Below are 72,089 nucleotides of genomic sequence, written 5' to 3' on the forward strand. Positions count from 1 at the left end.
TATGGGTTGGTCCATTAAGTGTTACCGACCACGCTAACTTTGTTAGTGAACCTTCAAAACGGGACTCTGGCAATGAGTTCAACTGATTACTCATGAGGTTGATTATTGGAAAGGGTTCAAAAAGTGGAGGGTTTCAAACAACAAAGTAAAATAAGCATAACATGTATTTGAGTTTAAAAATCCGGATAAGCAACTAATAATCCCCAAAATCAATATATTGTGCTATTAAAAATATTATGATAAAATGTACGGAATTCGTGATTCCATTGAGTTTTTCTTAGGAGATTAAGCCTACGCTGATTATTTCAGGCCAATCTCGGGACGAGTTTGGAATAAAATTGGGGAGGTTTGATAAGTCTATTTTATTAATGTACTAAATTGTCATAAATCTGTTGAATTGATGTGTAATTGCCCAAGAATGGCACTACTTTGATGAAATGTTGAATATTATGTGTAGGCAACTACTAAGTGCTAAAGTGGGTGGAACCCGCAATAAAAACGAGCAAAATGAAGCTAACAAGCATGGGAGATGAATTGCTAAAGGAATGAAGAAAAATGGTGTTGAGAAATTTGACCACTCTTCAATTTTGATCATATCTCAAGATCTGGAGTTCCGATTGATATGAATCAAGAAGTTTCAGAAACTAGACAAAATTTCCTACAAGTTTCATGTTTTGCGTTTTTGCTTATTCAACCGTTTTCATCACCAAAAGCGGCACCAAAGATGAAGGACGTCCTAGAACGCGTCCAAGACGTCCCCTAGGACGCCTACCCGTTTTAGGCCATTTTCAAGTGTAAATCAAGGACGAAAAAAGACATGTAAAACGTCCTGAAGGACGCCCAGACGTCCTATGTGACGTCTAAGACGCCCACGATGACGTCGACGCGGAAAACAGCTCTGCAAATCAATTTTTCAGCACCTATTTAAAGGAGATTTAACCCTAATCGAAGAAGGACTTCTCCCCTGCGATTTTCCCCAGTTTTGGAGGGTTCCAAACAAGTTCAAAGCTTCTCCAAACATATTTTTGATCATCAATTTCCGAATCTGAGGCTACGAATCATCAAGTACACAATTATTCGACGTTTGAAGATCGTTCAAAGGGTGGATCTACATCAATTCTGTAACGCCCCGTTCCTGGTACGTATCAATTTATTAAAGTCTTTTGTAAAGAGCTACTCGACGAGTAGTAGTCCTCGTCGAGTAGATGCCAGGTTGGACGCGGGTTTCAAGTGATCTACTCTGCGATTCTGCGCCTGGACTCGACGAGTAGGCCAGTCTGGAGGAAACCCTAATCCTTAGGGTTTTTACCCTATTTAAACGTCCTTATAGCCCCCATCCCAGCCTCCAGCACCCTTAAAGCGTTCCCCCTCAAAACCCTAGCCTCCATTGGTGAGTTTGAGTGATTCCTTCTTGATTTTGAGTGTTTTGGTGTATTCTTGGAAGTGTAGAAGAGAAGGAAGAAGTGAAGGTGCAAAGAAGAAGAAGGAGATCCAGAAGGTAGCTTCCATTTGCTACTTCATCTGGTAATAAAGCCTCTACCTTGTTCATTTTCCTAGTAGATCTTCATATATGCTTGTTTTGCCATTTTGGGACATTTCAAGGTCCAAACTCGAGATTGGAGCTCCTTTAGGGTAGTGAGCTATAGATCTGGACATCATTGAGCCCTAGGAGCTCAAAGTAGCTACCTTTATGCAAAGCAAGGCCTTGTTCCAAACCCTAGGTTCCCATTTCTAGCTTATTTTGGTGTTTTAGCTTCATACCTCTATGCATGTACGTAAAGTTAGCAACTTTACGTGTTATATCGGCCCTAGAAGCTCAGATCTATGAATCGGATGCACTGGAATCGATTAGAATCAACTGTTTAGTGAGGACATGCATAGGACTCGACAAGTTGTTCTTGGACTCGGCGAGTCAGAGCGCAAATCCTCCCGATTTCTCCGATTTTGGAATTGTGAGTTCAATCAGCGAGTGGAAGAGGACTCAGTGAGTTAGAACAAGGATCTGGAAGTAGAGGGACTCGGCGAGTCCACGTCCCGACTCGGCGAGTCGAGTCGCGAGTTAGAGAAGTGTGAGTCCGGGAACTCGGCGACTTCATAGTAGGACTCGGCGAGTAGAGTCAACCAGGAAGTTGACTTTGACCAGGGGTAAAATAGTCATTTTACCCTGAGATTAGTTATCAGTATTTGATTTAGTGTTTATGGGATTTGTAGCCGGGGAGTTCCGGAGCAGCAGTCAGACAGCCTCAGATTTAGCACCTCAGCAGCCAGCGTTACGAGGTGAGTTTCCTTCCAGTAGGAACGGGTCTACGGCCACAATGTCGGCCCGTTTAGTTAGCAGTAGTTCCGGACTTCGGTCTGATGCAGTAGTTCAGTGTGCTTGATGTCTTTGTGATTCAAGTATGTCTTTGTGTTATGTGTTCCGGACTTCGGTCCGATACAGTATGCAGTATATGTGTTTATGCTAGTAGTTATGATTATGATATGCTATGTTCAGTCAGTTCCGGACTTCGGTCCGATGCAGAGGGCAAGGCCCTGGTTAGTTCCGGACTTCGGTCCGATGCAGAGGGCAAGGCCCTGGTTAGTTCCGGACTTCAGTCCGATGCAGTTTCCGGACTTCGGTCCGATGCAGAGGGCAAGGCCCTGGTTAGTTCCGGACTTCGGTCTGATGCAGTGGGCAAGGCCCAGTAGTTGCTTTATATGTTATTGTATGGTATGTGGTAGATTGGGGGAGCTCACTAAGCTTTGTGCTTACAGTTTCAGTTTTTGGTTTCAGGTACTTCCGCTAGTAAGGGGAAGAGCTCGGGATGATGGCATGGCACACACCACAGCTTCAGTTAATCCTGGGAATTTTATTCGGATATTTTGATATGTTTTGACACCAGTTGATTTGATAAATTTATTATGACATTTTGAGACGCATGATCCATGGATTTATCTTTTAATATTTGATATTATGGTTTAGTAAAGTTTTCAAACGAAATTTTTTGGGTTGTATTTTTGGGATGTTACAAGTTGGTATCAGAGCCTTGGTTTGAGGCATTCAGGCACACTTTCGGGTATGACTGGACTCAAACTAAGGAAATGGTAAAAGATTTTCAAAAGAAAAATGTTTTCGAAGGAATTTTTGAAAAAAGAAACTTAAAAAGAAAAGAGTTTTGAGAAAAAGAAAAGGGTGTGGTGCATGCGATTAGCCGAGCTCAAGTAAGTACTCCCAAATTACCCATACAAGTTTATGTTATAATTATCAGTTCCAGTTTCAGTAGAACAGCATGCTAGAATAGGACTAAGGATCTAGGAGGATGCCTTATGTGCATGTTATATGTGTTTCAGCTTATTGAGAATTGCATGCTAGTATTGAGTAGACAACAGTAGGATAGCCTGTTTAGGTTATACCTGATAGTATGAGCTTAGCATTTTATGCTAGTACAGTTTCTCGTTATGAGGATAGATTTGCTTGAGTAATTTCCTGTGTCCGAATGCTGCTTGCTTCGTGCTTTGTAGGACTCGGAGTGATGGGAGTTAGCCATTAGGTGAATACGTCACGTCACATGTGATCAGGGTTGAATAATCTCAGAGTGCTGGATTTGGCCCTATTGCGCAGCTCTTGTTTGAGTCTAACCGTTGTAGGGACGAGTCTTTTACTCGAAAGATTATCTGAGCCTCGTCACATGTGATGGTATTCAGGTGATGGCTAATTGGCATTACAAGGAGGCCTTGAGCAGCTGAGGACTGGATTGGGTGGAGTCAGAGATTTCCCTAGGGCAAGCCTAGGATGAGAGTAGCAGAGATCAGTAGCAGTAGAAGTGACTTGGTGGAGTCGAGGCAGTACTTGAGGAAAGTACGGATAGATGTGGAAGGTAGTATGGGCCCGTACTACTGAAAGCAGAGGATCCGTACTTGAATCAAGGAAGGCTGAGATGAGACCAGGAAACTTGTAGTAGTAGCGATCCCTCGAGACATATCAGTGTTTCTGACGTTTGTCATGATGTGTTTTCAGAATGGTGGTTTTACGCCCTAGGCCTGCAGTCGGCAGTTCAGGAGCCAGCGAGGGATTAGGATCAGGCTCGGGGGCCGAGCATCTAGATGAGCAGACCAGAGAGTTCCTCTCTTCAGAGGTTACTGGCACCATACTTGAGCAGACTCCGGTGATCTTCGGTTCGATCAAGGAGGGTATTTTAGAGCTGATGGACGAGAGGTTGAGCACCTTCCGTGCTGAGGTGGCGGCCATGATGGGGTCGCGCACACTCACCTTCAGGGAGTTCCGGGCTTGTGGAGCTCCAGACTACCATGGGGCGCGGGATCCCATTGCGAGTACCAGGTGGTTGGCGGATGTCGCCAATGCGTTCCGCACCAGCAGATGTCCCGAGGGGGACAAGGTCAGACTAGCATCCTGTCTTCTGAAGGACAGGGCACGAGATTGGTGGGAGGAGATCGGGCATGCCATCGGGTATGACGCAACGCTTGATGCGATGACTTGGGCTGATTTTACTACCAGGTTCAGAGCTGAGTTTGCACCGGTTATTGAGGTGCAGCAGTTAGCCAGGGAGTTTCAGGATCTCACCCAGACTACAGAGACAGTGGCGGAGATTACCGCCAAGTTCAGGGAGAGGGCTCTTCTCATTCCTCAGTGGGCAAGGCCCAGTAGTTGCTTTATATGTTATTGTATGGTATGTGGTAGATTGGGGGAGCTCACTAAGCTTTTTGCTTACAGTTTCAGTTTTTGGTTTCAGGTACTTCCGCTAGTAAGGGGAAGAGCTCGGGATGATGGCATGGCACACACCACAGCTTCAGTTAATCCTGTGAGTTTTATTCGGATATTTTGATATGTTTTGACACCAGTTGATTTGATAAATTTATTATGACATTTTGAGACGCATGATCCATGGATTTATCTTTTAATATTTGATATTATGGTTTAGTAAAGTTTTCAAACAAAAATTTTTGGGTTGTATTTTTGGGATGTTACAAGTTCTATCAAGTTCCAGAATTGATTACTTTCTCCCCAAGGTCTCGTTGTTCTATGCTTTAATGATTATTAAACATCATTAGCTTTATGATTCTTAGTTTCTTTATGGATCTTACATTAGATTTAATTGTTTTTATCCTAGTTGTGTGTTTTGTGAATTTTATGAAAAGCTAAACCATTTATGGTTACTTCCGGGAATGTTTAGGATGATTTGATGAACGTGTTTTGATTATTACTTTTATTCCAATCAACTTTGGTTATTATATGTTCTTAAATTTATAATTTCTATTAATGATAATTGAAGTTGGGTTTTATTCATGTGTTTAATTTTACAATTAAGATAGTATATTGTCAAATTCACTAAATGTGCCGAGTTTATATAGTTTAGGAACTAAGACGATCGTTGAATCAACATATACTATTCCAAACTTGTGATTTTAAATGCTAAACATTGTAATTGATAATCATTAGACACAATATTGTCAAGCCACTCATTATTACTAATCTATTTAGACATAGGGAGTAAGACAATTAGTAGGAATAACATATTGTGTGCCCAATGTTATTTATTGCATATTAATTGACCTTAGTAATGTTTTCATAATTAAATTGGAATTTAAGGGAAGATAAACACGTGACTTTAATTCATCCGACACTGAACTAGAAGTAACCTTATTTTTCTTATTGGTAATCCTTTGGAATATAAATTCTAGTTTTTAGTTAAATCTTAGCTTAAATATTTTTTTTCGTGAAAATTGCAAGTACTCGTTCTTTCTTTTTGACTATTTTAATACAAAGTTTGACCACAATCTCCTCGTGGATTCGACCCTTACTTATCCTAGCTATCTAGTGTATGTGTGAGGTTTATTTTTGACCGAGACAACGACTTCGATCAGCCTTCGGCCTGACTGGTACGCCTCTCAGGCCCGCAATCTGTCTGGGACACCCTGGGTCTCTTGGCCTTCACTCTACACTGGTCCGCCTCAAGCCAACCACATACAACATGTCGTCATATACATAACAGATAAACATACACATAACCAGTCAACAGTCAATCAGACAGATCTTACAGATCACTAAGCATAGCATCATCTTATATACCAGGATACCGATCTAACAGATCACTACAGCACGATAACATACTATCACATAACATGATATCTAATCCAATGGGTCGGCCTTGGTGCCTTCGACCCGAAAGTACAGTGAGGCAAACTCACCTCACAGTCTGAACAATAGCTGATGAGGTCCCAACTCCAAATCTCAGTTCTAACCGCCACCTATCCAACCAAATTACCAAATTCTCAACACAATCCAAAATACTAAGAATATCCTTAAGTCAAACTTGGTCAACCCTGGTCAAGGTCAAAGTCAACGGTCAACATTTCCATTAGTTAACACTCACGTCGTGTCCAGACCTTGGTCACTTCGTGACAACGTTCTCAATCCGATTCCATCTCGACTCGGTCCAACCTAGTCAACTCAGTTAAAGAATTCACATGAGTTGTCATCATGATGTAAGCACTCTTCCTCATGTTGTGAGCTTCAATGATCTTAACAGAAAACGGGGGTTGCTCGAATCTCACGTTGTGAGATCTTGCATCTCACGTCGTGAGTGTTGTCTGTGGCTAAAGGTTAACATTTTAAGTCCTTAACCCATTATGTCCTTGAACCCATTTCATCCGGAACATAAAGGGGGCTCCTAAGGTCCATAAAAATGTTTCCTTTATGGTCATGCATGCACCATACATGATCTAACCTCTTTCTAGGTCAAAAGTGAAGAAATGAGCTTCGATCTTTCATGCATGCCTCAAATCCATTCCATCTTTCAGATCTGAACAATATTATGATCTAGGGACTCTTAGAATCCAAGTGGAGATGCAAAAAATAAATAAATAATACTATATTCTTATGAATCCACAATAAAATATATATTCGATCGAATGCTGCATGTAATGGTTTTTGTTGAGCAGATACGTGTTTTGCCTATGTTTATGAAATGAAATTAGACAACAAGATGCTTTAAATTACCAAATATTATGGCACTTTAGTTTTATTCCTCTATGAACGAAAGCTTGAAAACTGGGAATGAAAAGTGACTTTTTGCAATCTGATATACAAAACTATATAAAGTCAAAGTCAACCCAAACTAAGACTTTTCCTTTATCTAGATCCGACCCCTGCACTTTCTGTCTTTCTGGAAGTTGAATATTAATCTTCAATACTCATTCAAACTGGGGATATTTCCAATTGACTAAAGTATTTTCCGGAAGGACCATCGTTAGGCAACAAAGCAACCATAACCGGGGCTTTAGCACCTTCTTCCGGGGTAATGTATCCTGTTTGAGCTGACATATCTGTGATCACATAACCAGGATGCACACAGTTTATAAGCATCTTCGGATATTCTTTGGCCATAAGCCTTGTGTAAGCATTAATGGCAGCTTTCGAGACTTTATAAGCAGATACTGTTAGCGGCCATCCGTTTTCCTCCAGTTTACCGGCCTTCAAGTCCCTCAAAAACCATCCAGTTATCTCATCCACCCTTTCTTCTGTTACGTTCTTCATATCTCTTAGCTCATTTCTCACCTTCTCATTATGAATAAACTGGAATAACGGGTAAAAAAATCACCTGCTTTGTTTTTCTTTCTAATATGATGTTTAATTTCGTGAATACATGCAATATTGACTTACGAATAGCTCGCCATAACTGGAAGTAATGTTGACGATTCTCGGGGAGTTGGAGAGTTGGAGAAGAGGAAGAAACGCCTTCGTTACAGCTTTAGTTCCGTAGTAATTTGTTTTTATACATTCTTCTGCCAATTCATAAGTTTGCTTCAAAATATCGGTTAAAAGGTGCGCCTTTTCGTCCAAAACTTGCACCTATACGTATATCAACACCAAATCAAATTCACGTTTTAAGATACGACACGTTAATCATATGCAGGTATATATAATGCTTACGAATCCTTCTCCTGCTCTAAATTTTTCTTCGTTTAGGATGATAATGCCCATATGTCCTGCATTATTGACCTGCACACAAATTATATTTTTTTAGTAAACGAAATAGATTGGTTTATTAGTAATATCGTAATCTTGAAAAACTGGTTTTGTATTGTAAAGTTTGACTGCTATATATAATGAGGGAATATTGACCAAGATATCGAGTTTTTTGAAGTGGGCTTTCACAAAATCAACTGTTCGAGAGATGCTGACTGGATCTTTGATATCGAGTTGATGAAAAACAACATCTGGGAAGCCTGAAACATTGAGTTGCTGAACAACTTTGGCGCCCAAACTCTCGTCTCTATCCGTTAATACGACTTTGATTCCATTGGAGGCCAATTGACGACATATCTCAAACCCAATTCCTTTGTTTCCTCCTGTGACAAGCGCGCATCTGAAATTTAAAAACAAACATCACAATTCGCTATCGTGAGAACGTTTTTGATAGAGTATGTATGTATGTATGTATGTATGTATGTATATGGCTGAATATGAATGTACCTTTTGTCCTCCATTGTTGGTACAATCAGTATATGAAGAAGCATAAGAAGGAAGCAGCCCCTTTTATACTGGATTGATATGATATATTAATGTGATATCAGTTTTATTTTATTTTATTTAATAGCATTATTATTATTATTATTATTATTATTATTATTATTATACATGATGAGACCATGTTGAAACACCCTCCAAGTATGACTTTTTACGAGAAGAAATCAAACATCACCAGGTTAGAATAATATGTGTGGTTACATGGAACGAAATTATATAAGAATGTTACGTTTTTTTATATAATTAATAAAACATACAAACAATAAATTAATACATCTCATCATGGTACAACGATAAGAATTAAAGATAAATTACACGGATGGTCCCTGTGATACAGGGTAATCTGTGTGTTTGGTTTTTAACAACTTTTTTTAACTCGGACCGTCTCTACTTTTTATTTTTGTTGTACGTTCGGTACATGTCCGTGTTAAAAAGACTAATTTACCCTCATCCATTTATTTATTTATTTATTTATTATTTATATTATGATTATTATTATTTAAAAAAAAAAAAAAACATAATTATATAAGATGATCCACCTCCTCCATGAATCCAACCCACCCCTCCGTCCTCCCGCTCCCGTTCACCTCTTCTTCCGATAATCCTCCACCCAACCACCTCCAACCTCTTTGTCTTCTCCAACAAGGCTGTCGGAAAACCACCACCAGTAACAAACGTTTCACCGAAGAAACTACGAAAAGATACCAATAAATCTGAATAGGGATGAGCATATGGACCGGGGAACCGGCACCAGTACCAGAACTGGAACCCGATGGAACCGGTCGGGCCGGGACCGGGACGATATTCTTGTGGATTTTTGAAACCGGAACCGGTAGAACCGGAAAAAACCGGAACCTTATATTGCTATTTCTCGAGGACCGGTTCCAACATTTGAAGACACGGCAAGAACCGGCAGTCCGGTTCGGTTCCTATTTTCCACCAAGTTCGGCTCCCGGGCTGGTTCCAACCGGGTCGGTTCCTTTGCTTATCCCTAAATCTGAAGGTATTAACGTTACCTAACAGCCACGTTAAATGTAACAGAGACGTTACTACTTTGAATGAGACCCGGTCTTGGCCTCAGAGAGCCAAGGCCGGAGCGACAACTCATTCCTTGTCACAAGGGAAGAACATCTCACGTGATCTCCTCATTCACTCACAACCAATGAGAGAGCAACAAGTAGACCGGGTGACGCCCAGAACTGACGTCTCCTGACGGTTAGTTAGCGTGAATAGCTCTCCCAGTTAGAGGAGGCCACGTATCACGCTCACGAGAGACGGTCCCCACAATCCGTTAGTAACAGGTATAAAAGGATCTCTTCCGGATCAAGGAAGAGATCCATCTTCTCTCTTATGAAAATTACCCCCAGATTTTCTCTCCCTCTCAGAAAACTAACTTGATCGTCAGAGTGACGTCCCGGGAGAACACCCGGTCGTCCTTTAACGATTCTCTTGTGATTATGTTCTCAGGCAAGCACCCAAGTCGGATCCATCGTTCAACATCCAAACCATCTGCGAACATGTCACAATAGAAGGAAACTCGAAAAATTAAACCAATTAGAGAAATCAGATCGGGAAAACCTTTACAGAAACCAGATCACCAGAGAAGGTGGAGGAAGCCGGAGAAACCAAAGAGTCCGATGTTGACACCACCATAAATAAAAAGGCGGACATCCCCCCCCCCCCTCCTCGTCTTCTTCGTTGTGACTCAAACTTTCCCTCCACGAAAAATGTTAAAATACCAACAAGGTTTGGTGTTACGGTGACATAGGAGATGTCGGGAACCGGTGGAAGGGGTGATGGTGGTGATCAAGTTCTATTGTGCAAAATCACCACATCAAGCTTCTTTCAATTTAATTTTTGAATATTATACTTTAGACAAAAAAAACTCATCTCAAATTAGGAACTCAACGAGATACAACATAGTTAGGTCTGAAAAATCAACGACTTTTTTTTCTTGCTTTGACATGGATTCTTGGAACACCAGCAACTTTTGGAACATGAATTAAAGATGTGTTTTTGAAAAAAAAAATATGGATTTGATGGAGGCTTGTAAGAAATTAGGTTTTGACTTTTTTTCTAGTTGAAATCATTGATTGAAATCGGTTTTTCCTGGTTGAAATCATAGACTACAATTGTTTTTATTTTCCTGCATTTGTTTCACGTCTGTTACAAATATGATTTTGATTTTTTTTTAGTTGAAATCAATTTAAGCATTTGATGCAAGTTTGTTAATAATCAGTTTTTGATGTTTTTCTGGTTGAAATTCAGTTTTGGTTCGGTTATTTTTTTTTTGGCAATATGGGAGACAGTATAGTCGGAGAAGACAAAGCTGGCGTTAGAGGATATCAGTTGGAGGAGATGAGTGGGGCCCATTTAATATTTATAAATATATAAACAAAAAAAGTAATTTATAAACAATTAATATAAAGATAAAAAATTAGACAATGGCATATTACTCTTTTTAGAACGGACAGGGACCAAGCGTGCAACAAAAATAAAAAGTAGGGACGGTCCGAGTTAAAAAAAATTGTTATGGACCAAGCACACAGATTACCCTAAACCATAGAGAGTCTAGACCTGTCAATGGGGCGGATTTTGACCCTGATTCGCTCCAAACCCGTAAGAATTTAACGGGTTTTGATTTTAATTTTTGATTCGTTTACCCGTTTACGATCCATACCCGTTTACCCTTTTAGCAAATGGGTCGGGTATGGATCATGGTCGATTCGCTCCACTTATGACCCGCCCCATTTAATATATATATATATATATATATATATATATATATATATATATATATATATATATATATATATATATATGACAACAAAATATACAACTCGATGTCTAAGTAAAATGTGATTTTTATTGTATTGGACTTTGAGTATTAATTAATGTACATCTTGTTTAAGTAGACATTTTATCCTTTTGAGAAATATTACTTTGTGGAACACATAAAAATTACGAAAATTTAATATTATAAAAGGGTTGGGTTAATGGGTCGGGTATTCGTTGATTCGGTGGATACGGGTATGGATTCGACTATTCAAGACCCTGAGGGTTATTGGAGCGGGGCGGGTCATGTTTTTATTTTTTTAAACGGGTTTGGATCAATGGTGATTCGCTCCAAACCCGCCCCATTGACAGGTTAGATACAATCCATGTAATTTACCCAAGAATTAAATAGTTACAATAATAATAGAATCGTCATTGAATCACAGGAAAATTTGTGAAATGACCAAAAAGAGGGGGATGTTTGAGAAAAATGACCAAGAAATTTTGGTTTTCGGAAAATGACCACGAGTTCTGCAGAGAGAAGTTATGCGGAAGTCGTTATCCTCTGAGGAAATGAGGTGTGAGGGGTAAATTAGTAAAATTGCAAAAAGAAACGAAAGGGAATCCTGGTTCAAATAGGGTGGGGTGCGTAATGAAGCTATATTTGCGGAAGAAGTTGAAGTTGATCGGAAATTAGCCTATTTGGACGTTGCCGGAAACCGAACGTAATTGTTAAGAGATCGCGGAAGAAGCAGTATCTAAATGAAGATGTGTTAGCAGATGGATATGGAACCCAGGTAACTTCATCATCTTCCTTTGTAAATGTCATTGAAACCCTAGCTTATAAATGTCATTAGAACGTAGCTTTATAGCTTTATAGTTGAAATGTCATAGATATGTGGTGTATAGAACTGAAACCTAGTTAAAAGAGCGTACAAAAAATGTCAGCGAAGAACAGATCCGCAGAGCATGATCAATGAAGAACAGATCCGCAGAGAGCTACTCTACGGATCCTTTGTTCTCTACTCTGCAGAATTGGTATTTTTTTTTTTTTAAAAATAGGATTTTTTTTAAAAGTTGTTGATTGATGAATCTTTAATTTAACCGGTTGTTGGTTTTATTAAGCAACTTCATTTATTTTTTTCCAAATAAAAACCCTTTTGTTTTGATATAATTTCAAAATTCTTTATAATTTCTTAAAATAATGCTATATACTTCTTTTTGATTGGTAATATATATATATATATATATATATATATATATATATATATATATATATATATATATATATATATATATATATATATATATGTTGTCTTTTGTAGCATAATATGTATGAATGGGCTCCACAATTAACTTTTAAAGGGGTGGTGGGGACAGTCTTGAGGAATGTCATCCCAGGACTCAATACTAGGTGAATGAAATTATTTCGAGAGACACCGTTTGGGACATTCATCGGTATGCTCATCGTGAATGGTGACCCAATGCTCTGTCATTTGATGATGTTGCATGAGGTTTGATGACCTGGTAGCCAGGGCTGGGAGGTTTCGGTTCAAGTTACAAGGGAGGATTGTGGAATATGGTGAAACCGAATTTTGTTTAATAACCGGTTCAAGATTTGAAATAGCAATGCGGAAGTTGGTTGGAAAACTCAACTTTTTGTCTTATACAAATTTCATAAAAATCATATTTCAAAAAAAAATTCAATTACTTAAATCGAACAACGGATAGTAAGCTCTGTCTTCGTATTGCCTCCATTGGTTTTATGTGGCTTGCATCCCTTGACTTTCTGTCCTATAAGTCCTTTCATTTTTTTGTCTCATAAGTCCCTAAATTTTTTGTCGCGTAATACCCTTGGTTTTCTGTCGCGTAATACCCTTGGTTTTCTGTCGCATGATATCCTTGGTTTCCTGTCGTATAAGTTCCTTGGTTTTTTGTCCCGTAAGTCCCTTAGTTTTATGTCGCTTGCGGCCCTTGGTTTTCTGTCGCTTTTGTCCCACTTCCTGACACACCACTATGTTTTCTACTCTTCTTTTGCTTCTTAGGGACAATTTCTGTGCACGTCCTTGTATTATGTTGTGTACTATGACATCTACTACATCTTCTTACTATCGGTTCTTCACCTTGTGAGGGGATACGGTTGGTGTTTTTCGGTCTACCAGCTTGACATATTTCCATTACCGTAGGGTTAGCAACCATAATGTCATCAGGAACCTCCCAATCACCATGTTCAATGTTCTAGAAGGGGGTAGATGGCCTCCTCATAGGTTCTTTGATACGTTTCAAATTTGTATGCGTCTATAGCCATATGGCCACAATTTTCTTTTTCCAAGTGCGTTAGAACCATTATGACATGATCACAAGACAAACCAGTTAGTTGCCAATATCTACAAGAACAACTCTTTTGCCTCAAATCAACTATGTCACCCCTTTTGAAGTCATGGACTTGATATGTTGCATTATCAACACCGGAAACCGACCATCCTGTTACCCCCTCTATATTTTTTTAACCATGGCTTCAGCCCACTTTGTTAGTGTTGTGCTTTTTTCTGTAAACACAAAAGTATTTCTTTATATATGATATTTATAGAATTATTTTGCATAATTTAAATCATACTTGCAGCCATCCAATGTTGGTAAAACCATCTCTGCATAAGCGCGCGAAAGAACTCAAGAAGTGGTAATATAGGCAACTTCCCTTCATATTTTTATACCGTATTCAAGGATTTTCCACTGTTTGAGGTCAAGTAATCATACCTCATGGTAGGGCAATACGCTCTAGTCCATTTTTCACGTGGAATTTGACTAAGGTACACTGCTACATCTGGTCTAACAGTACTAAATCTCTCCCATAGATCTTCAAATTCACTGGTTTTGTAAGCTCTGCTTAGCTTCCAAAACAACACTTTTGTTTTTTCTTTTTTTTCCAAAGGTGTGTACTATGTTTCTATTAGATGAAAACCACACAAGTCATGTTGAGCATTTAGAAAAACATTTTGAATACTTACGGCAATTGACGCCGCCCTATCGGTTACCAATTTTAGACCTTCCAAATCACTAATGCACTCATGTAGTTTTTCAAGAAACCATGTCCAAGAATCGGTAGTGTCTTTTGGGAAAATTCCATACCCAATAGGCAATATCTGATTGTTTTCATCCATGACTACTGCATGCAATATGGTGCCTTTATACTTTCCCTTCAGATGAGCACCATCTATCATTATAATTTTCTACAAAACCTTCTGAAAGCACCTATCTGCAACAATTTTGTAAAAAGTATGAATATATCAACAATATATTTTGTTTATAAAATTGTATATTTGAAAAAACTTTAAATTTAATTTATTTATCTACCGCATAGCCAATAGCGAAAAAACAATACTTAAACCGACGCTCCAAATCTATTTCTATGTACGCCACAATCCCAGGATTATGTTTCTTCAGGTTGTGGAAATAAATACGAAGTTTGGGAAACTTTCTCCGGGGGTCCCCGTCATCCATTCCAGAGCAAATTCTCTTGCATGCCACACTTGTGAATAAGTCAGATTAATTTGTAGCAACGTATTCATATCCCTAATTATATCATTAGGCCTCCAAACTCTCAAACTATCTTGACCCATAATGTAATGTATTATGGTTCCTGTAACATCCTGATTTCCAGGAATGAGATTTCGGGATTTTCAGGCAAATAAGAAAGCCTATTCGACGAGTTGGAGGCCTCAACTCGTCGTGTAGAGATTAGTTATCCCACATGAAATTCAGGATCTACTCGACGAGTTGGAGGACCCAACTCGACGAGTAGGACCTGGAAAGTAAAAACCCTAATTTTTAGGGTTTGCACCCTATTTAAAGACCCTTAACTTCTATCCTCAGCCTCCCTTGCCATTTTCACGATCAGAAAAGAACCCTAAGCGATCTAGCCTCCATTTTTGAGTGTGTGGGGTTAAAAGAGAGTGTGTTTGGAGCATTTCTTGAAGAGTCAAGAGCTTGGAACAAGGAAGAGCTTATAGATCCGGCATTTCCATTGTTGTGGCAGCAAGATTGAGGTATAAAGCTACCACCTTGACATTTCATTGCTTAGATCTTCCCTTGTGAAAGAAAATGGTCATTTCTAGGGCAAAATGGAGTCACTTTCGGGTTTGAGCTTGTCACAAGGACATGGTTTCAGATCTGAACTCCTCTAGGCCCCCATAGCCATAAAGTTCCCGACTTTAGCAAGCTTTGGCCTTTCTTTATGCCTTAAACCTCTTAGTAAGCTTGGACTTAGACTTTTAAGCCTCTTAAGGCCTTGCATGCACGTAAAGTTGGCAACTTTACGTGGTAACTCCATCCTAGGAAGTTAGATCTGCAATATGGAGCTTTGGGGGTAGCTTAAAAACGTCTGGATGAGAAATAGACTTAAGGGACTCGACGAGTCACATGGCCGACTCGACGAGTCGTTTGAAGATTGGTTGTATTGGTTCTGCATGAACTCGGCGAGTCAGTAAGAAGACTCGACAAGTTAGTTAGGGTTTTCCCGACATTTGGACCCCGCATGGACTCGGCGAGTCAATTAGGGTTTTTATGATTTCCTGAGTTCTTAAGGAACTCGACAAGTTACTAGCTGCACTCGACGACTTGGGTCAACATGGAATGTTGACTTTGACTTTGACCAAGGGTTGACCAGTTAGACTTCTGAGGGTATTTTGATAATGTGGGATTTTGATGGACTTGGTCCTATGGTGGTTATAGGTGGTGGAGTTTGTGGCTGTGATTTGGGAGTTTGACCTTACCACTACAGTTTGACATTGTGAGGTGAGTTATCCTCACTATACTCAAGGGTCTAAGGCACCAAGGCCGGCCTTTTTCATTGTTATCTGGATTTGTTACTGTTGTGATATGTTAGATCGGTATCGTGGTAGATAGGATGGTTATATGTTGTTATGATCTGTTAGATCGGTATCCTGGTAGATAGGATGTTGTTATGCCTAGTGACCTGTAGTTCGGTCTGACTGTCGGTATATGGTTAGGTGCTTACCTGTTATATGTGCACATGCTTGATTGGTAGTTGAGGGTATTCCATCCCGAGGATGATTCGACCCTAGTATGTTGTCTCTGTAGACTATTATATGAATATTTGATATAGGTGCACATGTTTGATAGTATGTGGGCATTCCAACCCGATGGTTGTGGGCCGAGAGTATCCCATCTCGAGGATGATTGGACTCATAGTATGTGGGCATTCCAACCCGATGGTTGTGGGCCGAGATTATTCCATCCCGAGGATGATTGGACTCATAGTTTGTGGGCATTCCAACCCGATGGTTGTGGGCCGAGAGCATTCCATCTCGAGGATGATTGGGCTCGTAGTATGTTGGCATTCCAACCCGATGGTTGAGGGCATGGGGTATTCTAACCTGCTGGTTGATTAGACCCATAGTATGTTGTGTGTTATTGTATGTGTATTGTGTGTATGGGTATTTTGGGGGTAACTCACTAAGCCTTCGAGCTTACATTTATCGATTATTGTTTCAGGTACTTCGGATGACCGCGGGAAGGTGAAGGCGTGATCGTACACTTCCTCGATTTATGATTGTGATTTCTAACTCTGATGACTAAACTATTTTGAAAACACTTTGTAATAATTAATGGTTTTTGAATGATTTAAAAAGTTTTAAATTGGCCTGATTTTTTATGGATGTTACAGTTCCCAAAACTTCACTATTTGCTTTCCTGTGATTTTGGTGTGTCATTAATGGAGAATATGTGTGCTCGTCATTAAAAGTCTTAATTTCAAACATTTCAGTTCCTTTAATGACAGTTGCATATAAACACCAATGGCAATTTTGTTGCAAACAAACAACCTGGTACCGAGATTTGGTTGATTTTTCTACCTTCATCGGAAACTTTTCTTTAACGTCTTTGAATTTAACAGCAGATGCTAGTTTTTTTTGGCGTTATAGGTTTGATTCACAACTATTTTATCATTCGGACCTAAACTGTGAAATGACCTGGGTTTAAGAATCGGATCTGCACAATCAGGATTGGGAGGAATACAATACCATGGGTTAAAAGCAGTTTTTCGTTGCGTGAACTCATCTTCTGACCATCCTTCAATTGATTTTTCATCGGATAATTGATTATCTAAATCAGGTAGTTCACCAAAGTCAAATAACTTCTGTTGTTCTAATTCTGTCATGCGTAAATTTTGAAGATGATCAGTATCTGATACAAAGTTATAAGGAACTGAACCTCTCTTTTGACAACCCACTCCCACGTCATTTCCTCTTCCACTGGACCGGTTTCCACTAGATTGTCTTCCTCCACAACCTCCACTACTTTTTGCTCCAGTAAACTGATTCAACACCACAGGCTGTTCTTTAACTTCTACACCAAGCATCGATAAATACAAATGCATTGTCTGGTTTGATTTAGACATTACATTTCTTAGTTGAAATACATCCGATTCATCTACAAGTTTCCATGACATACCCACAGTCTGGGTGTTTAAAAGACAACGATATATGACTATTGAACACACATGCCTTATTTCTAACCATTTGTGTCAACATCTGATGGTCAAAATTAGGAGGAAGATTTAAACCAAAGTTTTTAACATTATTTCTAACGTACACATCATTTCCATTAACTGACTGCCATAAGCCTCCCATACATAGAATAATAAAAGTCATATATTCATAACACTCTCCGCATAATTAGATAATAAAAAATGGTTTTAATTAAAAAAACGAAGAAAAAAAACATTTATATACACTTCATTAATGTATCTTAACCATTTCCGCAGACAATTAAAGGATCCGTAGAGCAATGTATCATTTCCGCAGAGACATGCTCTGCCGAAATGTTGGAATTTCATGAACACTTCTAGCTACCATTTCTACAAAGGCGTTATACTTCTACTTCTACAGAGCAGTGTACCAGTTCCGCAGTGACCTTCTCTGCAGAACCATGAAATCTGCAATAATTTGTCTTTTTCCCCTACCACATCATTTCCTCATCCACAAATGCATTCCTCAAAAGATAAGGACTTCCGCAAAGCTCTTCTCTATGGAAATCGTAGTCATTTTCCAAAAACCAAAATTTCTTAGTCATTTTTCTCAAACATCCCCCTCTTTTGGTCATTTCACAAATTTTCCCTTGAATCACATCATCAATTCATTATAATTCATATAGAACTAATCTGTAAGTTTAGTTGTGATTAGGAAGCATGTGGCAGCTTAAACTACACCCAACTGGACAAGGGAGAGCCAAATGACCCACCTCAGAATGGGGTTTGCTGAAGTAACTATTTTTTTAAGAAAAAAACAAATCTATCTATTCGTGTAAGTTTTTTCAAAAGAGTTAGGCAAATATTTGGATTTTTCCTCAAATAGAGATAAATTCCACAGACCTTACTTCGAAATAGTTTTTTGCATGCGAAATTGTAAAAATGACGGCGTTTTTTTCCCGTGGGTTTGGCTTGCGAAAATGCAGTTTGACCTGTGAAAATGAAAAATAATAATAATAATAACTTTTTTGTGGTAAGAAATTTTCAAATAACATTTTTATAGCAAAACAAAAAAAAACAAAAAAAAAAACTTTATCTAATGCAACATTTTAAAAATCATAAAAAATGTTGCAAGACTGAAATGCGAAATTACTGTGCACATTCAATCATAGGTTTATTTTTTATCGAAAACCTTTTTTTTCTTTAAAAAAAATTGTGTTAGGATTCTTTAAAGACCAATTACACAGGATTTTGACTTGCAAAAATGCAGAACAAAAGAAATAAAAAAATTTAATTTTTTTTTAGGTTTAGCCTGTAAAATTACTTTTCATATTCGAAAGTCATAAGGCTTTTATTGAAAAAACATTTTTATATTTTATTGTAGATAAATAAATATATAAATAAATAAAATAAAATAAAATAAATTATAGATTCACGTGCTAAAATGAAAAAAAAAAATTACAGAGAAGTTCTCATGTCTAACCTACGAAATTATTGTTGACATTCGAAAATCATACTTTTTTGCCGGAAAAACATTTTTTTTTTTTTTTGTATTATAAACCTTCGAAGAAGACCGTTTACATAGCAAAAAAATAGTTCCATATTATACTTTTGAGGTTTGATATGCAAAAATACACACACAAAAAATCCTTAGAAAAATTTGGAATTTTATCCTTCAAAATTACAGTTTATATTCGAAAATTATTTTTACATCATGCCCATATAGCCATTTCCCAGATGATAAGTATTGCTTAAAAATCTTAATTTTTTTACCTAAATTTATTTCGAAAACTATAAAATGGGAGGTAAAAATTTTAGTAGGATTGGATCCCATTATTGTTTTGCCCACTTTCCTTGAGTTTTGTGTGAATGTAGTGTCTTGGTGATACTTACATGCACTCCACTTCAATAATTGTCCCTAGCTTCTTTATACTCGTGGTGAAGACTTTGGAACCATCCCTTTCGATTCTACAGTTTGTAGATTCTTGACCCGAAGTTGGCTGAAGTTGCCAAGGTTGAATGGTCCTTTGGCCATTGGTGGTTTCCTCCATTCTCAAAACTCTTAAAGCCCCGGTTAAAAATTGGAGACTCGAAGTGTAAGAAAAAACAAGATTTTGATGTCCGAGCTCCAGAAAATTAATAACTTTGATCTTAAAGTTAAGTCTAGTTTATTGATGATAAGGATCGTCTTGAGCGAAGTGCGGGCGTGAATAATTGATTGAGATCGGAAAATATAATTTTGGACTCATAACAAAAATCTTGGATCTATTGACCCTAATGATACGAACTCTAGATTTGTTTCATGGTATAGTAAGAAACAATCAAAGAAAAAAAAAAAAAAAACTTTGTGGTCTGAAGGTGAATGACACTTGGATGGTGGATTCTAGAATCTAGATGCATCTAGGAGCAAGTTTGTAACCGGTAAATTTAAAATAAGTTTGAAGGAACAAAAGTATCGTTTTTTGACTCCCTTTCCATGGATGAGGTGGAAGATATGTTATGGAGTTGTGTAAACGAAAAGACTCCCAATGGTTTCACTTTCGGATTTATCAAAAGAATTTGGATGTTGCGTGCGCGAAAATTTTAATGAAATAAGTTATTTTGAAGCGTACTTGATCATCAATAAAAGATGAATGCTTCATTTATCTCTTTAATTTTCAAGGTTAACCATCTATTATATTTATCAGTGTTGAAGAAATCGGCCTTGGCGGCCGATTAATCGTTTGACGGTCTCGAACCGATTACGATTAGAGTGTTTGGTGGAATTGGTCAAAATTGGTCAAACTCGGGCTTAGCGGTCCTTGGCGGCCTTTGCGGTCCTCGGCGGTCATAGGCGGGAAATATTTAAAAAATTCAAAAAAAAATAATTTTCAAATATTACACCAAAATTTTAAAATTTTAAATTTTTAAGCTTTCAAATTTTAAAATATTATACTAAATTTTTAAAAAATTCAAAATTTTAAAACTTAAAATTTTTAAATACTTAACTTTTTAAGAAATAATAATTTTTTAAATAATTTTATTAATAATTTAGGGTCCCCGATTAATCGCCGATTAATCCCCGTCGAGTCTAATTAATCGTTTATCGCCAGTTGATCGCCGAGCTACCGCCGAACGATTTTTACAACTTTGATATTTATGCGATTATAGACCGACCAACTTGGATGGATCGATGTTTTTAGAAAATTATTGCCAAGTTTGCAAAATTTGGAAATGGTGATTAGTTTGGAAGTGTTTATCAAGGAAGTAGACATATTTAGTTGTTAATGAAGTGGTTTCGTGGGCTAACGAGTTTAAGAAACAAAGATTTTATTTTTTAAAGTGATTTTGAAAAGGAATTTGATACTTTAAATTTGGGCTTATAAATAAATGAAACCTAAACAAAACCAGTTCAACATAGGGACCGATCTCTAATTTAGTATATTCTTTATTACAAAATCTTATTGGGTTTCATATAGTTTTTGTGATGTTTACTTTTCCACTTCTATAAAAAGTCAAATAGTTATAACTGAATAATTAATAGAGCCAAGTGAAAATAAGATATTGTATTTACATATAGAATATAAAAAGATATTGTATTTAGACAAAATTGCAAGAATGGTCCCTGTGGTATGTCAAAACTAACAACTTTGGTCCAAAATGGGTTTGGCTCGCAAGGATGGTCCAATAGTTTCGTTTTGTTGCGAGTTTAGTCCAAAAATTTTAAAACTTTTTATAATGACGGATTTGTCCTTGGTATTTTCCCTTTTTCAATTTTTTTATTACAGAAATCAAAAAAAAAAAAGAAAAAAAAAGAAAATCTCTCTCTCTCTCTCTCTCATACAATCTCCCTTTCCTCGATCCCCCTTTCATCTCCAACTCGTATATCTCCCTCATTTCTCACTTCTCTGGCAAAGAGAGCCACCACAGTCGACTGCGGCAGCTCCTCCGCCTCCCCCTGTCGTGACCCACCACCATCCAACATCCCAAATCCAAGTCCACAATGGGTGTTCTTCGTTCTTGGTTTTGGATCTGAAATAAAACCCAAATCCAAAAGTTGAAGCTGAAGGGTAGATCTGAAATAAGGGTAGATCTGAAACAAAATCCACACACAAAACCTTACCTGAAACGAAAGCCCACCACGATACGAAGAGAAACGAAAACCCACCATTGATTTTGGATCTGAAATAAATCACTACACTTGTTTCCTCCTGTTTTTCTTTCCTGTCGGCGAGAATGAAGAGAAAGGAAGCTGGTGGTCGGAGGGAGTGGCAACATTTGGTGGCCGGAACTCACAACAGCAGCGGTGACAGCAAGCTGTTTGGGTGGCAAAGCGACGGGAAGAGCTGGGTTTCCTCCTTAGCGGTGCAGTATGACTGGAGAGAGGTAACGAGGGTGGTGAGGTCATGTACGGTGGTGAGAGGTGGCGTTGAGCGACTGGGATGGGCAGAACAAGGCTAGAAGTCGACGAGCTCACATCTGTCTCCTTCTCTCGTCATCGTTGTAGATTCAAAAGGGGGGAGGGTGGATGGAGAAAGTCGGGAAAGGCAATGATTAATGGTGGTAGTCGGCGACTACCTACCCCCGTCGTCGACTGTGGTGGCTCGGACTGGATATGGTGGAACACCGGTAAGTTGGTGGTGATGTTGGCATACAACTGAAGTGGAGTTTATGGTGGTCGTGGTGGTATTGTGACAGGCGAAGAGGTGGTGGATGTTCACGGTGGTAACCACAATAACACCACCGGTGTCAAAACCACTGGTGCTCCATTCTTTGTTTGTGAAACAGGGACGAAAGGAAGAAAGGAGATGAATCAAAAGAGACAGAGAGAGAGAGAGAGAGAGAGAGAGAGAGATTTTATTTTTGTTTTATTTTTAATTGTTTTTTAATTGTTGTAATAAAAGAAAAATAGAAAATAAAATAATAAGGGGCAAATCTGTCATTATAAAAAAGTTCAAAGGAAGTTGGACTTAACTCGCAACAAAACAAAACTATTTGACCATCCTTGCGAGCCAAACCCACTTTGGACCAAAGTTGCTAATTTTGACATACCACAGGGACCATTCTTGCAATTTTGTGTTGTATTTACGTGAAAGTTGAGAAATAGAGGCGGTATGTACTCTATAAGACCCATAAATTTTTTTAGTGATATTTTTGGAATTTTCTTTAATTTTATTACAACATCTTTGATTGTTTAATCATGTATATGATATGAACACATCTCATACTAGGTTTGTATCATGTTATAATAAGCCTAAGTGTAGAGAACTCACTTCCAAAAGTCAGCTTGTAGGAGGAGGGGACCCTTAAACTTATAAGCCACCAACTTATAGTACTTTCGACCAATGTGAGATCATAACAGTATATGATGGTTAGTGTATGCATTAAGAAGAAACTCAACTCATTAATTATGTATTGTTCTTTTGTTTAATCATCTTTGATTGTTTAATCGTGTATTATTCTTTTGTTGATATTAGTGGATATGAGTGAGATAAGTTTTATAGGAAGACTCATGAAACTCATGTCACTCATCTTATTTATATATTGTTCAACCAAGCACGGATTTAAATAGAGACGAATGGGGGAGGTGCCCCATGATTGAAAACTTTGTACATGAAATGAAATAAACTAAAAGAATTATAGTACTTTTGTTTATTATGCTTGTTGCTCTCTGTAACATCCCAAAAATACAACCCAAAAATTTTTGTTCGAAATTTTACTAAACCATAATATCAAATATTAAAAGATAAATCCATGGATCATGCGTCTCAAAATGTCATAATAAGTTTATCAAATCAACTGATGTCAAAACATATCAAAATATCTGAATAAAACTCTCAGTATAAACTGAAGCTGTGGTGTGTGCCATGCCATCATCCCGAGCTCTTCCCCTTACAAGCGGAAGTACCTGAAACCAAAAACTGAAACTGTAAACACAAAGCTTAGTGAGCTCCCCCAAACTACCACATACCATACAATAACATATAAAGCACATACTGGGCCTTGCCCACTGCATCGGACCGAAGTCCGGAACTAACCAAGGCCTTGCCCTCTGCATCGGACCAAAGTCCGGAACTAACCAGGGCCTTGCCCTCTGCATCGGACCGAAGTCCGGAAACTGACTGAACATAGCATAGCATAATCATAACTACTATCATAACACATATAATGCATACTGCATCGGACCGAAGTCCGGAACACATAACACAAAGACATGCTTGAATCACAAAGACCTCAAGCACACTGATCTACTGCATCGAACCTCAGTCCGGAACTACTGCTATCTAAACGGGCCGACATTGTAGCCGTAGACCCGTTCCTACTAGAAAGAAACTCATCTCGTAACGATGGCTGCTGAGATGCTAAATCTGAAACTGGTTGACTGCTGCTCCGGAACTCCCCGGCTACAATCCCATAAACACTAAATCAGATACCGATAACTACTCTCAGGGTAAAATGACTATTTTACCCCTGGTCAAAGTCAACATCCTGATCGAAGTCAACTTCCTGGTCAAAGTCAACTTTCAGTTGACTGGACTCGCCGAGTTGGGCCGCCAACTCGCCGAGTCCCTATCATCCTTTCTAATCCTCTACCCGCTTCTACTCGTCGAGTTTGGCAAAGGCTCGACGAGTTCTTCTTCGACACTAACATCTAGATCATCTTCATCTGACTCGCCGAGTTGTATGAACAACTCGTCGACTCCTCCTTCATCCTTTGAATGAGATCAGTCCTGGACTTGCCGAGTTGTATGAACAACTCGTCGAGTCCCTCCATTACTAGATCTGAGCCTTAACTCACCGAGTCCATTACCTACTCACTGATTCCAGCTTATCTCTCAAATGGGGAAAATCGGGGACTCGCGACTCGACTCGTCGAGTCTGAAGAACGACTCGCCGAGTCCCATGCATGTCATTACTAAACAGTTGATTCTTCTCTAATCCAATGCATTCCATTCATAGATCTGGGCTCCTAGGGCTGGTTTTTCACGTAAAGTTTCTAACTTTACGTGCATGCATGCTAATATGAAGCTCAAACGCCCAAAATAAGCTAAAGGAAGAGATCTAAGCTTGGAATGGAAACTTGGCTCAATAAAGGTGGCAACCTTGAGCTTAAGAGGCTCTGGAAAGCTTAGATCTGAAGTCCATTCATCATATTAACTCTTAATTCGACCTCAAAGTCTAGAAAGGGCTCAAAATCAACAAGAGCAAACTTCTCAAGAGATCTAATTGATAATAAGCAAAGATTCGAGCTTGATACCTCAAAGGGGACTGACAAGCAACCAGAAGTCTGGATCTACTTGCTCCCCTTGAATACTGCTCTTCTCTCTTCTTCCCCCAAATCCCCAAGATGCACTAAAACCTTCACAAGTGAGAAAATGCTCCAAAAATGCTTAAGAACGGCTAGGGTTTCGTATGGGACTCTTTGTGGGTGAGGGAGGCTGGTCTGGGGGCACATAAGATGATTAAATAGGGGGCAAACCCTTGAAATTAGGGTTTCATCCAGACTGGCAGACTTGCCGAGTCCGGGAATATGGACTCGTCGAGTCGCCAACTTAAAACGCGTGCAAATCCCGTCTCCACTCGACGATTCGGGCTACTGACTCGTCGAGTACCCCTTTAGAAAATGAAAATTACTTTGTTTAAATCACATACCAAAAATGGGGCGTTACAACTCTCCCCCACCTATCTCAGACTTCGTCCTCGAAGTCTGCTGCTACTGAATCTATAAATATCTCTGGGTAATGCTCCCTCATTTCCTCCTCGGACTCCCACGTCCATTCTGAACCCTTCCGGTGCTGCCACTGCACCTTCACTAGCTGGACTACCTTGTTCCTCAAGGTCTTCGTTTTCCGATCCAAGATCGCAACGGCCTCTCAATATAATTCAGACTGCTAACAACCTGAATATCCTCCAAGGGTACAACTGCTGACTCGTCTGCCAAACACTTCCTCAACTGAGGAACATGGAAAGTGTTGTGGATCTGGCTAAGCTCTGCTAGAAGATCCAACCGATAAGCGACCCGACCCGCCCGGGCCAAAACCCTAAACGGACCAATGAACCTGGGGCCCAAGTTGCCCCTCTTCCGGAACCATAACACCCTTCCAGGGTGATACCTTCAGGAGGACCATATCGCCCACCTGAAACTCCAAATCTGAACGCCTCCTGTCGGCATAACTCTTCTGCCGACTCTGCGCAGTCTGCAGTTTGCTACGGACCTGTTGGATCAACTCTGTGGTCTTGAGCACCCCCTCAGTGCTCCCGATGACTCTCTGACCGACCTCGCCCCAACAAATCGGGGTCGTACACTTCTTCCCGAAAAGCATCTCGAAAGGAGGGCGGTCAATACTAGCGTGGCAACTGTTGTTATACAAAAATTCCGCTAATGGAAGATACGTATCCCAACTGCCACCAAAATCTAAAATACATGCCCGCAGCATGTCCTCAAGAGTCTGAATCGTCCTCTCGCTCTGCCCGTCCATCTGAGGGTGGAAAGCGGTGCTGAAGTGAAGACGAGTCCCCATAACTAACCACCTCCCCTGCCACTGCGAAGGTCATACCTTTCACGCTATCCATTACTCCAGCCATTTAAATTAGATTTCATCATCGAAATCATTCCTTACCATTCCTTACATGTTAACTACACCAGGTTCCCTACTAGAACAACAGAATTCACAGATCCACTTATCCCTGCGATTCACTTATACTTGGCCATAACTCGGATGATCGTGCTGTGAGTGACTTGCCACTCCCCAAGCTATCCTTTAAAATCCAAAATACCATTACCGCTGGAGACCCAAAACTGAAACACTGATCTGCCTGAAAATACTAAACTGCTTGAAACACTGACTGCCTGAAACACTGAACTACCTGAGCAGTGTGCTGCCACATGGCTGCTCTCCCAAACTTAACGAGACCTCCCTGGTCTCAGTTCATTCACCAATTACCTGAAATATCGGGCTCCAGCCCAACTGCGGAGCCCAAGGACTCCCTGCTTAGTCGCCTCGCACGACTTCTGAACGAAATCCATTTTCTAGAACTAGATGCCACTAGTTACCATGCCACTGAGGCTCTAATAACTTTCTGATCTAACTGATCGAGTCCATACATCGAATCCTGACGTCACCAAACCCAAGGCCAAAAGTGATTGCTACATGACCATTGGTAGCCTTATGTCATAAATGACCTTAAGCAGTCCACTGCTTCTTTGCTCTCTTCTCTGTAGTGGCGCTTCTACAGTCTTATCACTGGCTTAACCAAGTCTAATTCGTCTGGGAAACTCCGAAATCCAATCTGTGGATTTCCATATGCTTACTGCTATACCCGAACTGGTGGGTACTCCTGTCATTCCCGCGTCCTAACGACGCACTCACGCTATCTAATAACCTAGTGAATGCTACGGCTACACCCGTAGACTTACAACACTTTATCACTATCTGGCTGCTAGTGAATGCTACGGCTACACCCGCAAACTTACAACACTCTAACACTATCTGACTGCTAGTGAATGCTACGGCTACACCCGCAGAGTTACAACACTCTAACACTATCTATACTGGATCGAACACGCGCTTGACCCGCACTCAGCTGAACTCATGTCCTGACTGAAATCCCCAACCGGATTCCCTAAGGCTTTCTAGCAAACATTCCGAGAACGAGATCTCATCGTTGGCAAGTTTTTCCGAACTTCCATATCACACTCTCCTCGAACCATACAGCCACATGGGCTGTCTTCCTTTCAGACAAGGATGCAAAACTTATCCTAGTCTCAAAACTGCTCCCGCTTCTGAATCCTTGGGCGCTTCTCCCCCACTTTGATTCAGCTAATGCCTTACAGCACACAAAACTGGAAGAATTCCCAATCCTTCTCACCACCCATGACCAAACTGCTAGAAACCACGCTTACCATTGCTAGTGCTTTCAACACCAGCTAATCCAAAAGATCACACAACTTCTAAAAATCCAAATAAATCTCTGGTAATAACCCGCTAGACCCAGGAAGTTCCGAATCTCAATTGGAGACCTCGGAATCTACCACTGCATCACGGCCTCTAACTTGGCCGGATCGACTTGAATATCCTTCTGATTGACAAGGTGCCCAAGAAATTGCACCCCGCGCAACCAGAACTCATAATTGAAGAACCTTGCGAACATTCTCTCCCTCCTCATAGTCTCTAGCACCTCCCTCAGGTGCTTCTCGTGCTGCTCCTCAGTCTTGGAATAAACCAAGATAACGATGTACTTTCCCAATCCTGTAATCCGGGGAATTGTTTTATCACAATTCGCTAATGCTTCTCGGCATGCAATTGGCATATGACATCCCTTGAAAATGTAATCCAGACACAAACCGAAGATAACTCAGGGTTACACTTCTCAACCCTTAGAACAAAAGGCCCCCTTGTGCAGTTTCCCGCAAGTGCTGCACCGAATCTGAACAATTCTGAAAAACTAACAGAACACCTCCCGAAAATAGCGAGACACTACCGAGTCTCACTCATACTTGCTACAGTTACTGCATTCGAAGTAACCTGCTCTACAGGGGATGTTCTCAACTATCGATCTAGAATCCAAGGTATGCAGATGGCATATAACTCAATCATAAGCAAGCCACAAAATTCCGAAATATCATTATCCTTACTGATGCAGAACCATAACAATAAAATCATAACATAAGTTGATAGAGAGAGGAAGATTCATACCCGCAACCTGCTCTAAAGAACCCCCGAATCCTCCTTCCTGCCGAGGCCTGCGATGATACTAAGGCTGCCCCATCCGCTGAGCGGGGCAATTTGCCCTGACATGACCAGGCTGATGGCAACGATGGCATAACTCTACTTCTATTGTGCATTCTTGGCGTCTATGACCCCTCCATTCGCATCTGCCGCACTTAGACTTGATGCGCACGTCATCTCGTGCTCATTCCTTCCTCGTGCAACCATCTCGACCCTGCGGGTCCCTGACACCAACTACGGCAGTGTCTATCTGCCCATCTTGCCGAACTAGACCGGAAGACCGCCTCCTCTTCCTCAGCTGACTATCTGAACCAATCTCTTGTTCCGGGGTCACAGTGACCATTTCACCCATCGCATGGATAGCTGAGGTCCGCCTTTCAATCCCGGCGACCACTCTATCGGTGACACGCCCAATGGTGTCTGGTAACTCTTCGTGGAGGGCCCGCGAAACCTCTGCAGCAATCCAATCCTGTAATTGACTCCCCTGAAAACATGGTGCACCATTCACTTTTGACCCCAAACTACAAAAGCTAGCGGTAGGATCCTCCTTCCAGAAGGATCCCATATGTCCACAAGCTTCGGGCTCCAGATGAGTCCCCACCTGCTCTGCTTCAATCTTGGGCCGAAAGGCCCCGAGGCGGCTATCCAAAAGCTCCACAACGGCCTCCTTGACCGAACCGAAGATCACAGGAGTCTGATCAATGATGTTGCGCATAATTTCTGTTGAAATAAACTCTCTCATCCGACCATCAAGCTGCCCGGCTCCAGAGTCAGAGCCAGATCCCTCCCCGGCACCTGAACTGCCAACTGGTATCTCGCGCAACGTCACCATGCTGAAAACATATCACAATTACTGTCAGAATACTCATCGTTGATGAGGGATCTCACACATACTCCACAATTTCCCTGGTTTCGTCTTGGCCCCCTCTTGAATCGGGTACAGATCCTCTGCTTTCAGTAGTACGGGCCCATACTACCTTCCACATCTATCCGTACTTTCCTCAAGAGTTACCTTAACTCAACCAAGTCCCTTCTACTGCTACTGATCTCTGCTACTGCCATCCTAGTCTTGCCCTAGGGAAATCTCTGACTCTACCCAAACCAGTCCTCAGCTGCTGAAGGCCTCCTTGTAATGCCAATTAGTCATCACCTAAATACCACCACATGTGACGAGACTCAGATAATCCTTCGAGTAAAAGACTCGTCCCTACAACAGTTAGACTCAAACGAGAGTTGCGCAATAGGGCCAAATCCATCACTCTGAGATTATTCAACCCTGATCACATGTGACGTGACGTATTCACCTAATGGCTAACTCCCATCACTCAGAGTCCCACAAAGCACAAAGCAAGCAGCATTCAGACACAGGAAACTATTCAAGCAATTATATCCTCATAACAAGAAACTGTACTAGCATACAATGTTAAGCTCATACTATCAGGCATAACCTAAAAAGGCTATCCTACTGCTGTCTACTCAATACTAGCATGCAATTCTCAATAAGCTGAAACACATATAACAGGCACATAAGGCATCCTCCCAGATCCTTAGTCCTATCCTTAGTCCTATTCTAGCATGTTGTTCTACTGAAACTGAAACTGATAATTATAACATAAACTTGTATGGGTAATCTGGGAGTACTTACTTGAGCCCGGCTGATTGCATGCACCACACCCTTTTCTCTTTTCAAAGTTATTTTCTTTCTAAAAATTCTTTTCGCTTTTCTAAAACTCTTTCTTTTTAAGTTTCTTTTTTCAAAAATTCCTTCGAAAACATTTTTCTTTTGAAAAATCTTTTACCATTTCCTTAGTTTGAGTCCAGTCATACTCGAAAGTGTGGCTGAATCCCTCAAACCAAGGCTCTGATACCAACTTGTAACATCCCAAAAATACAACCCAAAAATTTTCGTTTGAAAACTTTACTAAACCATAATATCAAATATTAAAAGATAAATCCATGGATCATGCGTCTCAAAATGTCATAATAAGTTTATCAAATCAACTGATGTCAAAACATATCAAAATATCTGAATAAAACTCACAGGATAAACTGAAGCTGTGGTGTGTGTCATGCCATCATCCCGAGCTCTTCCCCTTACAAGCGGAAGTACCTGAAACCAAAAACTGAAACTGTAAGCACAAAGTTTAGTGAGCTCCCCCAAACTACCACATACCATACAATAACATATAAAGCACATACTGGGCCTTGCCCACTGCATCGGACCGAAGTCCGGAAACTGCATCGGACCGAAGTCCGGAACTAACCAGGGCCTTGCCCTCTACATCGGACCGAAGTCCGGAAACTGCATCGGACCGAAGTCCAGAACTAACCAGGGCCTTGCCCTCTGCATCGGACCGAAGTCCGGAAACTACATCGGACCGAAGTTCGGAACTAACCAGGGCCTTGCCCTCTGCATCGGACTAAAGTCCGGAAACTGACTGAACATAGCATAGCATAATCATAACTACTATCATAACACATATACTGCATACTGCATCGGACCGAAGTCCGGAACACATAACACAAAGACATGCTTGAATCACAAAGACCTCAAGCACACTGAACTACTGCATCGGACCTCAGTCCGGAACTACTGCTATCTAAACGGGCCGGTATTGTGGCCGTAGACCCGTTCCTAGTGGAAAGAAACTCACCTCGTAACGATGGCTGCTGAGATGCTAAATCTGAAACTGGATGACTGCTGCTCCGGAACTCCCCAGCTATAATCCCATAAACACTAAATCAGATACTGATAACTACTCTCAGGGTAAAATGACTATTTTACCCCTGGTCAAAGTCAACATCCTGATCAAAGTCAACTTCCAGGTCAAAGTCGACTTTCAGTTGACTGGACTCGCCGAGTTGGGCCGCCAACTCGCCGAGTCCCTATCATCCTTTCTAATCCTCTACCCGCTTCTACTCGTCGAGTTTGGCAAAAGCCTCGACGAGTTCTTCTTCGATACTAACATCTAGATCATCTTTATCTGACTCGCCGAGTTGTATGAACAACTCGTCGAGTCCTCCTTCATCCTTTGAATGAGATCAGTCCTGGACTCGCCGAGTTGTATGAACAACTCGTCGAGTCCCTCCATTACTAGATCTGAGCCTTAACTCACCGAGTCCATTACCTACTCACTGATTCCACCTTATCTCTCAAATGGGGAAAATCGGGGACTCGTGACTCGACTCGTCGAGTCTGAAGAACGACTCGCCGAGTCCCATGCATGTCATTACTAAACAGTTGATTCTTCTCTAATCCAATGCATTCCATTCATAGATCTGGGCTCCTAGGGCTGGTTTTTCATGTAAAGTTTCTAACTTTACGTGCATGCATGCTAATATGAAGCTCAAACGCCCAAAATAAGCTAAAGGAAGAGATCTAAGCTTGGAATGGAAACTTGGCTCAATAAAGGTGGCAACCTTGAGCTTAAGAGGCTCTCGAAAGCTTAGATCTGAAGTCCATTCATCATATTAACTCTTAATTCGACCTCAAAGTCTAGAAAGGGCTCAAAATCAACAAGAGCAAACTTCTCAAGAGATCTAATTGATAATAAGCAAAGATTCGAGCTTGATACCTCAAAGGGAACTGACAAGCAACCAGAAGTCTGGATCTACTTGCTCCCCTTGAATACTGCTCTTCTCTCTTCTTCCCCCAAATCCCCAAGATGCACTAAAACCTTCACAAGTGAGAAAATGCTCCAAAAATGCTTAAGAACGGCTAGGGTTTCGTATGGGACTCTTTGTGGGTGAGGGAGGCTGGTCTGGGGGCACATAAGATGCTTAAATAGGGGGTAAACCCTTGAAATTAGGGTTTCATCCAGACTGGCAGACTCGCCGAGTCCGGGAATATCGACTCGTCGAGTCGCCAACTTAAAACGCGTGCAAATCCCGTCTCCACTCGACGAGTCGGGCTAAAGACTCGTCGAGTACCCTTTTAGAAAATGAAAATTACTTTGTTTAAATCACATACCAAAAATGGGGCGTTACACTCTCACAAGTATACGACGCTGCGTCTTAATGCCACAATGGATTCATCTTAGGCTTGAAGGAGTGAATGACAAAAACACTCGGCATTTGTTTGACATTCCAATAGAGATGCACACAAAAACCGGTTTCACTATTCAAAACCGGATTGGGTCAAAACCGGTTTTGACCAAACCGGATCGGATCGGATTTAAAATCGGATTTTCAATCGGAGCGTAATCCTACTTTTCAAATCGGATTTGATACCAGATCGTAAACCGAATTTGCTAAAAACTAGATCCAAATCCGCCTTAAAACCCGCTTAAAACCCACTAAAATCGGTTTAAACCGGTTTCAAATCGGATTCGGATTTTGGTTGGAACCGGATCGGATTTTTGATGACGTAAGCGAATCCGCATCGGATCGGCTCGGATTCGGGTTTCGAGCATCTCTAATAACCCTCAAAGGTGGCATGGCATAATGGTAAATTAAAATGACATTTTAGTGTTATGAGAAAGAGAAAAAAGAGGAGGTGCATGTGAGTGTGTTTATTTCTTTTTTCTTTTCCTTTTTTTCTCTTTTATTAATTTTTTTTATTATGTTGACTTATCTCCTCAAAATGGCGTATCATTCATATTATGTGGCAAAATTGACATGGTAAGAATTTGTGGCTTTAAAGATGACATGACAGCATTAGATGTCATGTTCCACTCCCTCTAACCTTATGGTCAATTGTTGAAGTAAAATAGATGTCATGTTCCACTCCCTCTAACCTTATGGTCAATTGTTGAAGTAAAATAGATAATTAAAAAAAAAGTCAGTTATCTAACCTAAGTCCAACATCTTCTTTGTTTGATTTGACCATTCCACAAAAAATAAATAAATAAAAGAAACAAAACAAAAAACATACTTGCCTCTTTGTCTCTCCTGTCTCCTCTTCCATTATTTATTTATTTTTATTTTTTTTAACGGTAAATATATTAAACAATATCTAAATTAATCCACATATGTCCACAACGGGACTTGGACCTTCAACCTCAAGGAGGGAAGGCAACATCGGATACCTCTTCCATTATTGCCGTCAAATGATATTACCCCCGGTTACTTTTGTACGATCCAACCACACAGCATTAAATATTCAATTCATTTCAACAAAGAACAAGTCAACAAGTGACATCTTCTCATTTGTCTTCACTCTTCTCCAAATAGGTCTTTTTATAACCTAATTTTTTTATTTTTGTTCTAATTTTATGATATTTTAGACTTGTATTTACATTATTAAGTTACTTTATGAATAGTAGATTAGATGCTTAATTCTATTTGTGAACTATAATTAGTTGACTTATTGTTATTGAGTGAAATAAAACCCAAGTATAATGTACATAGGGCATTTGATATATTGGATTATAGCTTATAAATCAAATAAAACCAAGTATAAATTTGGTTTACTATTCGGTTTGCAATTAAACCGGTTCTAATAAACCTAACCTTCATTCAAAAAAAATAAACCTAACCCATATATGTTTGGTTAGATGCTTTTCTGTTTTCAGTCCCACCATTTATTATATTTCGATTACGGCGGTTCAAATCCGATGCACACCGAATTTACTTTCTTTGTTATCATCTTATGAACACATATGTCATAAAAATTGTATCTATCTCATCTTGAGAACATGATATCTTAAACCAAATTATATTTTGCTAAAAGTTATTTTCTTCCAAATCAAAAACCCTAAATTGGTTAAAAAAAATATTTTGCCATTATGAAATTCACCTTGTGCACTTTTATGAAGCCAAAATTTACAACTCCTCATCAAAAGATGTAGAAATCAAAAAGCTTTAATCCAATGCTAATAAGATGGTTGGTATATAATGATCATCAGGACTAGGATTTACAGTATGTTAGGTTTATAGGAGTCGGGTCAAGACGAAAGTGCAAGCTCAGCCCAGGCTAACGATGATGCCATGAGCTCTGATGAACCCGATATGTCAAGTTTCCTTTCCAACATCGCACACACTTCTTGCATTGTTACTTTATCTCTAGGCCTTACATGAATGCAAATAGTCACCACCTCACGTATCGCTTCAAGATCTTCCTCTCTAAGATGCTTCAATGCAGGATCCACAACTGATGCCATCTTCTCTGGATCTTCAAGATAATCTTTCGCCTGTTACCAATGTCAAAAACATCACTGATCCATTCATTGAATCAAGAAACAAAAAAAAAACTCAGAAACTACTCTGATCATTTTGCTATATGATGATTTCATACCCAGTCTACCAGGAATCCCTTGTCTTTTGAGATTGGAGGGCGTCCGCTAATGATTTCCAACAGAAGAACACCGAATGCAAAGATGTTACCCTGGATATCCAAATGGCGTGCTTCTAATGAACACGGTTGAACACACATAGCCCCTTCACTGCTGATAGGACGAGAGTTGTTCTCTGATCTTGTAAGAATCGTTTTCCAACTCTCAAAATCTACTAGCTACAAGCATCAACAAAACGAAGATGTAACTACAAAATCCCCAATGGGATAAATTGCAAAAAAAAAAAAAGGTTTGAAGTGTTACCTTTGGTGAAAAATCATCTGTGAGATATACTGCGCTAGAGTTCAACTCCGATATAGTAAATGGAGGATCAATTTCCGTGTGAAGATACTTTAGACCTTTTGCGATTCCTATAACAATCGTCATTCTTCGTGTCCAACTTAGTTGACACCCTTGTTCGTCTACAGAAACAAAAGCATTCAATCATATTTCTCTATCATAAACCCTAAACCCTAAAAGGAATCAGAGACTTACAGTGTAGGTGTTCAGACAATGTCCCGTTTGACGCGTATTCAAAGACTAACATTCTTGTAAACGGAATACCTTCAATACAATACCCCAGCAGTTTCCCGATGTGTTGGTGATTTAGCCTTGCCAAATCTGCCACCTGATTGATATCGATAAAACTTGAGCAAAAGATCGAATCTTGAAAACATATATGAAAAACAAAGATTTCCCAGTTTTACCTCTTTCTGAAAATAAAGCTCAAGGTAGCTGGTCCAGTTTTCTTCCTGATTAGAAAGGGATATGACTGCGATTTCAGGGCCACCTTTCATGGTTCCTTTGTAAACTATACTATCCGATGAGGACCCAATAATGTTGCTAAAATCTTCACAAGCAAATTCAAGTTCGTGTCGACTATATCTCCTAACATCCTTTAGCATATCAGTATCTGTATATCCAGAAAAGAAAAGGTTGATTTTTTTTTTCTTTATACGAACATCATAGAAAAATGAAGTTTTGGTTTCTTACCAACAATGATTGTCATACAGTCTTTGTCAGTTCCAGGTTTTTTCCATGGAATGATGCTCAATGGTTTCTCTTTACACCTGTGAAGAGCCATGAGAAGGGCTACAAGGAAGATCAACCCCGCTATCACTCCAGTCACTACTTCAAGAGCTAAAAGCCACGTGAGTTTTGAAGGATGAGGTTTGTGTTTGTGTTTGTGGTCAACTTCAGGACGATGTTTCATGCCTTCTGGCTTACGGGGGCTAGCTGTTGAAGTAAAACCGCATTGTTCAGGAGCCCGTGTTGTGATGCCTTTATACTTTATGCAGTTCCCCTGAAAGCTGGCCCTGTTATGGAAGAACGAAAGAAAATGAGATTAAAAAGAACAACACAGAAAAGATGACGATGAAGAAGAAAGAAAGGTACTTTGGAAGATATTCCAAGCATTTAGGAACGCTTCCAACAAGGTAGTTGTATGAGAAATCCGCAATTTTTAAAGGAGTTGCTAGACAGAATCCTAGGGCGTTTGTATTTGAAGCATACCTGAAACAGTCGATTCATATTTAGCAACGACATTTCTGGACAATGTAGATGCAATAAAAATCAATTGGAGCGTTTTAAACTTACATTCCTCTCATGGTTGAAGCAAAATCTGTAGAATTAGCACCAGGAACAGTTCCTTCCAGTTTATTTCTGTCCAATCGAAGCTCTTGAAGGTACTTAAGATTACCAAGCTCCGAAGGCATTTTTCCAGTCAATGCGTTGGATTGTAAGTTTCTAACAAATGAAAATTAGCTTCACAAGTAAGAAAAATCGTTGGATTTTATTTCTCGAAATGATGAAACTCACATTTTGATAACGCTAACAAGATCGCCGATTTGATTTGGGATCGGTCCAGATAGCTGGTTCATCCCCAAATCTAAGATTTTCAAGTGCTTCAGCGTTCCAATTTCTTTGGGTATTGAACCGATGAGATTGTTGCCATGTAATATCCTGCAAGTATGACCATTTCTTGATGAAAATCTTGATCTTTTATTATGTTCTTGAAGGTAAGATAAACATACAGTTCGTGCAAGAATGAGAGCTGAAACAGCTCTTCGGCTATGAATCCCTTTATGGAAAACCCAGAAATGTTTCTGCACAATCAAATTGAAAAACCATTGAATTAGCATCATTACATATATCATTTCCAGATAGGAATCGAAGAGATAAAATCACTTACACTTTTCTAACATGATCATCAGAACAGTAAACACCAACCCAATTACAAGGATCTGAATCTAAGCCATTCCAGTTTGACAAAACCAATAATGGGTCATCAAATATAGCTTCTTTGAACACTGTCAGAGCATGAACTGCAAATAAAAATAAAAATAAAATGTATAAATTAGGGGTTCTTGGGATAAACCCTACAAAATCATGATCTTCCGCTAACTATTTTTTGAAATGCAACCCACATTGCTCATAATATATCCGATAAAGATTACAAATACCTTCTAAAACCATTCAAGATCTATGAGAAACTACAAATCAAATGAAAGAATGAAAGTTACGTACCTTCTGTTGGTAGAACAGCATCACTAGTAGCAAGAAACAGTCCCAAACAAACACATATAAGTTGAAATGAAACCAATCGTTTCATTTTCTCTCTCTATCTCCTCTCTAACTCGAATCAAAACAGAAATTCCCGAGAAGTCACTTTTAACCCCAGAAGAAGAATCAAATAATTTGGAGAAAACATAAATTTGTGTGAATCTTGAAAGAAAGAATCTTCCTTAAAACAAAATCAAGCACTGCGAAAGGAAGCTTGACGATTACAAATGTGTGTGAATCTTTTTAACAGCAACCCACTGAACCAAATCAGTAGAAAAAGAAAGAAAGAGATGATTGGAAAGTGAAATTAAAAAGATTAAAGGCAATACCCAGTTGAAGAAGACTTGAAGACGAAGATAGATTTGGTGGCAATATTAGAGAAAACTTGAAGAAAATTACAGAGAAACAGCAAATGGAAATGAAGTGGAGATAGCGGATGAATTTTGTCAAGTGAGAATGTTTTATTTCTGTTTCCTGATTGATCGAGAAATTAATAAATTGGCAGTTTTTTAGACTTTTTAATTTTAATTTTTGGGTGGATTATTTCCCTGCAGAAAATGAGGGTCTGTGAGAGAAAATACGAGATTGTTAATTTATCAATCATTGTTAATTAGACGTGAACGTGATATATTGAATTATACGATAATTTGCTAATATATATAACTCAATTTTCGTCTCGTATTTATGTTATCTTATTTATTAAATAAAGTTACCGTGTAATCGTGTTTATTAAATATCAAAAATCAAAATAAAGCGTGCAAAAGAGTGAAAGACCGTGTGATTTACGATTGCTAGTTGGCAACAAAAACACAAAACGATAGTATGACTTGTATACCATAACATATGTTAGTACTATTATTTTTGTAATATCATATATACTATTATTACTTTATCAGGCTTATGAACAATAACCGGCTGAGTCAGCTACGGTTCATCGCCTCATCGGCTGGTAGCTTACATTTGAAGTTTGTCGTTTTTGGTCCTTGTATCCTTCATCACCTTATTCCAATGAAGACGAAGAGGTAAATCACGCTTCAAACTAGATTTTCACATCATTCATCACATAGTCTTTAGGTATGTCAACTCAATCATATGGGTGATGGGTCTTCTTCTTCATGCCTCCACCGTGGCTTTCAATTTTTTACTCAACTTGAGTCACACTACCTTCTTTAAAGATGAACCCTTTTTGTCGATTGCTTTGTGCTGGAGACGGTGGTCGTGCAAGTTAACGTGCTTAGTTTGAAGCGCTTGACATCTCTAAAATCAACGAGTTTATAAACCATATTCATTGTGAATTTTGGTTTTACGACCGCCTTCGTCCAACATCGATTCGATGTATCTTTGCAATGATTGAGCGAAGCTCTAGAATTGCTTAAGGTAAAGAACCCTAATTTCATTTATTCCTATTATTTCAGCAAAGTCAAAAGTAAAAGATGGTGAATAGGCTACCCTATGATTTCCTACAAACTGGATTTAGATATTCGATTACAGAAAACATGGTAGCTTAATATATATATATATATATATATATATATATATATATATATATATATATATATATATATATATATATCTTATTCATTTGAATAAATATCTTTTATCAAAGATATTGACTTATAAAATTGGAATTCTGATAACCCAACTACATGATACTTTACAGATCAATTAGTAACGGATCAAAAACGATATCAAGTAAGAAACTTTCAAATTTCTACTAAATTTATTAACTCATATTATTAGTTTCATATGATACTTTACATATCAATTAGTAATGTATCAAAAACGATTGCCAAGGTTGTTGAAAACTATATAGAAGCTGTTAATTGTACACTGTCTGCAGGAAGGAAACTATTTGTTGAAGCTCCCTGGCCTCGAATGACAACTTATGTAAGCTTCCTGTTTAATTACTTATTCATTCTTTTTCATAATTTTTATAATAACTAATGAAAATTGTATATTCCCAGGAAAGATCTTGAATATTGTTGCGTTTTGCTGATTTGGTTAAGCAACATGTTGATAAAATAACATCTCTTGAAGTTTGGGATAACGTGACGCCATATGAACAGGCAGCTGGAGATGGAAAATAAATGAAACAATAAAGATTGTTAAGAGCTTGCGGGATGATATATTTGTTGGAAGATTTAAATCAGGAACTGAAATAAAGGCAAGTGTTATGAACATGAAGTTTAATTTTGAAAATATTTTGGTAAAATTTAGTATTTAGAGTAATTTTTCGCTCATGTCTTTTATGTAGGATGCTTTAAAGAACATTGTATTGTATACTAAAATAAATAAATAAATAAAGGTTCAAACTTGGATTCAGGTTTGTTGTATTCATGATCGTCACAGGATCTTATGTGTTTCTTTAAACTCATATGTTTAGAGTTTTTAATGATTATTACTCGTAATGTTTATGTTGTTAAGAAAGTTAGAGTCATCATGATTGTTGGTGTTAATGGAGGTGGAAAAACTACATATGTTGGTATATTTAATGATAATTTGATAAATGCACTATTTGAAATTAATTACAGATTTAAAAAAATCCATTTGATTACAATAATTTATTGTTCAATGCATGGGAACTAGCTTATCGGTTACTGGTTTTCTGGGCCATTTGTAGGAGATAGCAACGTACTTTGTAGGCATTATTGGAATGCAGATAAATGGTTATTGGTTTTCAATCGTAAAATACATTACTATTATGGGTATAAATTGAAATATATTGCCCATATTGGTAAAAGTAGGTAAAGTACATTGTCATTTCTTGCAACTTTGTTATATATATGATCACTTTCGCCCGCCGCAAAGCACGGGATACCCCATTGTTATAAATACAATCATCATTTTTCAATGGAATACGAGTATCTTGTTTAAAAAAAAACCATATACTCTCTTCAAAATATCTATATTAGTGTTTTTATAGTGATGAAGACAATTTTAATGTCTAAATGATACATTTTCTAGAGTAAATTACACGAATGGTTCATGTGGTTGGGGGTAATTTACAAGCTTAGTCCATAATTTATTTATTTTCTTACTAACTCGGATCGTCCCTATAGTATGCTTTTGTTGCGCTCTTGGTCCCTATATCACCTAAAAAGACTATTATGCCCTTATTAATATCTTTTTTTAATTAATTTTATCATTTATGTATTTCTTTGTTGTTCCTTTTTATCTTTATTTAATGAGACCACTAATCTACACAAATCGCACACAAACCCGACAACCACCACCACCTCCGGCAAATACAACAACCATCAACAAGAAGACATGATGAAATAAAATCTATAAAAATTAAAACTTCAACCAAAAAATTGTTGAAATCAACCCGGAGTGCTGCCAACAATTTGTTACATTTGATAAACAATGAATAAATGAAATGTAAACCTCCACCATTGCCATCAAACTAAGGACACCCATATCGCACCAACTTCTTCACAACTAACACTCACCATCTTCCACCACCATTTACTAGCACCACATACCATGACATCGGACTTCAACCTTAAACACCGAACCTCAAAAACACCATAAACCACACTCATCATCCTAGCCGAGAACACCAGCCACTATCACCTTCACACCCCATCATCATCTCAACCTACCACCCCACACCACAAAAACCATCGTGAAACACTAACCACCATAACCGATACCACCTTCTCCAGTTAAGAAAACCACCACCTGTCATCACATGTTTCCGTCGAACTTACCATCGAAGCCACCCTTCAAGCACCGTGAATCACATCAGAATACCCATTGTCGAACACCATCTCCACAGAAAACTTGAACTACCCTTATTTAAGTCACCCTTATTTAAGTCACCTGCTTCACTGGAAAAATAGAAAAACTTCACCTAAAACCACCACAGCTTCCACAAAAACCACCCATATGTTCCCTATCACATAGCCGATCGTCGAACCACTCTTATTCTAACTATCGTTGATCTCAATTTGGAAGCATCATTGGTCTGGATTTGGAAGGAGGAAAAGATACGTGAGATAATAAAATAGGAAGGAGAGGAAAATGGGGGAAAGAGGAGGGTTGTGGGGTGGGTTGAGTTCTAGGGATGGGTTTTGTTTATTTAGTAACTAGGTTATAACCCGTGGACACCACAGGAAAGAAATTTAAAAATAATTCAATTAACTTATAACTTAATTATTGAGCAATGTTTTGTCTAAAATTTCATAGTGATATAATGATTGGCTGAGATTAAGAAGTTATAATGGTTTGAATATCAAAACAGCAATTTGTATTTGTAGATATGTTAGAAAGTTATCATTTTGTATAATGCATTATAAATTTAAATAAAACATAAACATAAATTGATATAAATAATAAAGTTGTACAAAGTTTTTATAAATTTCTAAAAACTTCTTTATACACGACATTTAATGTTTTATTTGATAGTCTACCATGGTTATCTAAAATTAACAATTTTAATCCCTCTCTACTTTGAACTCTGGATAAAGCAACATACAATTGGCCATGTGTAAAAACAGGATCCTTGAGAAACAATCCAACCTTAGATAAAGACTGTCCTTGGCTCTTGTTAATTGTCATTACAAAACATACAGCCAATGGAAATTGTCTTCTTTGGAATTTGAACGGGATCTTGTTTTCAGTAGGAGTAAAAGACATTCTTGGAATGAAAGTCCGGTTTCCAATATTACTTCCAGATATGATAACTGCCTCGATAACTCGTTTGCCCAAAGATATGACATGTAGTCTAGTGCCATTGCATAAGCCATTTTTCTGATCAATGTTTCTCAATAACATAACTGGAACACCGACTTTTAAAATGAGATTATGGTTTGGCATACCTGAGATTTTAAGACCATTTAAAACATCAAGTGAGTATAAATTTGCATCAAACTGATCATGGACAAACTCAGATTGGCAAAGGCTATCTGAACTTAAATATTCTTTTTGCTCTCCTGGAATCAATTTTAGCAACCGATCATTTATTTCTTGGACAACTTCATTCTTGGGAGCAAGTATTGCTCTTTCTTGAAAATAACCTGCAATGTTGAAGTTTTCAAGAATGGAAGGATATACAAAATTGATTAATGAACCAATAGGATCACATAGATCATTAATGAGAATGTCTTCTGGAATATCAACAGTTGTTTCACCATCATTCGGACCACCAAAATTACCTTCTCCTATGTCCAAAAGCCAGTTTGAAAAACCCGTTATTCGATGAACAGCAGATAAATCGCTTCCAACAGTTAACCTCATGTTTTTTGTTAATTTATGGACTTTGCATTGTTGCCATAAATACGAAGAACTTAAAGAAGCATTAACAATGTTTTGTCTACTGCCACCCGGAACAACAGGTAGAATTTGTCTGAAATCACCTCCAAAAACAACCACTTTCCCTCCAAATGGAATATTTGAGTTTGTATGATCAACAAATCTTAATATATCCTTCAAAGTTCGATCTAAAGCTTCAAATGCATGCTTGTGTACCATAGGTGCTTCATCCCAAATGATCAATGAGGCTTTTCTTACTAAACTCGCAAGGTCACTCTTTGGATTTATTCTACAAAAAGAATCCTCGGTAAGATTTATGGGAATTATAAACCGAGAGTGTGTTGTCCTGCCTCCAATCAATAATAATGAAGCAATCCCACTTGAAGCAATGTTTAAAACAATCTCTCCTTGGGATCTAATTGCTGCAGAAATTGTCTTCCATAGAAATGTCTTACCCATTCCACCATAACCATAAATAAAGAATACACCTCCCTTATTATTTTTAACCTTAGCCATTATATCAAGAAAAAGTTGCGTTGCTCGTCGGTTAATGAAACAAAGAGGCGATCAAACTCATTCTTCAAATTTGGTATGTCATAATCTAGCTCCTCGGCTATCAAACGATTGTTTGAAGATGAAACCAAATCAGCATTTGGGTAAGGCATCCTTCTATAGTCCTTGAGACTGGAATTGTTTCGGAGTAAAATTTGTTCTATCTCAAACAAAGTCAAGTTTTTAATTTGATCTTCGTTTAGTGATAAACTTGTACGAACAATACTATATTACTTACAACATACTAAAAAAGAGATTAAGTGGGACATAAAATGTAATTGAGTGCATATTGGAAATTTATATGATACAGTTTTAATAATAATGTAATAAACATACAATACCTGGAGACTTTAATCTCTTTTGTTGAGTATAAAGAATTCCATCTGACAAGTATTCACATGTGTTTTCCCATACAATCTCTGGTTTAGACAAACTGTTGGACAATAACATCGTAGCAAATAAGAAACGTAGATAAAAACTAGATCCAGAAAGACTTGCTTCCTTAATTGCTTCGATGTATTCTTTGTCATCATCCAAAAGACCCAGATTATAGCATGCATCTTTAAAAGAAGAACATATTTCACCATTGACTGTGCGAATTTCTTCGAAGGATTTTGGACCTTTCACTTTATTTAAAAGAATTCTTAAAAAATATGCTTCGCCAAGCTTAGGTGAAATGGAGTGAATTGTACCAATAGAATATCCAACTATCCTTGGCTGCCAACTTTGAAGTTTAGGTTTCCAAACAAACTTGGTAGGAAATTCAACATATGTAAGCTTTCGTGCTTCTTTATTGATCTCATTACACTTCATCCAAGATATGAACATTGAAGAAGCAACTAAAGGCCGGTCAAGAACATCTTCAATATCATCGTCTGCCTCATATACAACTTGTTGTTGACCAGGCAAATGAAAAGGTAGTCTAATCACAGCAAGATGCCTATAATGAACATCATATTTAAAAATCCGCCACGATGCTTCACATGCAGATATATATCTACAATCATAGTATTCTTTGATTTCATCGACTGCATCGTTCTTATCAGAATCATTATTGCTTTGCACCATAGCAAAAGTCGCTCTATCAGGACCCTTGTTTATATATTTAAATAAATATTTTATAGAAGATCCTTGATTACACCATTCAACATTGATGTGTGCCTGGTATCGTTTTAACAGATATTTGTTGTATGGAACAACGTTTCTGTTATCTAACTGAACACCAGATTTTTCGACAAAATTTCCATCATTTCTTCTCCTATATAAGGGAAACCCATCTGGATCAACTGAAGTATGATTACAGAATTGCTTTGGAAAGTTTTTAGAACACTTTCCGTCTACCATGCATGGGCAATTGAAATTTTCAGCTCCACATGGACCGTGAATCATGAACTCCTTGACAAGTGAATATAATTCTCGATCTTCATCAATATTTGGAATCTCAGCAGAAATAAGTGGATCGATATAGTCAACTGTAGGAAGCTTGCAGTCAGAATGCATAAACAGACATATATGACTATGAAGCAGGCCTCTTTTTTGAAATTCAATTGTGTAAACCACTGCATATAAAAATACAAAAATTATGACACAAGTTAGCAACTAAAGAATATATACATATATATATATATATATATATATATATATATATATATATATATATATATATATATATATAAGTATAATTGTAAATACCTGCTTGAACCTTGCCAAAAACTTCATTTTCCCTTAAATCTTTAAAAAATGCATCCAACTTAATCTTAAATAACCTACATAATATATCCGGTCTATCTTCTGGATGAAGTGGAGTGTCTTTAAGAAACCTTTGAACTTCTTGCCATTTTGAATTACACGTAAAGGTTATGAAAAAATCTGGATATCCAAACCATTTACATAGCGACATGGCATCCAAATAGTTTTGCATCATATAACGTGCACCACCGGTAAATGAAGAAGGTAAGATCACACGTTGCCCAACGTCCGAAATATTTGTACTCCCATGTGCTTGGTGATCACGCAGATTCTCATAAGTCTCACATCTAAGAATTTTTTGTTGCTTACGTATGAAAAATAATCGCTCACTTTCAATCATGGTATAACCATCAACTAAAAATTGTTGGAACAACCTTTTTGCATTAAGAATTAGTGAGAATGATTGATCTCTATCTTGAATTCTATAAGCGAAAAATTCTCTCATCGTACATGTCGGGCGCTTGCTGTTACTTGAAGATGTAATACCTCTATGAAGGATGTCAACTCTGTAACCATCATCGCCATATGGAAATAGTAATGGATACTGTAGAGCAAGGTAAGAAGGATGTAATTCACTGATACACTTTAGTAATCCCGATGAGGTTTCAACAATGATGTCTCTTTTTTCAATTGAATTATGAATATCACCAACAATTAAAGCGGCTACCTCAGAAGAAGTTGGTAAGTTATACGTCCTTCCATCTTGTTCTCTTTTTCCGATTAGTCTTAACTTCAAATTAGAGCCACGATTTTCATGAAGACTGTCTCTTACCATCCGATAAGACTTCACCAACGCATTGTTTGAATCTAACATAACCTTCAAAAATTCTATAATCGGGAGATCATATGGTCTTGAACTTGATGTAGAAGCGTTTGTTGATCCACTGAAAATATTATAAAAAAATAATTATTGTTAGTAAATAAAATTAAATGAAGTGAAAATATTTATTGAAGTTGATTGTAAAAATATACCCAATACTTGTCGATCTATTTGAAATCTCGTTCTCCGTATCATATATGTATAACTGACAGAATTTTGGGCTTGATCCACCTGTAGGTAGAAGACTTCCCATACTATGATAATTTTGACCGCTAAGTCTGAATATTTATGGTGCGTTGCCTGTGTTGATAGATGAATCAACTTTGCCTCCCATTGATGTAAATGAAAACATTGAATTGTAACGTCGAATGTTCTTCATGAAGTATTTGCTTTTAGAATCTACGGAACGGTAAAGATTTTTGTAATGACGGTGCTTCTTTTAAAGGTGGTAGCTCAACTTTGCCGTAACCACAACATAAGGAATAAGATGTATTCCTTTTTTGTTTCCCTCTAACCGATTCATCTGTCCATAGTTTTGCATGACACATCTGGCATATAACAATCTGGTCTCCATGATCCAAGTAATCTGTTGAATTCCATAAATAATAAAAATTCATGAATATAAATAAAGAATAAAAAATAAATAATATTAAATTTTATATAATTATGATCACCTATCGAAGTACCGCGGAAAACATCTTCAATAATATGGGCATCATTAATATCTTCATCTAATGTCAAGTCAAACATAGGTATAGCACATATATGTGTAGCCTTCCTTTTTAATTGATGCTTTCATCTTGGTAACTTGATTGATGAAGATTTTTGAATGATGGTTGAACGACCGGTGGATGTCATGCCAATATCAAACACCGAATTATCATTGTTAATAGATAACGGTGTTTGAATGTTATTATTGAAAATATAATTTCCTGAGAAAATAAAAATATTAATTATAACGTTAGGAATTTTTATAAATTATATAAATACGAAACATATGTTTTAGAATTTGTCTATAAACAAATGCATACCATTTGAAATGTTAGATAAGGGAGTTCTAACATTTATATTTGTAGAAGGAGAATGAATAGTTGTATGTTGATATACAAATGATTTGACTGACTTTTCGTTTTCCTTATCTGATGTAACGTTTCTGTAGTTATCTATAGATACTAAATGACGACGACGATTGTAGACATCTGTTATGTAATGAGAAAAAAATAGTTAGTAATAAAACAAATAATATTAATTTTTAAAAAGAGAATAAATTTAATAATACAAAATTTTGATATATTTTATATAGTTAAAAAATAATTGTAAAAAGAATGAATAAGAATACCGTTATTTGACATGTTAGAAACACGTGTAATAGAATATTTTTGATGCGTAGATGTATTAGAAGTTATTTTGGATTTTTTATTATCCAAATATAACTTTCTAATTTTTCTCCTCTTTTTAGCGTTAGTAGAGTATGTAGTGTTAATTGAACCTGTAAAATAATAGTAAATAATTTAACGACGTTTAGTTATATAAAGTTCAATATATTATATTTTATAAACGTTTATTTATTTTTAAAATAATTATGAAGAACACATTAAAAATAAATAAATAAAACATATTACATATGTAAAACAAAGTAAGAAATTACCATATTCGCTAAAAGGAATAACATGTGCAATAGGTATATGTTGAGACGATTACGCGGTATAGTTTTTCTTGGATTTCTTATTATCCAAGTATAACTTTCTTTTTTTTCTTCTTTCTCTAGCGTATGTGGCATCCATGTTCTTGTTTGATATATAATAAAAAAATAACGTTAAAAAAATTAATAATTTGAAAATACCCATTACAGATGATTAGTAACTTATGTAATACGTATAAACTTCAATTAAAAAATTGATTAATAATAAAATAGAAAACAAATGGTAGTTCTAAATCATAATGGGTAATGAGTTAGTTATATATATATATATATATATATATATATATATATATATATATATATATAAAAGATGTTTTATTTATAAATGAAGACATTTTTTTATGTATAAATTAATAATAATAGTTAATATTGTATAATGATATATATAAATATAAGCAAATTAATAGATACGACGTATAAATTTTTTTTTTATAGGTTATTAGTTAATTTACATACATTGCCTATATTAATCGGGGAAATATAGTAATGAAAATTATGTAAATATTTAATTTGAGAAAATGAGAAACAAATAAAAAAACATTTTAATCATTTTTTAGCATATTCAACATTTTTTATTTATCAAAAAAATTATTTTCACTTAACATTTGTCGGCATCCCAATATTTCCCCCTTTCCCCTTTGTCTGTAAAAGAAACGATGTAAAACAAACCAGACCTAGAATCGATTACATACATATCTCCAGAACCACCGATGAAAATATGAAACGGTGTCAAAGTTTCTCCATCTAAATCGATGAAGAAATATACTACTACACAACCGATTAGAAATTTGAAGTGAAGAGAAGTTTACATACAGTAATAGCCGATGTCGAACTCAGAGACTGAAAAAACGCAGCTTTGGCGGTTGAAGAAATCACGATCGGAGGTGAGAGAAGATCAATTGATTGTTAATCTTAGTTTTTTTAAGAGAAAATACATTTTGTCAAAGAAATCTTACCTGATTTTATTTCTCCAGAAATGTTGTATTTGAAGATATTAGCGAAAACTGAAGTTGTTCAAAGGAATGCCTTGAAATTCTTTAAGAGCGGAAACACAATCAGGTAGATATGTTTTTGGTTCGAATTTTGAAATTTGAGTATTTGTTTAAATATTTGAATTTTGAATTTGCGAAAATTTATACATAATTTGATGCAAAATAAATCACGGGATAATATATGAGTAAATAAAACAGTTACTGTAGTTGATATACCTTCCAAATTATATGACATTTGTATAATTGTATATTTAGGATTTCAATTTTAAGTATAATACATATGATCTCTATGTGATCAGTTACATCTAAGAAATAAGTCCAATATTAAAGTTAAAACCACACCCAAACACCAAAAAAATGAATTTTTCTTACCTATATATTAGCGGATAATTAATCATAACAAAAGAGAAATTACAACAATAGAAGAGATGGCATCCCATTCCAAGAATATTCTTTCACAATTCCTATTTCAAAGGCAGTTTAGCTATTGGTGCTTTGTTGGGATACAGTAGAGGTTGGTTTTAAATTTTAATTCATACCTGAAGAAACAATTTTGAAATTCTGTCAATAATCCATCTGATCATATGATTTATATCCAATGAAACTTTTCTCAGGTTTGCTTTATGATGGTCTAAAGGCATTCTTTAAGGGCTCTCCAAATATGAACTCGCTTGTTGGATTTGGATCCATTGCTGCTTTTATGATAAGTGTTGTAAGCTTCTCATTCATGGACATCCTATTTTTATCAATTTTTCATCATCACATCATTACATGTTTTATACTACTAATACATTCTCCATCTTCTAGATCTCACTTCTTAACACTGAGCTTGGATGGGATGCCACATTCTTGTGTTCAGGGGAAAGTTATTGTTGGAAGAAGTGTTGTGGATGAGTCTATGCTTACTGGTGAGTCTCTTCCTGTTTTTAAGGAAGAAGGGCTTTTTGTCTCAGCTGGAACAGTTTGGATGGGTAATATTTTTTCATTCCAAGAATGTCTTTAACCACACCCAAACACCAAAAAATTGAATTTTTCTTACCTATATATTAGCGGATATTAGTCATAACAAAAGAGAAATTCAAACAATAGAAGAGATGGCTGAGAACCTCCAACAATTTTGAAATTTGACGATTTTACCCTTTAGTGCATCTCTACATATAACAAACAATTTATGTATACTGTTTGCATTTTTCTAATTTTCAGAATGAAATTTACAAAATTATGCGTATTCATACAAACAATCATAGTTGTGTCATTATGCCTATTTTGTAATTTGACGATTTTACCCTTTAGTGCATCTCTACTGTAAGTGCCATTATTGTTTCAGTTTCTTGGCATGGTTTTCTGATATATTTCAGGCTTTAAGACAAGCATAGCTGTGTCATTATGCCTATTTTGTAATTTGACGATTTTACCCTTTAGTGCATCTCTACTGTAAGTGCCATTATTGTTCCAATTTCTTGGCATGGTTTCGATATATTTCAGCCTTTAAGACTAAAGAATGTTGCTTTCTTTATTTCAGGATAGTGAGTTTTTCCATCATGCTCAAAACAGTGCTACTTCTCACCAGAGAGAGTATGGAGATCGCTTTGTTGAGGATCAATGGACAATCCTCTCTTATTAGAACAAGTACTCATTTTTATTTCATTCTTCATTGCATGGAAAGTCCATGGATACTCCATGGAGCTTTAACCCATGGATCTCATGGAAATGAAAAGACATGGGTATTAGGGTTTACATGGATGTAACCCTAATCCACCACACTATATAAAGGAGGCTTTGGTTCTTGAAATTGCACTAGTTGATGTGTGTAAACCAAGAGGGCCGATTTCAAGAAGTTTGTGACTATTCTCTCAAGTTTCCAAGTTTGTGGTGATTTGTGACTTCCATTTGAGGCATCCACATTATTAGTGCTAGGCTCTCAAACTCCAAGCAATCAACTACTACTACAAGGTAAGTAATTCTACTAGTTTTATTTGATTCAAGTATCCCATGCCATGCTAGTTAGGATAAGAACCTTGGAAAAAATAATTATTTGCATGTATCTTAGTCAAACATAGATCCAAGGTTTCTAGGGTTGCATGTACACCATAGGAGTGTTAGAATGCTCAAAGCCCATCAGTGGTATCAGAGACTGGTTTGTTTATTTGATACTTGATGCAAAAAAAAAAAAAAAAAAAAAAAATTGAAAATCGAAGTTTTGTTCAAAAGCTCGTATCAAAATTTCAAGTTTTGTATATGTACTTACGATTCTTGAAATTTTTGATATGAACATTCATAAACATATGAGTTTAGAAGATCATAGAAATTATGTGCTAATAATTGATTAGATTAATTCTTGATCTTTATGTGTTTTAATGGAGTCTATAACTAGTTCTTAAGTTATGGATAACCAAAAGTCACATTTATAAATAACCATTAAAAGAACACATAGGTTACAAAAAATGAAGAGTCTTCATTTTTAATAACCATTAAATCATAAGTTATGAGAAATGAAAAGTTTTGAAAGTTTACAAAACTTGCCCTCAAGTTTTGGAACATGTAAAGTCATATTAAAAACTTTAGTTCCAACCCCTAGAATTTTAAAAGTTAAAATTCAACCCTTATACTTTATAATATTATAAGTTTAATAATATTTATATATGTATAAGATCAAGTCGTCTTACCGCTAGTACGCCTCATTCACGAAGCCAGTCTATAAGGGGGGTATAAGGTTGTTGCCTATAAAATGGCAACTTAATGGGTGTCCACTCTCACCCACCGCTTCCTTGATCGGTGGAGGGTCGTTAGCCGAACAGGTAGGACAAGGACTTATAAATTCTCATTAAAAGTATAATGATAATACTAAAGTAACTAAACTTTATTGAATTCCCAATCTTAGTTATTTTAGGAAAATGTGAATAAGGTGCTAATCCATGAAATTACACTTTACACTCTGTTTAAGTCGTTAGTGGAGCGTGTGTGGTTAACCGGCACACTAACTTGAACTTAACAAGGTAGGTAAAGGGTGACTTAATGTTTATCATAGTATCGATGGAGCGTGTGTGGTTAACCGGCACATCGATTGAGGGGTAATACATTAAGGGTACCAAGTAATTTGCATGGTTACTTCACACCTTGTTTTGTGATCCTCGGCATCCCAGTCACAAAACTTGAAGGGCACACTCGAGATTGAAACATGCCATTGAAGAAAGTTCAATGAATCTCAAAGAATCTAGGAGTTTCTAAACCAATTAAAATCTAATTAAATATTTCATTTTTCATGGTGGAAATTGGTGAATCGTCATTCACCTACCTTCAAATATCTTATAGCTTAGATTACGGCATCCCTCTTCTAAGTTATAAAATATTGTGTTGGGTCCTAGCCTTAATATTACATTTGGGTGTTTTGTTAATGACTATCTCTATATCTAATCTAATCTATTCCCTCTTCTCTTCAGATGTCTTCCAATAACAATGTTTATGGCTCAAACCCTACTAGCTCCTTCTCTCTCATGAATCTTTGTGGGAGAGTCATCTTTGATGGGTCCAACTTTACAGATTGGATCAGAAACATCAGGATGGTCACTCGGTATGAGAACAAAGAATATGTTCTCGACAAGGAGCTGAAGGTACCCGAACCAACTGCTACTCCTGAAGAGCTTGCTGAATATGAGGTACATGAAAGAGATGCTACAAAAGTGGCATGCATCATGATGGCCACCATGACAGCCGAGCTCCAAAAGTCCTATGATGACTATTATCCTTTTGAGATGCACCAGGACTTGATGGACCGCTACCATCAAAGTGCTCGTCAAGAGCGATATGAAATAATCTCCTCCATGATAACAACCCGAATGAAGGATGGTGAACCCATCACGGGCCACATGCAGAAAATGCAAAGGTATGTGGACTTTTTTACTGAAGCTGAATGTGAACTTCCCTGAGGAGTTAGCAATAGACATCATTTTGCACTCCTTGACATCGTGTTATGATCAATTCCGCATGACATATCACATGAACAAGGAAGAAGTCACCCTCAGCAAACTTCAAGGACTCTTGAAGACTGTCGAAAGTGGTCTAAAGGGTAAGTCGGTTGTTACTACTCCTACTCCTACTCCAACTGCGGTCAATGTCTTGGCAATCGGTCATGGCAAAGGGAAGAAGAGAAAGAACCCTTCTAAGGGTACCAAGGGTAAGACCCTTGAAGGCTCCTCTTCAAGCAAAACCAAGAAAGGTTTTGTCACTCCTTCTGCTAACCCTAATGAGGCTGAATGCTTCTATTGCCATGAAAAGTCGCACTGGAAGCGAAACTGCCCAAAGTACCAACAAGATTTGAAGGATGAGAAAGTAAAACCCAACCATGCAGGTATATACACTATATTGTCTAATAACTCACCTCATTCTAAGTCTTGGGTCCTTGATACAGGTTGTGGTATTCACATATGTTGTGATTTGCAGGGACTAAAAAGAAGTGAGAATGTGGAGCAGGGAAAGATAAACTTGATCATGGGAAACAGGAAAGCTTCACCTGTCACCAAGATAGGAGTTTATTCCTTAGTGCTAAATAGTGGGTTTACATTAGATTTGAATAAATGTTATTATTCGCCAGAAATGGCAAGAAATGTTATTTCCTTTCATGCATTGTATAGACAAGGTTTTACCTTTTATTTTGATAATAATAATGGTAGTATTGATGCTTTCTTTAATAATGTTCTTTATTTTAAAGCATTACCTTGTGATGGCGTGTATGAAACTGTATTTGTTGTAGATAATCTAGGAAATAATGTATTGTGTATTAACTCTTCCACTTGCTTAGATAAAGCATCCTTATGGCATTGTCGTCTTGGACATGTAAGCAAGAAACACATAGGCCAACTCCAAAAGGATGGAGTCTTGGAGTCATTTGACCTAAAGTCAGATGATAGTTGTGAATCTTGTTTGCTTGGTAAAATGACAAAGTCACCTTTTACTGGCACTTGTGCTAGGGGTGAAGGTTTATTGGACCTCATACACACAGATGTGTGTGGACCCTTCAGAACCGCCACAAGAGATGCTAATCGGTTCTATGTGACTTTTACTGATCATTTTAGTAGATATGGATATGTCTACCTAATCAAGCATAAGTCAGAAACCTTTGAGAAATTCAAAGAGTTTAAGCAAGAAGTGGAGAATCAGTTGGGCAGGAACATTAAGTTGCTTCGATCCGATCGTGGTGGTGAGTATCTTAGTACTGAGTTCCTTGACTATCTTAAGGAATGTGGGATTGTCTCACAATTGACACCTCCTAGGACACCACAGTTGAATGGTGTAGCTGAGAGGCGCAATCGGACCTTGTTGGACATGGTTCGTTCCATGATGAGTCGAGCTTCGCTACCAATCTCATTTTGGGGGTATGCCTTAGAGACTGCCGCCCATATCCTTAATCTAGTCCCTACAAAGAAGGTTGCCAAAACACCTCACGAGGCGTGGACTGGAAAAGTTCCCAATCTAGACCATATCAAGATTTAGGGTTGCGAGGCTTTCGTGCGACGCGAGACTCACGATAAGCTCGAACCCCAAAGCGAAAGGTGTATTTTCATCGGCTACCCACAGAAATCCTTTGGTTACATCTTCTACAGACCCAGTGATAATGTGGTCTTTGTAGCAAGAAGAGGATTCTTTCGAGAGAGAGAATTCATGAGCCAAGGAGACAGTGGGAGGCAAATTGACCTTTAGGAAATTCAAGAGTAAAGTGGTGAAGGAACCTCAAACCCTAGCCCTCAACCTGAGGAGGAAACTCCTGTTGAGCCGACTGAAGAATCTATACCTCTGTGGCGTTCCACCAGAGTTAGGAATGCACCTGAGCATTATTATGGTTTTCATATTACTGCAGAAGGTGAGACACTTATCAGTGATAACACACTGGTAAATCTGGATGAGCCTAACAGCTACACGGAAGCCATGGCAGGCCCTGAGGCTGCTAAATGGAAAGAGGCTATGGATAGCGAGATACAGTCCATGTATGACAATCAAGTTTGGAACTTGGTTGAAAATGTACCTGATCGTAAGATAGTTGGGTGCAAATGGATCTTCAAGAAGAAGACCGACATAGATGGTAATGTACACACTTATAAGGCACGACTGGTTACAAAGGGTTATTCTCAAACTCCGGGAGTTGATTATGATGAGACCTCTTCACCAGTGGCCAAGATTAAGTCTATTAGGGTTCTGTTAGCCATTGCTGCATTTCATGATTATGAAATATGGCAGATGGATGTCAAAACCGCTTTCCTTAATGGAAAGTTGGCTGAAGATGTTTACATGGTTCAGCCAGAGGGTTTTGTCAGTACAGAGTACCCCAATAGAGTGTGTAAGCTCGAGAAATCCATTTATGGATTGAAACAGGCACCTCGCAGATGGAATCTTTGCTTTGATGAGAAAGTCAAAGAATTTGGCTTTTCAAGGAGTGAAGATGAATCTTGTGTCTATATCAAGGCTAGTGGGAGTATAGTCAGCTTTTTGGTACTGTATGTGGATGACATACTACTCATAGGAAATGACATCCCAACCGTGCAGGAAGTAAAGTCCTGGCTTGGGAAGTGTTTCGCTATGAAGGACCTTGGAGAAGCTGCCTATATCCTAGGGATAAGGATTTTGAGAAACAGGAGTAAAAGACTAATTGGACTTAGTCAAAGCACCTATGTGGACAAAGTGTTGAAAAGGTTCAACATGCATAACTCCAAGAAAAGAGAGTTACCCATCCAGAGTAACGCCAGATTGAGTAAGACACAAAGCCCTAGTACTGAGGCTGAGATAGCAGAAATGAGTTGAATACCTTATGTTTCAGCTGTAGGATCGATCATGTATGCTATGACGTGTACTCGACCTGATGTAGCCTTTGCTTTGAGCATGGTTAGCAGGTATCAGGGGAACCCTGGCAAGGCACACTGGACTGCGGTAAAGAATATCCTCAAGTACCTACGGAGGACTAAGGACTGGGTCCTTACCCTCGGTGGCACTGAGGACTTGAGAGTTGTAGGGTACAGTGATGCTAGCTTTCAGACTGACAGGGATAATTTCCGGTCTCAGTCGGGCTGGGTCTTTACTCTAAACGGAGGGGCAATTACTTGGGAAAGTTCCAAGCAGGAGACAGTGGCTGATTCCACTTGTGAATCAGAGTATATAGCAGCAAGCGAGGCAGCAAAGGAGGCTATATGGCTAAAGAACTTCATCGGAGACCTTGGAGTTGTACCAGCTATAAAGGAGCCAATGGAGATTTTCTGTGACAGCAATAGTGCGGTTGCCTTAGCCAAGGAACCAAGAGATCATGGGAGATCCAGACACATTGACAGAAAATATCACTTCATCAGACATCGAATAGAAGAAGGAATCCTCGTGGCAAAGAGGGTATCATCGGATGAGAACCCAGCAGACCCCCTCACGAAGGGACTGACTCGGGCTAAGCATCTCCAGCATGCTCGGAGCATAGGGCTGAAGGATGATATTAGTTTTAGTAGTTAGATAATCTTGAAATTTGTAAAATGTAATTGACATTTGATGATAAATAAAAGCTGTTATTTATGAGTAAAGTGTTGCTATCTCTTGTCAATCGTTTACTATTATTTCTTTTTGCATGTTTTGACTTCCAGAATAATTATGTTATGATTTATATCATATTATTCAAACTCTCCACAGTCGGTCATATGTTGGAAGTAGATATGAATCAAGACTGTCATGGGTTGGTTTGTAGAGGTCTAAGATGTTAGAAAAAGCGGGGCTACATCACTCATGAGTGCTCATAAGTTATGAGTATTGGATTCAACCCACGCTCACTTGTATCACTTCATGGAATTTATCTCGAGTGATCGTGAGACGGTAATATCATATAAGTCTTCAAACCTAGAGATATGATTTGTTGCCTATGAGTTGGTTATGCATTGATTGCACGAAAACGCATTGGTAACTCGATGTTATAAACCGTGCCTTTGTGTGTAGTTCAACAAGTAGTAGAGCAAACATATGAGTCGAAGTTTATCTGTTCCTTCTAGGATTAGAAGTGATATCTGGGCCCCTCGATGATTTTGTTTTGACCTATGTACCGAGCCCGGTCAGAACTAAATTGATGTGTTCAGTTAAGTTCTATGTCAAACAAATCAGAAATCGGGAAACAAATGCTGGACAATAAGCAAGACCATGTTCCATGTATTTGTCTGACTGATATCTAGAACAGATGATTATATGATCACTTATCTAAAATGGCGCTTCATAGTTCAACAGAGTTTAAAGAGCTACGATTGCTGATCGGTTCCTGAAGTCATACTTGCAACTATAGTTATGAGACTTATCCAAGTGGGAGACTGTTGGATATAGTGTCTAAGTCCATAACTATATTTGGTATGTACTTGACCCGACCCGGCATGGTCCATTTGGGTTGCACTTCACCCGAACAATTTACGAATAATCTTTTGAGAATAGTATAAGCTATGATTTATTAATATATTATAAGTTCTAATATATTAATATAAAATCATATTATTTAATTAGTGTTGATCTATAATTAATTTAGAATTAATTTAGAGATCAAAAGTATGACTAATTAAATATGGGCTCTTGTATTTATATAGTGTGGGCTAATGCTTATTTGGAATGGGCTAGGCTTGCATGGAAAGTCCATGGATACTCCATGGAGCTTTAACCCATGGATCTCATGGAAATGAAAAGACATGGGTATTAGGGTTTACATGGATGTAACCCTAATCCACCACACTATATAAAGGAGGCTTTGGTTCTTGAAATTGCACTAGTTGATGTGTGTAAACCAAGAGGGCCGATTTCAAGAAGTTTGTGACTATTCTCTCAAGTTTCCAAGTTTGAGGTGATTTGTGACTTCCATTTGAGGCATCCACATTATTGGTGCTAGGCTCTCAAACTCCAAGCAATCAACTACTACTACAAGGTAAGTAATTCTACTAGTTTTATTTGATTCAAGTATCCCATGCCATGCTAGTTAGGATAAGAATCTTGGAAAAAATAATTATTTGCATGTATCTTAGTCAAACATAGATCCAAGGTTTCTAGGGTTGCATGTACACCATAGGAGTGTTAGAATGCTCAAAACCCATCAAAAACAATGGCTCAGATCACGCCACGTCACCCACTTCGCAGCAGCATCCTTCCGACTTCTAAATTTCGTAAATTTCGCATACGAGCTCCGTTTTCGACGTTCTTTATATCTACGCGTAGGTATTGACAAGATATACAACTCTCCTTTTTACTCCATCAGCTAATTCTCGACCAATTTTAAATTTAACAGTATGAGAAGATTACACTATTAACGACCGTGTAAAATTCATAACTTTTACATACGGACTTTTGTTTTCGACTGTATTTTTATCGTTGAACTCCTATTAATGAGATATTCAATTCTCATTTAGTTTGTTTTGGCTAAAAACCGCTCAATCTAAAATCCGATTTTTGGGCTGTATACTGCTATGCGAAATCTTAGAAAAACATAACTTCCTCATACGAAGTCAGATTTTGACGTTCTTTTTATGCACGTTCTCGAGTTAACGTATACTACGACTTTCATTTAGATCGCTAAGGATAAAAATTAATTTATCAAAAATTCACTTTTCACGTTACGCGGTGTCGTGCTGGTTTTGTCGTAAAACTTCGACGGGTCATAATTTCTTCATTATAACTCAGATTTCGGCGTTCTAATATGTACGGAACCCTTGTGACATATACTATAACTTGGTTAAGATTATTTACTATAAATAATCTTCCATCAAAAAGTTTCTTTTGATGCTTATTGTCTCTAAATTGACTAGCCTGAATCTGCGGGCGTTACAATTATCTCCCCTTAGGATGATTACGTCCCGGAATCATCAACAAAACAGGGCCTGTATAATGACTCCATACGTTATCTCTTCATCCTCGGTAATAATCGTAACTTCTATGTTCCTTCGAATGAGTATCTAACTATTCGACTTCTTGACTGTAGGCGGTGCTCGATCTTGCACCGGCTCTTTATCTCGCGTTGGACTTTCAATCGTAACCTTCGAGTTACAAAATCAATCCTTATTGGAGACTCCTTACAGACTTACGATAAGTTCTTTCATTCGATTACCATAATAAACCGATGGGTCATGTTCTAATGAACTCTCATCGTATGATGCAACGCTTAGACTCAAGTCTTTTAGAGTCAAATTCCAGAATGGAAGTTTCCTTCCTTCATGTTCTAATGTGGTATAATCATATTCTAGTATGTAGCACTTCTAGCTACAAGCTCTTATTTTAACAACGATCGCGATACTTCTATTGATCGCTTCGATTATCTTTCACTTAAATCTTCTGGCTTAAGTCAGATGCTACATCCATCTTGGTTCTCTGAACCACGTAACGTAATCGTCTTAGTCGGACTCGATTTGATATGACCACTAGGGTAAAATAATCATCTTCTTAGTCATTACCAAAACAATGGTAATGACAGACATGAACAAAACGGAATCAATTACTAGTGCCTTGGTAACCTTGTGACTTTCCCTGATCCAAGTGCGAGTCATGTGCTTCCGGTAGTATAGGCCTCTACTACCATTCACACCTACTCATACTCGTCCCAAGTATTGTCTCGCAGTTTTTACAAGTTCTATTTCTTAAAATCACAAAATGATTTAACACATATGAATGTGTCCAAATAATCACAAAATTTCCCTAGACTCTACTAGGAATTCTTCCATGCGTATCTTCAACAACAATTCTGCTTCAAGTCGGTTGGTGGTGGAAATGCTAGATGATGGGTTAACTTCATGGATTGTACCAAAAACTTTCTTTCTGCTAATCAAAAGTGTACTTCTCCCGTACTAGACGTATTATTTATTATATGCATTCTAAAGGCAAAATACTGCTCTCATGATATCTTCCGATAGGTATCATTCACTATCTTAAGCCTTCTCCTTTCCTCCATTTACTTGATTCACTGCGAGTCTTCACCATGACATTATATTCACGAAAGCATGCGTTCAGCAGATCGGGACGAGAATATAGATAGAGAAGGTTTAGACGTGTAATCCTCCTAATTACTCCAAAAAGTTATATGACAGTTCTAATATCGTAATTAAATGTTTAGAAACATAAGCACATAAAATTTCTAGATCCGGTCGGCAACAGACCATAGATCCGATCAAATAATGGCATCATAAAACATTTAACACATAAAGCAATTTAGACATCTTCCCTAAATGAGCTAGTGCTCGTGTCTATTCAGGTGTACTTCCTAGAAATAAATCCTTATTCATAGTTCGCTTAAACTAATGCTCTGATACCAACTGTGACATCCCTAAATTCACGGTCATTTTAAAAAATTTATTTATGCTTATTTGAAAATGAGAGTATTCATTTTAAAGAATAATATTGTGGAATTTGTTCCCAGAAAAACATGATAATAATATTATCAAAGCATTTCTGAAGAAACGTATTTTGTTTATATTAAACTTTGGGATGTCATCATCAATACAGAAACATAAGCATAAACAGACCTTACATTCATTTACACTAGTGATTTACATCTCATTTAATCTCTCAGTGTAATGTAGCTTCGTATCGACACCTGTGATACAAATAAACTGAGTGGGTCAGGTTGGGAAACCTGGTGAGTACATATGGTTTTCAACCCACAATAATATAATTATTATATTTAATCGTCAAACAATTAACCCAACTTCCCATCCCCATTATCTTCTTTATTCTCAAGGATCTACCCTAAGAATCGTCTATTCATCATTCATTCATTCCTAAGGATTGTCCTAAGGAATAGGCACGAAGTCCATCGCTGCCAGGGTTTATCTAACAGACACTAAGTCCATAGCTGTCGATGTTATCTGATAGGCACTAAGTCCATAGTTGCCAATGTCCACCTATAGGGCACTAAATCCATAGTTGCCAACATTCATTTGTAAGGCACTAAGTCCACAGCTGCCAATGTTCATTTGTAAGGCACTAAGTCCATAGCTGTCGGGTTTATCTATTTGGCACTAAGTCCATAGTTTCCAGGGTTTATCTATTAGGCACTAAGTCCATAGCTGCCAATGTTTATCTATATCATCTCTCATCTCTCATCACTCATCTCATCTTTCATCTCTCATCTCATTTAATCTACCCATCTTTACCCATCATAATTATAGGTATAAAATACGTATACTATTTAAATCGAATAAAACATGTATATTGTGTTCATCCAACATAGATATCAAGAACATAGATAATATGCACACAAATAGCAAGTAATATATATTAAATACTTCATATCTATGTGTAAGATGAAAGTAACTATGCACTCACTTGTTAAAGTGATGATTCCAAACTCGAGCAGCGCTTCGCTTTTAACAATTCTATTTTCCTTCAGCGAATCCTAGTATCATTACCGCTAGATTTTAGTCTAATATAGTGATGATTCCAAACTTGGGCATGACCATTTTGCCATTATAGCACTTCTGAAATCCAACAACCATATGCGGCCCTTCAAACCAGATTCCCCGTACCGCAAGTAGTTAAAAGATATTATAATAACACTTTGTATATTATATTTTATAATATATGTATTGTTTATAAATTCATAATAACGATATCGAACTTAAACATAAGCTATACTTAAAGTAGGGTAAGCATAACTCACTTACCGCGAGGTTTGGCTAGGAACCGGGCTCTGCAGGGGCAGAACTTTCGAGCTGAAAGCTCTTCTTCTCGGAGCCTTCTGGCACTCTGGGACTCGCCTCTTAGCACATGGGAAGTACTAAGGGTTGGAAGGGGTTTAGAGAGAAGTTATAGAGAGAGAGAGAGAGAATGGTTGAGGTGTGAAGAAAATGGAAGATTTGCTCCTCTATTCATAGGCTGGAAATTGGCTCAACTCGGTGAGTTGGAGAGACCTACCGACGTGTTGGTGTGTCACATGTCACCATCTGGTGACAAGGCGTGGGGAGGAAGCAATGGTCAAGATTGTGCCACGTGTCACTCGCAGATTACTTCAAAAACTAAATATCTTCTAAAATCTATAACTTTTGCATACGAGCTTCATTTTTGACGTTCTTTATATCCACGCATAGGTGGCGATGTACTCTACAAATTTCGTTTAGACTCTGTTGGCTAATTTTGAATTTATTTTTAAAGTTATATTTTAACAGGCCTGGACAGGTAAAGTCCGTTAAAAATTCATAACTTTATCATCCGGCGTCCGTTTTCGTCTGTCTTTATATCGTTGAGTTCTTATTAACGAGATCTTCAATTCTCGTTTAGATTGTGTCGGATAAAAATCGATTGATCTAAAATTCGAATTCCGGGTTGTGCACTGCTACGCTAAATCTTAGAAAAATCATAACTTCCTCATATGAAGTCATATTTGGACGTTCTTTTTATTTACGTTCTCGGTTTAACATCTACTATGACTTTTGTTTATATTGCTAAGGCTAAATAGTAATTTATCAAAAAATCACTTTTTACGTTACGCAGTGCCGTATCGATTTAGCCGTAAAACTTCGACGGGTCATAACTTCTTTGTTATAACTCGGATTTCAGCGCTCTTTATATGTACGGAACCCTTGTGACATATACTATAACTTAGTTAAGATTATTTATTCTATCAAAAATTCATTTTGACGCTCATTGTCTCTAAATTGACTAGCTCGAATATGCAGGCGTTACAATTATCTCCCCTTAGGATGATTACGTCCCGAAATCATCAACAAAACAGGGCTTGTATAATGACTCCATACATTTTCTCTTCATCCTAGGTAATAAACGTAACTTCTATGTTCCTTCGAATGAGTATGTAAGTCTTGGACTTCTTGACTGCGGGCGGCGCTCAATCTTGCACCCGATCTCTATATCGCGTTGGACTTTCATTCGTAACCTTCGAGTTACAAAATCAATCCTTATTGGAGACTCCTTCTTCTTCTTTACATAATTAAGATAAGTTCTTTCATTCGATTACCAGTCATGTTCTAATGGCCTCTCATCGTATGATGCAACACTTAGACTCAGGTCTTTTAGAGGCAAATTCCAAAATAGAATATACCTTCCTTCATGTTCTAATGTGATATAATCACATTCTAGCATGTAGCACTTCTATCTACAATCTTCTTACTCTAACAACGATTGTGATACTTCTATTGATCGCTTCGATTATATTTCCCTTCAATCTTCTGGCCAAGTTGGATACTACATCGAACTTGGTTCTTTGAACCACGTAACACACTCATCTTAGTCGGACTCGATTTAATATGACTACTAGGGTTGAAATAATCATCTTCTTAGTCATTACCGAAACGATGGTAACGACAGACATGAATCAAACAGAATCAATTGCTAGCGCCTTGGTAACCTTGTGACTTTCCCTGATCCAAGTGTGAGTCTTGTGCTTCCGATAATATAGGCCTCTACTACCATTCACACCTACTCATACTCATCCCAAGTATTGTCTCGCAGTCCCCAAGTTCTTATTTCCTAAAATCACAAAACAATTTAACACATACGAATGTGTCTAAATAATCATAAAAATTTTCCTAGACTCTACTTGGACTTGTTCCATGCATATATTCATCAACAATTATGCTTCAACTCGGTTGGTGGTGAAACTGTCAGACAATGGGATAACTTCATGGATTATACCAAGAATTCTTTCTTTCTACCAATCGAAAGTGTACTTCTCCCGTACTAGACGTATTATTTATTAGACGCATTCTAAAGGCAAGATATCTCTCTTACGGTATCTTCTGATAGGTATCATTCACTATCATCAGCTTTCTTATTTCCTCTATTTGCTCAGTCTGGTATGAATCTTCACCATGACGTTCTGTACACCAAAGCAGGAGATCGGTGTATCGAGGCGAGAATATAGATATAGGAAGGTTTAGACGCGTATTCCTCCTTATTACTCTGAAAAGTTATATGTCAGTTCTAATATCGTAACTAAACGTTTAGAAACCTGAGCACATAAAATTTCCAGATCCGGTCGGCAACAGACCATAGATCCGATCAAATAATGACATCATAAAGCATTTAGCACATAAAAGTAATTTAGGCATCTTTCCTAAAATGAGCTAGTGCTCGTGTCTATTTAGGCATACTCCCTAAATATAGCAGACACTTATCTCACAATCATCGCTTAACAATCTAAGTTTAAGTCTAGAAATTTCCTACAAATTCCTAGTTCGCTTAAACTAATGCTCTGATACCAATTGTGACATATCCAAATTCACGGTCATTTTAAAATTTTTATTTATGCTTATTTACAAATCAGAGTATCCCTTTTGAAAAGTAGTATTGCGGAATTTGATCCCAGAAAAACATGATAATAATGTTATCAAAGCATTTCTGAAGAAATGTATTTTATTTTTATTAAAACTTTGGGATGTCATCGTCAATACAGAAACATAAGCATAAACAGACCTTACATTCATATACACTAGTGATTTACATTTCCTTTAATCTCTCAGTGTCATGTAGCTTCGTATCGATACATGTGATACAAATAAACTAAGTGAGTCGGTTGGGAAACCTAGTAAGTACATAGGGATATCAATCCCACAATGTTATATCGTATATATATATATATATATATATATATATATATATATATATATATATATAGATAATGTTTTTCTTTGAGAATGATAAAGAAAATATGTTGTTTGATATTATAAATACGTTCAATCTTACATAACTATTTTCATTAACACACATTCTCACTAATTAAATCGTCTATAAGGTTATTATACACTTATTTTTATTATTCTCATTTCTGTCAGAATGTTTATTGGGTCGTATTCTGTCAGAATGAAAATGAGTGAAAAACGATGTGTGAGAACAAAAATAAATAATAATTAGCGAGAATGCATGAAAATGACGATATTTTTGTAAGGTTGAACGTATTTGCATTGCTAAACAACTTATTCTCTTAGTAATTCTCATAGCATAACATTGTCCACACATCCGCACAATAATTAGTTAGAATACTTGAACCTAGCTCTCTCTCTCTCTCTGTATATATATATATATATATATATATATATATATATATATATATATATATATATATATATATATGTTTTAGAACTCACAATATATACAATTTCACCTCATATAAGCAATTTTACCCCACCCCGTCAATCCTCACAACGACACGATCTATACTCTCGGATCTATAATTAGCCTCTTTACCTAATCCATACTCCCGGATCGGGTAGGTCTAATCCATGCTCTCGGATCAATAACTATGCCCGTTCCATTCTCTCGGGCTAGGGACAATTTACTATGTCTAATCCATGCTCTCAGATCAATAATTATGCTCATTCCATACTCTCGGACTAGGGACAATTGACTACGTCTAATCCATGCTCCCGGATTAATGAAAAATAACTATGTCCTCTCCATACTCTCGGACTAAGGACAATGACTATGTCTAATCCATGCTCTCGGATCAATGACAAATCTTAAAGTTCGACTCTCCGTGTATATCTCACCCACACTCATCAGTAGATACTACCCGATATCCACCTCAATTAATTTAGGTTTGTTCTGTACCCTAAATCATCATATATTATCAGATAAGCTCTTAACACGTATTTCAGGCAATAATAAATGTTTCACACACAAACATATATTTAATACTTTAATCAATACTTGTATTAAAAATCATGTTCATGAAAGGGACAATGCACTCACACATAAACTCTTTAACAGATATTTAACTCTTTAACATATATTTAATACTTTAATTAATACTTGTATTAAAATCATGTTCATGAAAGGGACTATGCACTCACAAATAAACTCTTTAACAGATATTTAATACTTTAACTAATACTTTTATTAAAATCATGTTCATGAAAGGGACTATGCACTCACTTGTTAAAGTGATGATTCCAAACTCAGACAGCGCTTCGCTTCTAACAATTTTATTTTCCTTCGACGAAACCTAGTATCATTACCGCTAGATTTTAGTCTACAATTTTTTGCGACTATTTACGAGCGATATTGTTTTATAAGTGTTAAACAATACTTTTCAACCACTTTGTACAGACAGGGGCCAGACATGAAACACCGAAGGGCAGGACCATTTCGACATTATAGCACTTCTGAAATGCAACAACCCTATACGGCCCTTCAAACCAGATTCCCCGTACCGCGAGTAGTTAAAAGATATTACAATAACACTTTGTATATTATATTTTATAATATATTTATTGTTTATAAGTTCGTAATAACGATATTGAACTTAAACATAAGCTATACTTAAAGTAGCGTAAGCATAACTCACTTACCGGGAGGTTTGGCTAGGAACCGGGCTCTGCGGGGGCAGAACTTCCTAGCCAAAAGCTCTTCTTCTCGGAGTCTTCTGGCGCTCCGGGACTCGCCTCTTAGCACTTGGGAAGTACTAAGGGTTGGGAGGGGTTTAGAGAGAAGTTAGAGAGAGAGAGAGAAGGGTTGAGGTGTGAAGAAAATGGAAAATTTGTGCCTCTATTTATAGGATGGAAATTGGCTCAACTCGGCGAGTTGGAGAGACCTACATGACGTGTTGGTGTGCCACATGTCACCATCTAGTGGCAAGGCGTGGGGAGGAAGCAATGGTCAGGATTGTGCCATGTGTCACTTACAGATTACTCCAAAAACTAGTTATCTTCTAAAACACGTAACTTTCGCATACGATCTCCATTTTTTTATTTTCTTGATATCCACGCGTAGGTGGCAACGTACTATACAACTTTTGTTTAGACTCCGTCGGCTAATTTTGAATTTATTTTTAAAGTTATATTTTAACAGGCATGGACAGGTAAAGTCCGTTAAAAATTCATAACTTTGTCATCCGACGTCCGTTTTCGTCTGTCTTTATATAGTTGAGTTCTTATTAACGAGATCTTCAGTTCTCGTTTAGGTTGTGTCGGCTAAAAATCAATCGATCTATAATTCGAATATCGGGTTGTGCACTGTTATGCTAAATCTTAGAAAAATCATAACTTCCTCATATGAAGTCAAATTTGGACGTTCTTTTTGTGTAGGTTCTCGGTTTAACGTCTACTATGACATTCGTTTAGATTGCTAAGGCTAAAAAGTAATTTATCAAAAATTCACTTTCTACGTTACGTGGTGTCATGTCGGTTTAGCCGTAAAACTTCGACGGGTCATAGCTTCTTCGTTATAACTCAGATTTCAGCGTTCTTTATATGTACGGAACCCTTGTGACATATACTATAACTTAGTTAAGATTATTTATTCTAAATAATATTCTATAGAAAAGTCATTTTTGACGCTCATTGTCTCTAAATTGACTAGCCCGAATCTGTGGGTGTTATATAAATTTAAAGCTAGTTGGTACTTTTGTGCAGATCAATGCGTGTATAATAGAAAATCCTAGGCTCTGATACCACTAATGGGTTTTCTAGGTTACATTTAAAACTAAATAATTCAACGGAATACACAAAACTATTTGTGGGCACATGCAACCTAGAGATCTATGACATTTTCTCATTATAACAACATACTATGTAAAACGATCTAATCTACCAATATGAAACTATGAATTAGATTAGTAACATACATTTAAGTATAATCACCTACACTTATTCCTTTGATCTTTAATGACTCATGGAAAGTTAGCTCCAATAGTGTGAATGCTTCTAATGACTCACACCCAATACCCTCGAAATCTAGAAATCAAAAGGAAATATGAGAGACTTGTGAAATTCGTATTTCACCTTCTGTGAGGTAAAATCCAAGAATTTTAGGCGTCCTAAGAAGGTTTATATAACTGAGGTAACTTGCAGATAAATCTAGATTTGAACAATTAAATAATCAGATTTAATCCCTAGTTCAAATATTTTCCTTATCAGCTACCAAGACAAATATAGAACCCTTCTAGACTTCCCATAAAACTGTTTATCATGGTAAGGATCTAGAATCCTCCTCTTTTCTCAACTATTAAACAATTACAATACAATCCTTCCACCTTTAATTAATTTCTGTTATTCCCAAATTAATTCCAAAATAATTCTGATGAATTATTAATTAATTTCAATTATTTCTAATTATTTTATTAATCACATAACAAATTAACAAATCATTTTATCTCTCTCCTAAATTCATTTTTATCTATTTCTAGTTATCGAGGGCAATCAAAAAATGACTTTACTTTTATTCCATAAAATTATACGATCAACAGGCAAGACCCTACCGGTCTAACATACCATGACACCAAGTGTCCTTCACTGTACATGCATAAGAAGGAGGCATCATAGTCAACTAGCATACTTGTACTATAACAGTACCGCTATCTTACCATGCAAAGGATATACAATGCGATATGTGGCATAGTAAGAAACTCACCTGAACTGAAGAACCGGAGAAGTACAACAACACTCTCACACCTTGCACTGCTCAATCCCGCGAACCGACTAACATCAGAAGAGATAAATCCTCCATCAATAACCCAAATCCTCCAAGTTTAACCCCAAGTTAAACTGGTCAAAAGTCAATAGTCAATAGTCAACGGTCAACAAAATTCAACGGTCAACTAAGGCAACAACCATTAGGACGTGGAGACCTCTTAGTCACGTCGTGGGCATGAAAGGACAAAAAAGACGGCACGCGGGACATCTCTACATGGTGGGCATGTTCGGATAAAAAAAACGTGATTATGAACTTCACCACATCGCGGTCATTCCTTGGCCACGTCGTGGTCACTGGCAGTTTCCCTCAAATCTTCATTATGAGCTTAATCCTTAAAGATCAAGGCTCAAAACTTTAGATCTAATCCTTCTCAATGACTTAATGGATAAAGTTTCCAACTTTATCTATTAGGACTTCACTCTAAGGCAAGATCTCCAACCATATGTCATTGAGTCCTTAATATGACCAAAACTTGCACATGGGACCAAGAACTCTCAAACTAAGACCTTTTTCTTTCTTAACAGAAGTCCATGATCATAAGAATTTCATATTAAGCTCTAGAGTTCCTCAAACTCCAAGAGCATCCAAGAATGGGACCAAAACCAACCAATAATGACCAACAACAGGAATCTCAAAAGAACAAGGTCAAGGTGCAAGCTTTTTACCTCCAAATGTCTAGAAACTTGAAGAAGATGGTGGATCTAGTCTTGCTCTATGTGCACCAAGAAGAAGTTTATTTCGTCACAAGCTTCACCAAATCAAGGAGAACAACCTCATAACCAAGTAAACAAGTTCTTAATTTTCCATGGAGGCTAGGTTTTTGAAATGGAGAGGTGGAGGCTGAAAGAGATGCCCTAAACAAAGAGTTAAAGCCTTTAAATATGGAGGAAACCCTAAAAATCATGAGCTTGAGCTGCAACAACTGCCACGTCGTGGCCATCCTCTTGCCATGTCGTGGCGATCATTAAAATGCACGATCCTCAAACGTCATGTTACGTCGTGGAATTTCATGCACCATGCTGTGACATATGGTTTTTCTCAAAAACCATGCCCATGACTCCATTAATTCTTTAACTGGTCCGTTCTAAAAAACGGGTGTTACAAGAAGATCCAAATTCTCATCGATTTCAGAAACCATATTCTCCTTCCAACCCTAACAGAGACAATAAAATACCAAAGATACGACAAAATAATTTAAAACTTTTTTTTATGAAAAATAGATGTTAAAACAGTTGAAATAATAAAAAAGATAAATGAAAAATAAAAGTTTAAAACTTTTTAAAATAGATGTTAAAACAGTTGGAATAATAAAAAAGATAAATGAAAAATGAAAGTTAAAAACTTTTTAAAATCAGAAAATGTAGTTTCTTTCTAAATTCTATATTATATAGTTATAATAAAAAAAATGTAAATTTAAAATTGTGATGTTATCATAGGTATGAAAAGGTTAAATATACAAAAAAAAATGTAATTCTAATCTCTTATATAATCTCTTGTTTCTTGTATGATGTATACAGTAGAACAAGGTTCCTAGAAATTACGTAAAATTCGTATGCCCCATGTAATCCATGTGTAAATATTCGTAGGGGCACGTTGGAAACAATCATCATTCCACTGGCATACATATTCGTACGGTAAATGAAAGTCATTGTACAAATGCCGCTCGGCTTATCGGTCAAAAAAATATATCACACGATATAATAAACCCACATGGTATCCCTTTTACTATCCGCCTCCTCAAAATTCATATACATTATTGATAATCTATTTAGAGTAAATAAGGTTTTGGTCCCTTTGGTATAAACCCTTCGTCAAGTTTGAATATAATTTTGAAAATTTGTATTATTGACCTTCATGGTTCCTAAATCCATAAGTTTTTGATATATCCGTCACTTATCATCCACACTTCTCCTTTAAATAGGTATAAAATGACAAAAATGACCCTAAAATTTGTATTATATATTTATTTTAATTGATAAATAAATAGGTCCCACCTACCAAACTTCGTCGCATGTATGGTCTGAAAAATAGACTCTTGATAAAATAATAAGCTTCTCATTTGAATCTCTATTGTTCTCTGATAAAACTTGATTCATTTTGTTTTTGCAAATCCCACACTAATCCATTTATAAGTTTTTGATACGAGTGAGTGACATATTTTCTTATTGATTAGGTTGAATTTATTACCAGAGTGGTTTCTTTAATATGGTTTGATCTCTATAAAAATATTAGTTTAGTGGACAGGCCCTAATAAGATAATTTGGAAGTAAAAATATTCAAGGTTAAATGAACCACCTAAAAGTTATTGTTCGATTTGCATTATCTCATTTCCTTAATCTCCTTATAATATTCTTCTTCATTATATGTATTGTTGAAAGAGAAATTTATAGAAATAGACTAATTTTTTAACGGCATAGCAAAAAATAGCTAAAGAGTAGGGTTTATTCAAAAATAGCCACTGAAATCACAAATGAGGCTAACATACTTCCGGTTTCGTCAACGCATCTACGGAATCATCCTCTCACCTGCAATTTCGTGTTCTCTATAAAAAAATCAATTTGCCCATTTCGAAGACACGAAATCGCAAAAGGCATATAGCCTTATGTGGTTTCCTCTCAAGTCGTTTGTGAATATACAAGTTGTTGATGCACATTATGTACATTAAAAACTTGTACCAATGTAGATAGCCATACGATATTTGTGGATAAATGCTCATTTTTGTTATTTTTAGCTAAGTCATTAAGAATTTTGGCCATTTACTAAATTCCTCTTGTTGAATTTTGTTTGTATATGTTATCTTGGGCAAAAACATTTTATAAGTCAAAGATTAATAATGTAACATCTTTATTCCCTATATGTAATTTAATATGGTTTTAATTTGAATAGCTCGCTGAAATCTGAAAAACTGAAAACTGGAATTAATCAAAAGGGATGTGTGGCGCCTCTTAAAGGGTGCAACACACCTCAGCCCATGGGCTGGACGATTTTTAAGGTTTTGAGGGCTATTTAAACACACTTAACTCTTTAGAGTTGGATCATTTGAGGCCTCCATCACCCCTAGAGAAAGCTTCCTGAAACCTTAGCCTATTTTCTCTCATTTTGAGCCTTGCAACACCTTGAGAGCTCATTTTCCCTTTGTTTATGCTCGAAACTTGAAGATCAAGTTTTTTTAGTGCATTGAAGAGAAGAGCAAGTGTAGATCCATCAAAGTTACACCTTTATAGGACCTTTGTAAGTATAAAGCTTCAAACTTTCCTTTTAGTTTGCTAGATCTTGCTTATTGTCATTTTATGCATTCTTTAGTCCCTTTTGTTGGTGATTTTGGAGTTGAGTGAACTCCAGCACATTGTAAGCACTTCAAGTTGCTTCTAGAACCTTGTGGACTAAGAAAGTTGGGACCTTTAGCCTTCCCTTCAAGCAATGCAAGCTTTGTGGGTTATTTAGGTCATCTAGTGTACAAAAGTCTAAATATTGTTGGTTTTGGGATGCCTTAATGGATAAAGTTGAAAACTTTATCCATTTGATCATTGTTAGAGTCTAGATCTATAAGATGTAGTTATGACTTAATGGATTAAGTCAAAAACCCTTGAAATGGAAGCCCAGGCGTGACACTTCCTTTCCAGATGCGGCGCGACTTTTGGATTAATCCTAACATTTGTTTTTTGAACAGAAAAGTCTCGATTATCTAGTTTATACGATAATTTGTCATTTTATGTTGAAAAACAATAATCACTGTTTTGTTAATTTAGGCGTGTTGGGGTTTCCGCCAAGAAAGAGGCACATGTGAATTTTTTGACTGACTCATTGGAAGGAAGATCAACACTTAGACCAGCTGATGTTTTAGTATTTGGATGAGCCGGAGGAAAACATGCATACGTGGATCTAACAGGGGTTTCCCCTCTTGTGGGTCTGAGGAGTGGGGCTTTCACTGTGGGCAAACTTTTTTAAAATATGCATCAAGCAAAGTGGCAAAACATGAGAAAGCGTGCATGGAAAATCAACATACGTTTATACCCTTTGCATTTGATACTTTCGGTTTCCTTGCGGCAGAAGCTGTGGAGCTACTCAATAGAATTCAACGGGTCATGCATAGTAATGTTATGACTCCAAGATCTATAGATGTTATTTTTAAAAGAATTAGTTTTATCATCCAAAAAGGGGTTGCGGCACAGCTTGTTGCTCGTTTACCCACTGCGTCTATTGAAAACTTTCTTCTTATGTTTTAAAAAAAAATATAAAATATAAAATAAACAATACTTTTCTGTTAAAAAATAAAAATTTTGATTAA

General features: G+C 37.3%; 4 protein-coding genes and 1 long non-coding RNA gene across 5 annotated transcripts; 1 reads left to right on the forward strand and 4 right to left on the reverse strand.

The window, feature by feature from the left end:
• Positions 1-6,984: 6,984 nt before the first annotated feature.
• On the reverse strand, positions 6,985-8,501 carry LOC145162215 (short-chain dehydrogenase/reductase 1-like). Its single transcript, XM_079081422.1, has 5 exons — positions 8,474-8,501; positions 8,123-8,366; positions 7,931-7,999; positions 7,661-7,849; positions 6,985-7,573 (listed from the first exon to the last, which is right to left on the reverse strand). The coding sequence occupies exons 1-5, from the start codon at positions 8,485-8,487 to the stop codon at positions 7,196-7,198; spliced, it is 894 nt and encodes a 297-aa protein (XP_078937548.1). The 5' UTR covers positions 8,488-8,501; the 3' UTR covers positions 6,985-7,195.
• Positions 8,502-34,198: 25,697 nt separating this feature from the next.
• Positions 34,199-37,823, reverse strand: LOC145165238 (putative LRR receptor-like serine/threonine-protein kinase At1g63430). The gene is made up of 12 exons (XM_079083942.1): positions 37,297-37,823; positions 36,962-37,094; positions 36,804-36,875; positions 36,589-36,732; positions 36,367-36,516; positions 36,166-36,282; positions 35,764-36,086; positions 35,478-35,683; positions 35,266-35,398; positions 35,035-35,192; positions 34,734-34,949; positions 34,199-34,629 (listed from the first exon to the last, which is right to left on the reverse strand). Exons 1-12 carry the CDS (start codon positions 37,379-37,381, stop codon positions 34,384-34,386), a joined length of 1,983 nt encoding a protein of 660 aa, XP_078940068.1. The 5' UTR covers positions 37,382-37,823; the 3' UTR covers positions 34,199-34,383.
• Positions 37,824-40,530: 2,707 nt separating this feature from the next.
• Positions 40,531-43,104, reverse strand: LOC145163306 (uncharacterized). The gene is made up of 2 exons (XM_079082144.1): positions 41,908-43,104; positions 40,531-40,617 (listed from the first exon to the last, which is right to left on the reverse strand). Exons 1-2 carry the CDS (start codon positions 43,102-43,104, stop codon positions 40,531-40,533), a joined length of 1,284 nt encoding a protein of 427 aa, XP_078938270.1.
• Positions 43,104-46,459, reverse strand: LOC145163307 (uncharacterized). The gene is made up of 5 exons (XM_079082145.1): positions 46,396-46,459; positions 46,139-46,295; positions 44,833-45,773; positions 43,482-44,699; positions 43,104-43,300 (listed from the first exon to the last, which is right to left on the reverse strand). The coding sequence occupies exons 1-5, from the start codon at positions 46,457-46,459 to the stop codon at positions 43,104-43,106; spliced, it is 2,577 nt and encodes an 858-aa protein (XP_078938271.1).
• Positions 46,460-48,093: 1,634 nt separating this feature from the next.
• LOC145162216 (uncharacterized) lies at positions 48,094-50,033 on the forward strand. The gene is made up of 4 exons (XR_013738964.1): positions 48,094-48,295; positions 48,386-48,470; positions 49,211-49,374; positions 49,926-50,033. It is a non-coding gene; the product is annotated as an uncharacterized LOC145162216 (long non-coding RNA).
• Positions 50,034-72,089: the final 22,056 nt, after the last annotated feature.

Source organism: Lactuca virosa, chromosome 3, assembly GCF_052849685.1.
Source record: "Lactuca virosa cultivar CGN04683 chromosome 3, Lactuca_virosa_CGN04683_v6, whole genome shotgun sequence".
Classification (NCBI taxonomy): domain Eukaryota; kingdom Viridiplantae; phylum Streptophyta; class Magnoliopsida; order Asterales; family Asteraceae; genus Lactuca; species Lactuca virosa.

Coding starts and splice junctions, on each gene's coding strand:
- LOC145162215 (XM_079081422.1), bottom strand. Junction 7,850..7,930: donor TTAGAGCAGGAGAAGGATTC/GTAAGCATTATA, acceptor ATATACGTATAG/GTGCAAGTTTTGGACGAAAA. Junction 7,574..7,660: donor CCAGTTATGGCGAGCTATTC/GTAAGTCAATAT, acceptor CCGTTATTCCAG/TTTATTCATAATGAGAAGGT.
- LOC145165238 (XM_079083942.1), bottom strand. CDS start 37,381: ATGAAACGATTGGTTTCATTTCAACTTATATGTGTTTGTTTGGGACTG. Junction 36,087..36,165: donor TGCTTGGAATATCTTCCAAA/GTACCTTTCTTT, acceptor CTTCCATAACAG/GGCCAGCTTTCAGGGGAACT. Junction 35,399..35,477: donor AGCTTTATTTTCAGAAAGAG/GTAAAACTGGGA, acceptor GATATCAATCAG/GTGGCAGATTTGGCAAGGCT.
- LOC145163306 (XM_079082144.1), bottom strand. CDS start 43,104: ATGGCTAAGGTTAAAAATAATAAGGGAGGTGTATTCTTTATTTATGGT. Junction 40,618..41,907: donor GAAGACAATTTCCATTGGCT/GTATGTTTTGTA, acceptor TAATTTTTATAG/ATTTTATTTCATCATGTCTT.
- LOC145163307 (XM_079082145.1), bottom strand. CDS start 46,459: ATGTTTGACTTGACATTAGATGAAGATATTAATGATGCCCATATTATT. Junction 46,296..46,395: donor TATTGAAGATGTTTTCCGCG/GTACTTCGATAG, acceptor GGAATTCAACAG/ATTACTTGGATCATGGAGAC. Junction 43,301..43,481: donor AAAGAGATTAAAGTCTCCAG/GTATTGTATGTT, acceptor TGTTTGAGATAG/AACAAATTTTACTCCGAAAC.